We start from the raw sequence: 62,805 nt of genomic DNA, 5'->3' as shown, positions 1-62,805 counted from the left end.
CAGCAGCCACGCCTGCGCGCGGTGCGTGGCGAGCGGGGGCCGCTTGCCGCGCGCGGCCGACGCGGACGACGAGAGACAGAGCGACTAGCCGCGATACTAGACTAGTACTGTGTACAAGACATCACGTCACCTGAGACACAGGTCGGCCAGCAGCAGCCACGCCTGCGCGCGGTGCGTGGCGAGCGGGGGCCGCTTGCCGCGCGCGGCCGACGCGGACGACGAGAGACAGAGCGACTAGCCGCGATACTAGACTAGTACTGTGTACAAGACATCACGTCACCTGAGACACAGGTCGGCCAGCAGCAGCCACGCCTGCGCGCGGTGCGTGGCGAGCGGGGGCCGCTTGCCGCGCGCGGCCGACGCGGACGACGAGAGACAGAGCGACTAGCCGCGATACTAGACTAGTACTGTGTACAAGACATCACGTCACCTGAGACACAGGTCGGCCAGCAGCAGCCACGCCTGCGCGCGGTGCGTGGCGAGCGGGGGCCGCTTGCCGCGCGCGGCCGACGCGGACGACGAGAGACAGAGCGACTAGCCGCGATACTAGACTAGTACTGTGTACAAGACATCACGTCACCTGAGACACAGGTCGGCCAGCAGCAGCCACGCCTGCGCGCGGTGCGTGGCGAGCGGGGGCCGCTTGCCGCGCGCGGCCGACGCGGACGACGAGAGACAGAGCGACTAGCCGCGATACTAGACTAGTACTGTGTACAAGACATCACGTCACCTGAGACACAGGTCGGCCAGCAGCAGCCACGCCTGCGCGCGGTGCGTGGCGAGCGGGGGCCGCTTGCCGCGCGCGGCCGACGCGGACGACGAGAGACAGAGCGACTAGCCGCGATACTAGACTAGTACTGTGTACAAGACATCACGTCACCTGAGACACAGGTCGGCCAGCAGCAGCCACGCCTGCGCGCGGTGCGTGGCGAGCGGGGGCCGCTTGCCGCGCGCGGCCGACGCGGACGACGAGAGACAGAGCGACTAGCCGCGATACTAGACTAGTACTGTGTACAAGACATCACGTCACCTGAGACACAGGTCGGCCAGCAGCAGCCACGCCTGCGCGCGGTGCGTGGCGAGCGGGGGCCGCTTGCCGCGCGCGGCCGACGCGGACGACGAGAGACAGAGCGACTAGCCGCGATACTAGACTAGTACTGTGTACAAGACATCACGTCACCTGAGACACAGGTCGGCCAGCAGCAGCCACGCCTGCGCGCGGTGCGTGGCGAGCGGGGGCCGCTTGCCGCGCGCGGCCGACGCGGACGACGAGAGACAGAGCGACTAGCCGCGATACTAGACTAGTACTGTGTACAAGACATCACGTCACCTGAGACACAGGTCGGCCAGCAGCAGCCACGCCTGCGCGCGGTGCGTGGCGAGCGGGGGCCGCTTGCCGCGCGCGGCCGACGCGGACGACGAGAGACAGAGCGACTAGCCGCGATACTAGACTAGTACTGTGTACAAGACATCACGTCACCTGAGACACAGGTCGGCCAGCAGCAGCCACGCCTGCGCGCGGTGCGTGGCGAGCGGGGGCCGCTTGCCGCGCGCGGCCGACGCGGACGACGAGAGACAGAGCGACTAGCCGCGATACTAGACTAGTACTGTGTACAAGACATCACGTCACCTGAGACACAGGTCGGCCAGCAGCAGCCACGCCTGCGCGCGGTGCGTGGCGAGCGGGGGCCGCTTGCCGCGCGCGGCCGACGCGGACGACGAGAGACAGAGCGACTAGCCGCGATACTAGACTAGTACTGTGTACAAGACATCACGTCACCTGAGACACAGGTCGGCCAGCAGCAGCCACGCCTGCGCGCGGTGCGTGGCGAGCGGGGGCCGCTTGCCGCGCGCGGCCGACGCGGACGACGAGAGACAGAGCGACTAGCCGCGATACTAGACTAGTACTGTGTACAAGACATCACGTCACCTGAGACACAGGTCGGCCAGCAGCAGCCACGCCTGCGCGCGGTGCGTGGCGAGCGGGGCCGCTTGCCGCGCGCGGCCGACGCGGACGACGAGAGACAGAGCGACTAGCCGCGATACTAGACTAGTACTGTGTACAAGACATCACGTCACCTGAGACACAGGTCGGCCAGCAGCAGCCACGCCTGCGCGCGGTGCGTGGCGAGCGGGGGCCGCTTGCCGCGCGCGGCCGACGCGGACGACGAGAGACAGAGCGACTAGCCGCGATACTAGACTAGTACTGTGTACAAGTGATATGTATGCGGGTAGGTATATAAGTAAAACGACCGAATGTGGCTGTTGCTGATTTAATACTAAATAAGAGTGGTTTGACAAGGCACACAGCGAGCGCGTTGGTTATGCATCTATAGCTATAGATAGGTACATACGATGTAGGTACATGTATACACAACATCCCTCCCACACTAGTCTTGAACCCTGTCAACAATTAAAATAATTAAATTAACCTTAATGTTACTAACAATCACCTTATCTTATAATCTACTGGTTGTCTCGGGCGCAACTGGTGCCGTGGCACGGGTTGCGCGGCCGCCGGCGACTGCACGGCCGCAGGCGCCGCCGGCTGCGGCTCCGGCGCCTGCGCCTGCGCACCGTCCGCGGCGGCGTCCGCCGGCGCTCGGGCCCCGGCCCCTTGCTCGCCGACGTCGCCGTCGCATTCCGACCACACCTCATCCCCCCCCAAGACTACATTCCTCTCTCCTTCGGAACCATTGGACTCTGAACCACTAGGAGTAGGTAGTGAGGCTACCTGGCACTCGTCAGTTGTAAACGGTGGAGATGGAAATGTTGGTCCCCGGGACGGTATATTAAATTTAACATTTCCTTTATACTTAACTAATTGATCCGTATGTCTTACACAATAAGAATCAAAATCGAACATATAAACGTTATACATTTTATTTCCTATTTTACTTTTAATAATACCATGTTCCCATGTTTCCTTCCTGGCACTGTACCACCGAGCTAAAACAACGTCACCAATTTCAAAACATCTCCGATGCGGCGGAGGCTCAGAACGATTTGGTTTTACAGGTGGCGAAATTAAATCAAGTCTCGTTCTTAAATTCCTCCCGAACATTAGCTTGGCCGGTGTTTCGCCCGTGGTGCAGTGAACGCTGTTCCTATACTCAAATAAATAGCCCAATAATTTTTCGTGTACTATATCTAATTTCAAATTTTCTCTTAAAATACATTTTAGCATATTCTTGGAATTTTTAACCCCCATTTCCGCTAATCCGTTACTGTTTGGATGATAGACAGGTGATGTAATATATTGAATATTATTACTGGAACAAAACGTAATAAATTCCTTGCAATTTATTTTAGCGTCATTATCCGAAACCAATGCATTTGGCAGCCCAAAGGTGGCAAATAAACGTTTGAGTTTGGAAATTAATTCTTGCGTTGCTGTACCGTTATTCATATAGATACATTCCAGCCATTTACTGTACGCGTCCACCACTACCAGGTATACTCTTTGCCCTATTGCCATGTAGTCGATGTGAATACGATGGTAGGGGCCGGGCGGCCGCGGCCAGGGCGCCGGCTGCTCGCGCGGCGGCGCCGGGCGCAGCGCGCCGCACGTGGCGCACGAGGCGGCCCACTGCTCGATATCGGCATCGATGCCCGGCCACCACATCCGAGCGCGCGCATTGGATTTCATTTTTATTATGCCTAAATGTGAGCTATGCAATTGCGATAACATTTTTTGCCGTAAGGTACTAGGAATAACAACCCTATGCCCGCGCAGTAAGGTCCCATTTTCAAACTGCAGGTCTGTTTTACATTGGAAATAAGGACTTATTAATTTACAACTTACCTTGCGTGGCCAACCTTTTTTAACATAATTAAGCACCGTCTTTAAGACAGGGTCAATTTCTGTAGCCTGCTCGATATCACTCGCGGTGACCGCCGGTAAAACCGAATCTAAGAACTTTAAAGAACTAAATTTATCAAATTCCTTATCCGCAGCGGTTACCGTCTCCGCTAACGGAGCTCGTGAGAAATAGTCGGCTACTACATTACTTTTACCCGTCGTATACTGCACAATATAATTATATGCTGATAATATAATTGCATACCTTTGAAGACGAAGCGCCGTGGTTACAGAAATACCTGTATTATTGTTAAAAATGGAAACCAATGGTCGGTGATCCGTCTTAAGTATAAAGGCTCGCTACGGCCATAAAGATATTGATGGAACTTTTTCACACCAAATATCAGGCTCGTAGCTTCTTTTTGTATCTGACTGTAGTTACGTTCACTTGCAGTCAGTGACCTCGACGCAAAGGCCAAAGGTCGCTCGTTGCCCGCCTGATCCTTCAGGGAGAGCACGGCTCCGAGCCCCGCGGGGCCGGCGTCGCACGCCAGCGTCAGCTGCGCCGAGGGCTCGAAGTGCGCCAGCGTGCGCTCGGAGGCCAGCTCCCGCTTCACCTGCTGCACGGCGCCGCGCTGGCGCTCGCCCCACTGCCACGCCGCGCCCGCTCGCAACAACTCGTGTAATGGGTTCATGATGCTGGAAGCGTTAGGAATAAAAACCCTGTAGTAGTTCACTACACCTATAAAACTCTGGAGCTCTGTAACATTTTTTGGTTCTGGCGCGTCGAGTATAGCCCTAACCTTATCAGGACTCGTATGCAGTCCCTCCTTATTTATTACGTACCCTAAATATGTGACACTCGGTTTTAAAAATTCACATTTTTCTTGTTGTAACCTAAGACCCGCGTCGCTCAGCCTAGTTAACACTTCGCGTAACCTACTGAGATGAATTGTTTTGTTAGGACCTGTTATGCATATATCGTCAAGCCAACAACTTACACCTTCGATTCCAGAAAGAAGTGTTTCCATTGATTTTTGGAAAATAGCTGGCGCTGGCGCTAAACCATAGACTAATCGAGTGTATTTAAAGAGACCCTTAGAGGTATTTATTGTTGTAAGTTCTTGAGACGAATCACATAACAAAAATTGATTATACGCATTTTTCAAATCAATCTTACTGTAACATTCCCCCCCTCCAATTTTGGCAAATACCTCTTCAATTCGAGGTAATGGGTATTTGTCGATTATTAAATCCTTATTTAATGTGACTGAATAATCGCCAGCTATCCTTACTTTGCCGTTTTCTTTTAAAACCGGGACTATAGGGGTTGCGTACAGTGAATGGTTAACTGGTACTAAAATACCTAATTTTACCAAGCGGTTTAATTCTTCTTCTACTTTATCTTTTAATGCAAAGGGTACTGAACGGGGTTTAAAAAATTTAGGAAATGCATTATCTTTCAATTTCAATGACACCTTAAATTTATTAAAAGATCCAAGCTCATCACGCCACAAATCAGAGTATTGTTCCAATAACCTGTTTACGTCATCGTCGTCACAGTGACTGATTTTATTTATCTTTGTACGTAATTCTAAATTAAACGCTGCCATAAAGTCTCGCCCAAGAAGGGGCGGGCCGTCATTTTTAAATACAAATATACTAATGGGCTTAACTTGGCCGTTATATTTAATATCTATAGTAAACCCACCCAGAGGAGAGATTTTATGGTCATCGTATAAACACATTGTAATATTACACTCTTCCAATTTGTATTTGGAAAACAATCGCTTGTACAATTTGTAAGACATCACAGTCGCTCCTGATCCACAATCTAATTCCATAACTACGGGCATATCTCCTAAAATAACATTTAATTCAATCGGTTTGGTGCGTACGTACCTTAAATTATACATATGGCACTCCTCGCAAGTGTTTTGCTCGACCGAATTATCATCACACTCCATATTATTGAGGCGCACATTTTTACACACTTTCTTCAAGTGTCCTACGACTCCACACTTTTGGCAACGATAGGTCTTGTAACGGCACCTGTCACCCTCGTGACTCTTCATGCCGCATACGGAGCACCGGGAAACCGCTCGCTGGTCGTCGCGGTCCGCCGCCGGAGCCCGCGCGCCGCCGCGGCCGCCGCCGCCGCCGCCGCCGCGCCTAGCTCCGCCGCTGCCGCCTGCCGCGTACCGCCCCTCGCTACTCATCCGATTCAGGGGCTCCTCCTTGATGGTGCTGGTACCGGTCATCACAGCCTTCGCTTCCCTTGCAGATTCTGCTTTCTCCGCTATTTCCAAGGCCTGGCCAATCTTAATTGACGACGCATCTTGCTCGAATAACTTGTCACGTTCAGAGCCTGAACCTAGGCCTAGGACAAAACGATCTGCTAAAACCGTTTCTAAAGCGGAGCCGAACTCGCAGTAACTAGCTAGTCCTCTCAATCGCGCCGCCCATTCTCCCAAGGTTTCGCCTACGTTCCTTGTCGCTCCATAGAAACGTGCCTTATCTGCATATGTGCACTTCTTCTGCTTAAAATGATCGTCCAGGTATTTAATCAGCTGATCATAAGTAAGGTCATCTACTTCCGTAGGATATGCGAGGTTTCGCAACAAACGGAATGACTCATCTGTGAGATGAGTTATTAGAATCCCACTTTTATTTCCATCCTTCACATCGTTTATTTTAATAAATTGTGTCAAGCGTCCTTTAAAAATCTGCCACTCGCTGGTTTTATGATCAAAATCAGTCAAATTTCCCAAAAACGACATAACTAATTATTTTTTTACACACGCGCGGTAGGTAGATCCTCGTTCGACACTGATATGTATGCGGGTAGGTATATAAGTAAAACGACCGAATGTGGCTGTTGCTGATTTAATACTAAATAAGAGTGGTTTGACAAGGCACACAGCGAGCGCGTTGGTTATGCATCTATAGCTATAGATAGGTACATACGATGTAGGTACATGTATACACAACATCAAGACATCACGTCACCTGAGACACAGGTCGGCCAGCAGCAGCCACGCCTGCGCGCGGTGCGTGGCGAGCGGGGGCCGCTTGCCGCGCGCGGCCGACGCGGACGACGAGAGACAGAGCGACTAGCCGCGATACTAGACTAGTACTGTGTACAAGACATCACGTCACCTGAGACACAGGTCGGCCAGCAGCAGCCACGCCTGCGCGCGGTGCGTGGCGAGCGGGGGCCGCTTGCCGCGCGCGGCCGACGCGGACGACGAGAGACAGAGCGACTAGCCGCGATACTAGACTAGTACTGTGTACAAGACATCACGTCACCTGAGACACAGGTCGGCCAGCAGCAGCCACGCCTGCGCGCGGTGCGTGGCGAGCGGGGGCCGCTTGCCGCGCGCGGCCGACGCGGACGACGAGAGACAGAGCGACTAGCCGCGATACTAGACTAGTACTGTGTACAAGACATCACGTCACCTGAGACACAGGTCGGCCAGCAGCAGCCACGCCTGCGCGCGGTGCGTGGCGAGCGGGGGCCGCTTGCCGCGCGCGGCCGACGCGGACGACGAGAGACAGAGCGACTAGCCGCGATACTAGACTAGTACTGTGTACAAGACATCACGTCACCTGAGACACAGGTCGGCCAGCAGCAGCCACGCCTGCGCGCGGTGCGTGGCGAGCGGGGGCCGCTTGCCGCGCGCGGCCGACGCGGACGACGAGAGACAGAGCGACTAGCCGCGATACTAGACTAGTACTGTGTACAAGACATCACGTCACCTGAGACACAGGTCGGCCAGCAGCAGCCACGCCTGCGCGCGGTGCGTGGCGAGCGGGGGCCGCTTGCCGCGCGCGGCCGACGCGGACGACGAGAGACAGAGCGACTAGCCGCGATACTAGACTAGTACTGTGTACAAGACATCACGTCACCTGAGACACAGGTCGGCCAGCAGCAGCCACGCCTGCGCGCGGTGCGTGGCGAGCGGGGGCCGCTTGCCGCGCGCGGCCGACGCGGACGACGAGAGACAGAGCGACTAGCCGCGATACTAGACTAGTACTGTGTACAAGACATCACGTCACCTGAGACACAGGTCGGCCAGCAGCAGCCACGCCTGCGCGCGGTGCGTGGCGAGCGGGGGCCGCTTGCCGCGCGCGGCCGACGCGGACGACGAGAGACAGAGCGACTAGCCGCGATACTAGACTAGTACTGTGTACAAGACATCACGTCACCTGAGACACAGGTCGGCCAGCAGCAGCCACGCCTGCGCGCGGTGCGTGGCGAGCGGGGGCCGCTTGCCGCGCGCGGCCGACGCGGACGACGAGAGACAGAGCGACTAGCCGCGATACTAGACTAGTACTGTGTACAAGACATCACGTCACCTGAGACACAGGTCGGCCAGCAGCAGCCACGCCTGCGCGCGGTGCGTGGCGAGCGGGGGCCGCTTGCCGCGCGCGGCCGACGCGGACGACGAGAGACAGAGCGACTAGCCGCGATACTAGACTAGTACTGTGTACAAGACATCACGTCACCTGAGACACAGGTCGGCCAGCAGCAGCCACGCCTGCGCGCGGTGCGTGGCGAGCGGGGGCCGCTTGCCGCGCGCGGCCGACGCGGACGACGAGAGACAGAGCGACTAGCCGCGATACTAGACTAGTACTGTGTACAAGACATCACGTCACCTGAGACACAGGTCGGCCAGCAGCAGCCACGCCTGCGCGCGGTGCGTGGCGAGCGGGGGCCGCTTGCCGCGCGCGGCCGACGCGGACGACGAGAGACAGAGCGACTAGCCGCGATACTAGACTAGTACTGTGTACAAGACATCACGTCACCTGAGACACAGGTCGGCCAGCAGCAGCCACGCCTGCGCGCGGTGCGTGGCGAGCGGGGGCCGCTTGCCGCGCGCGGCCGACGCGGACGACGAGAGACAGAGCGACTAGCCGCGATACTAGACTAGTACTGTGTACAAGACATCACGTCACCTGAGACACAGGTCGGCCAGCAGCAGCCACGCCTGCGCGCGGTGCGTGGCGAGCGGGGCCGCTTGCCGCGCGCGGCCGACGCGGACGACGAGAGACAGAGCGACTAGCCGCGATACTAGACTAGTACTGTGTACAAGACATCACGTCACCTGAGACACAGGTCGGCCAGCAGCAGCCACGCCTGCGCGCGGTGCGTGGCGAGCGGGGGCCGCTTGCCGCGCGCGGCCGACGCGGACGACGAGAGACAGAGCGACTAGCCGCGATACTAGACTAGTACTGTGTACAAGACATCACGTCACCTGAGACACAGGTCGGCCAGCAGCAGCCACGCCTGCGCGCGGTGCGTGGCGAGCGGGGGCCGCTTGCCGCGCGCGGCCGACGCGGACGACGAGAGACAGAGCGACTAGCCGCGATACTAGACTAGTACTGTGTACAAGACATCACGTCACCTGAGACACAGGTCGGCCAGCAGCAGCCACGCCTGCGCGCGGTGCGTGGCGAGCGGGGGCCGCTTGCCGCGCGCGGCCGACGCGGACGACGAGAGACAGAGCGACTAGCCGCGATACTAGACTAGTACTGTGTACAAGACATCACGTCACCTGAGACACAGGTCGGCCAGCAGCAGCCACGCCTGCGCGCGGTGCGTGGCGAGCGGGGGCCGCTTGCCGCGCGCGGCCGACGCGGACGACGAGAGACAGAGCGACTAGCCGCGATACTAGACTAGTACTGTGTACAAGACATCACGTCACCTGAGACACAGGTCGGCCAGCAGCAGCCACGCCTGCGCGCGGTGCGTGGCGAGCGGGGGCCGCTTGCCGCGCGCGGCCGACGCGGACGACGAGAGACAGAGCGACTAGCCGCGATACTAGACTAGTACTGTGTACAAGACATCACGTCACCTGAGACACAGGTCGGCCAGCAGCAGCCACGCCTGCGCGCGGTGCGTGGCGAGCGGGGGCCGCTTGCCGCGCGCGGCCGACGCGGACGACGAGAGACAGAGCGACTAGCCGCGATACTAGACTAGTACTGTGTACAAGACATCACGTCACCTGAGACACAGGTCGGCCAGCAGCAGCCACGCCTGCGCGCGGTGCGTGGCGAGCGGGGGCCGCTTGCCGCGCGCGGCCGACGCGGACGACGAGAGACAGAGCGACTAGCCGCGATACTAGACTAGTACTGTGTACAAGACATCACGTCACCTGAGACACAGGTCGGCCAGCAGCAGCCACGCCTGCGCGCGGTGCGTGGCGAGCGGGGGCCGCTTGCCGCGCGCGGCCGACGCGGACGACGAGAGACAGAGCGACTAGCCGCGATACTAGACTAGTACTGTGTACAAGACATCACGTCACCTGAGACACAGGTCGGCCAGCAGCAGCCACGCCTGCGCGCGGTGCGTGGCGAGCGGGGGCCGCTTGCCGCGCGCGGCCGACGCGGACGACGAGAGACAGAGCGACTAGCCGCGATACTAGACTAGTACTGTGTACAAGACATCACGTCACCTGAGACACAGGTCGGCCAGCAGCAGCCACGCCTGCGCGCGGTGCGTGGCGAGCGGGGCCGCTTGCCGCGCGCGGCCGACGCGGACGACGAGAGACAGAGCGACTAGCCGCGATACTAGACTAGTACTGTGTACAAGACATCACGTCACCTGAGACACAGGTCGGCCAGCAGCAGCCACGCCTGCGCGCGGTGCGTGGCGAGCGGGGGCCGCTTGCCGCGCGCGGCCGACGCGGACGACGAGAGACAGAGCGACTAGCCGCGATACTAGACTAGTACTGTGTACAAGACATCACGTCACCTGAGACACAGGTCGGCCAGCAGCAGCCACGCCTGCGCGCGGTGCGTGGCGAGCGGGGGCCGCTTGCCGCGCGCGGCCGACGCGGACGACGAGAGACAGAGCGACTAGCCGCGATACTAGACTAGTACTGTGTACAAGACATCACGTCACCTGAGACACAGGTCGGCCAGCAGCAGCCACGCCTGCGCGCGGTGCGTGGCGAGCGGGGGCCGCTTGCCGCGCGCGGCCGACGCGGACGACGAGAGACAGAGCGACTAGCCGCGATACTAGACTAGTACTGTGTACAAGACATCACGTCACCTGAGACACAGGTCGGCCAGCAGCAGCCACGCCTGCGCGCGGTGCGTGGCGAGCGGGGGCCGCTTGCCGCGCGCGGCCGACGCGGACGACGAGAGACAGAGCGACTAGCCGCGATACTAGACTAGTACTGTGTACAAGACATCACGTCACCTGAGACACAGGTCGGCCAGCAGCAGCCACGCCTGCGCGCGGTGCGTGGCGAGCGGGGGCCGCTTGCCGCGCGCGGCCGACGCGGACGACGAGAGACAGAGCGACTAGCCGCGATACTAGACTAGTACTGTGTACAAGACATCACGTCACCTGAGACACAGGTCGGCCAGCAGCAGCCACGCCTGCGCGCGGTGCGTGGCGAGCGGGGGCCGCTTGCCGCGCGCGGCCGACGCGGACGACGAGAGACAGAGCGACTAGCCGCGATACTAGACTAGTACTGTGTACAAGACATCACGTCACCTGAGACACAGGTCGGCCAGCAGCAGCCACGCCTGCGCGCGGTGCGTGGCGAGCGGGGGCCGCTTGCCGCGCGCGGCCGACGCGGACGACGAGAGACAGAGCGACTAGCCGCGATACTAGACTAGTACTGTGTACAAGACATCACGTCACCTGAGACACAGGTCGGCCAGCAGCAGCCACGCCTGCGCGCGGTGCGTGGCGAGCGGGGGCCGCTTGCCGCGCGCGGCCGACGCGGACGACGAGAGACAGAGCGACTAGCCGCGATACTAGACTAGTACTGTGTACAAGACATCACGTCACCTGAGACACAGGTCGGCCAGCAGCAGCCACGCCTGCGCGCGGTGCGTGGCGAGCGGGGGCCGCTTGCCGCGCGCGGCCGACGCGGACGACGAGAGACAGAGCGACTAGCCGCGATACTAGACTAGTACTGTGTACAAGACATCACGTCACCTGAGACACAGGTCGGCCAGCAGCAGCCACGCCTGCGCGCGGTGCGTGGCGAGCGGGGGCCGCTTGCCGCGCGCGGCCGACGCGGACGACGAGAGACAGAGCGACTAGCCGCGATACTAGACTAGTACTGTGTACAAGACATCACGTCACCTGAGACACAGGTCGGCCAGCAGCAGCCACGCCTGCGCGCGGTGCGTGGCGAGCGGGGGCCGCTTGCCGCGCGCGGCCGACGCGGACGACGAGAGACAGAGCGACTAGCCGCGATACTAGACTAGTACTGTGTACAAGACATCACGTCACCTGAGACACAGGTCGGCCAGCAGCAGCCACGCCTGCGCGCGGTGCGTGGCGAGCGGGGGCCGCTTGCCGCGCGCGGCCGACGCGGACGACGAGAGACAGAGCGACTAGCCGCGATACTAGACTAGTACTGTGTACAAGACATCACGTCACCTGAGACACAGGTCGGCCAGCAGCAGCCACGCCTGCGCGCGGTGCGTGGCGAGCGGGGGCCGCTTGCCGCGCGCGGCCGACGCGGACGACGAGAGACAGAGCGACTAGCCGCGATACTAGACTAGTACTGTGTACAAGACATCACGTCACCTGAGACACAGGTCGGCCAGCAGCAGCCACGCCTGCGCGCGGTGCGTGGCGAGCGGGGGCCGCTTGCCGCGCGCGGCCGACGCGGACGACGAGAGACAGAGCGACTAGCCGCGATACTAGACTAGTACTGTGTACAAGACATCACGTCACCTGAGACACAGGTCGGCCAGCAGCAGCCACGCCTGCGCGCGGTGCGTGGCGAGCGGGGGCCGCTTGCCGCGCGCGGCCGACGCGGACGACGAGAGACAGAGCGACTAGCCGCGATACTAGACTAGTACTGTGTACAAGACATCACGTCACCTGAGACACAGGTCGGCCAGCAGCAGCCACGCCTGCGCGCGGTGCGTGGCGAGCGGGGGCCGCTTGCCGCGCGCGGCCGACGCGGACGACGAGAGACAGAGCGACTAGCCGCGATACTAGACTAGTACTGTGTACAAGACATCACGTCACCTGAGACACAGGTCGGCCAGCAGCAGCCACGCCTGCGCGCGGTGCGTGGCGAGCGGGGGCCGCTTGCCGCGCGCGGCCGACGCGGACGACGAGAGACAGAGCGACTAGCCGCGATACTAGACTAGTACTGTGTACAAGACATCACGTCACCTGAGACACAGGTCGGCCAGCAGCAGCCACGCCTGCGCGCGGTGCGTGGCGAGCGGGGGCCGCTTGCCGCGCGCGGCCGACGCGGACGACGAGAGACAGAGCGACTAGCCGCGATACTAGACTAGTACTGTGTACAAGACATCACGTCACCTGAGACACAGGTCGGCCAGCAGCAGCCACGCCTGCGCGCGGTGCGTGGCGAGCGGGGGCCGCTTGCCGCGCGCGGCCGACGCGGACGACGAGAGACAGAGCGACTAGCCGCGATACTAGACTAGTACTGTGTACAAGACATCACGTCACCTGAGACACAGGTCGGCCAGCAGCAGCCACGCCTGCGCGCGGTGCGTGGCGAGCGGGGGCCGCTTGCCGCGCGCGGCCGACGCGGACGACGCGCCCTCCGACAGCGCGCGCTCCACGCGGTACGCGCCCGCAGACTCTGCCCTCACCGACGCTGGAAAATATACGCACGGTCCGGTTACAAGTCCTCAAAAAGGAAAAAGGATGTGTCAACTATTAGAGGTTGTATATCGTCACGTTTAGCACGAAATATTGTATGTATTATTATATATGTATATGTAGGTATATAGGCATATACATTGTATATGTATGTGTAGGTATTATATGTATTATGTAGGTATATGCTTTTTAGCTACTATTAATTACTTTTAATTTAGTTTTTTTGCACCTCCTAATTAGTTAAAGTTATGAATACCATTTTTCCACTACCCAAAGGTTGCCTGGAAGAGATCGCTCTTTAGCGATAAGGCCGCCTGTTGTTTACCTCTTTAATAAAATTTATTGTAATGTGTGTGTTCCTATGTACATCTCTGAGGTTATGCAATAAAGTGGATTTGTATTGTATTGTATTGTCACTACTTTGAAAAAATCTCGTATCTCACGCTGCTCCTCAAACTTAAAACGCAGTAAGTCTATATGTATTCTATACATACTTACTACAATTTTCTTTTCATTGACAGACGAAGATACAAGTTTTTTTAAAAGTAGTGACGATATGTATGTATTATGCTGGCATAAAGTAAAACCATTACTTATGTGACAGCAGTTTGAATATTTCTGTTTTTAGGGTTCCGTAGCCAAAATGGCAAAAACGGAACCCTTATAGTTTCGTCATGTCCGTCTGTCCGTCTGTCCGTCTGTCCGTCTGTCCGTCTGTCACAGCCGATTTACTCGGAAACTATAAGTACTACAGTGATGAAATTTGATGGGAATATGTGTTGTATGAACCGCTACAAAATTATGACACTAAATAGTAAAAAAGAATTGGGGGTGGGGCCCCCATACATGTAACTGAGGGATGAAAATTTTTTTTTTCGATGTACATACCCGTGTGGGGTATCAATGGAAAGGTCTTTTAAAATGATATAAAGTTTTCTAAAAAACATTTTTCTTAAAGTGAACGGTTTTTGAGATATCAGCTCTCAAAGTCGTAAAAAGTATGTCCCCCCCCTCTATTTTTATAACTACGGGGTATAAAATTCTAAAAAAAATAGAGGTGATGCATGCTAATTAACTCTTTCAACGATTTTTGGTTTGATCAAAGTATCTCTTATAGTTTTTGAGATAGGTTGATTTAACTGTAATTTTGGCAGGTGTATAAATTGACATAATAAGTTTATTATATTTGCTGCTACGGAACCCTTTGTGCGCGAGCCCGACTCGCACTTGGCCGGTTTTTTACGTTTGTGTTTGTAAATATGTCACTCTGAATATATTGCTCGCCACGTCAACAACTAGTTTCCATTAGTATCCACAATCTGCCTAACCCTGAATCAATATTGTTATTACCTGGTTGGTAATAACAATATTGACTACGGGGTGTTAAGTATGACGTATCTGTGTTTGTGTCTGTCTGTGGCATCTTAGCATTCGTCTTTTTTTTGTTCGAAAGCTGAATTCGTCGGAAGTGCTCTTAACCATGTTTCATGAAAATCGGTCCACTATGTCGGGTTTTTAGGGTTCCGTAGTCAACTAGGAACCCTTATAGTTTCGCCATGTCTGTCTGTCCGTCCGTCCGTCCGTCCGTCCGTCCGCGGATAATCTCAGTAACCGTTAGCACTAGAAAGCTGAAATTTGGTACCAATATGTATATCAATCACGCCAACAAAGTGCAAAAATAAAAAATGGAAAAAAATGTTTTATTAGGGTACCCCCCCTACATGTAAAGTGGGGGCTGATATTTTTTTTCATTCCAACCCCAACGTGTGATATATTGTTGGATAGGTATTTAAAAATTAATAAGGGTTTACTAAGATCGTTTTTTGATACTATTAATATGGGATCATCCACATATTACGTCACACCAAATTTCAGGTTTTTGGACCCCTCCCCCCTCCTATGTCACGCTTTTTTGTATCCCTTTAACAGGGATTGTCACATTTAGTATGACCCCCCACCCCCCTTACACTGTGACGTAATATATGGATGACGCCTATTTTCGGAAATAATCGCTCCTAAAGGAAAAAAAAAGTGCGTCCCCCCCCTCTAACTTTTGAACCATATGTTTAAAAAATATGAAAAAAATCACAAAAGTAGAACTTTATAAAGACTTTCTAGGAAAATTATTTTGAACTTGATAGGTTCAGTAGTTTTTGAGAAAAATACGGAAAACTACGGAACCCTACACTGAGCGTGGCCCGACACGCTCTTGGCCGGTTTTTTTTAGAATTATATCGACAACTAATAAGTAGATAAGTTGATCTGTGTAAGGTGTCCCCAATATTTATATTTATTTTATTTTTATTTTATTTTATTAAATACTAAATTCATATTGTTCTCAAAATCAACTTATAATAATTTGGATATTATACTTACGTGCGTGCGTGTTGCTATGCAGGTCCGTCTGTCCGGAGTCTGACAGAGCGTCGAGCTCCGCGTACCCGTTCCGCTCCTCCGCTTCCGCTTCCGCCTCCGCTTCCGCGCAGTGCAGTGTGAACAGCTCCTTACCAGTCGCTTACATACAACATATAACACAACTTACGCGCATGCGTGTTGCTATGCAGGTCCGTCTGTCCCGAGTCGGACAGAGCGTCGAGCTCCGCGTACCCGTTCCGCTCCTCCGCTTCCGCTTCCGCCTCCGCTTCCGCGCTGTGCAGTGTGCAGAGTGAACAGCTCCTTACCAGTCGCTTACATACAACATATAACACAACTTACGCGCATGCGTGTTGCTATGCAGGTCCGTCTGTCCCGAGTCGGACAGAGCGTCGAGCTCCGCGTACCCGTTCCGCTCCTCCGCTTCCGCTTCCGCCTCCGCTTCCGCGCTGTACAGTGTGCAGTGTGAACAGCGCCTTACCGGTCGCTTACATACAACTCATAACACAACTTACGCGCATGCGTGTTGCTATGCAGGTCCGTCTGTCCTGAGTCTGACAGAGCGTCGAGCTCCGCGTACCCGTTCCGCTCCTCCGCTTCCGCTTCCGCCTCCGCTTCCGCGCAGTTCAGCAGCGTGAGCAACTCCTTCCCGGTCGCTAACGCGGCCTAGAAGACATTTTGTGTGATTATTTTAGTATAAAATAAAAAAAATAAAAATTATAGGACATTCTTATTCTTACACAGATTGACTGAGGCCCACGGTAAGCTCAAGAAGGCTTGTGTTGTGGGCACTCAGACAACGATATATATAATATACAAATACTTATATACATAGAAAACATCCATGACTCAGGAACAAATATCTATGCTCATCACACAAATAAATGCCCTTACCGGGATTAGAACCCGGGACCGCGGCGTAGCAGGCAGGGTAACTACCGACTGCGCCAGACCGGTCGTCAAAAGTATAAGCTTAAGCTATCCATACTAATATTATAAATGGGAAAGTGAGTGTGTCTGTTTGTTTGTCCGTCCTTCACGGCCAAACGAAGCTACGAATTGACGTGATTTTTTAAGTGGAGATAGTTAAAGGGATGGAGAGTGACATAGGCTACTTTTTGTCTCTTTCTAACGCGAGCGAAGCCGCGGGCAAAAGCTAGTACTATATAAGCTTAAGCTATATTTTATAAGCTTTAGTAGTTTCATGTGTTCTGCCTACCCCTTTATGGGATACAGGCGTGATTGTATGTATGTATGTATGTATTTTAGTATATTTAACCTAACCACAAAATTAAAATTTTTAAAAAAACCCCCGACCGCGACATAGTGGACCGATTTTCATGAAACATGGCTAAGAATACTTCCGACTAACTCAGCTTTCAAACAAAAAAAAATCGAAATCGGTTCATCCGTTCGGGAGCTACGATGCCACAGACAGACACGTCAAACTTATAACACCCCGTCGTTTTTGCGTCGGGGGTTAAAAATGGGAAGCAAAACTGGATTGTATAGTTCTCTAAATTAATTTTCATCGCTTCATTTCGCAATTATTCCGATTAGCATAGATGCATTTCGCCGAATCACGAAATGGCAGTAAACACAATAACTTATATTATTTGAAAATGGTTAACTGGCGAAATTACATGGTATAAGAGACTGCAATTTAATTCCTGTAAGCCGAGAAAGAATTGTAATGTGTACTATATTTAATAATTTGGTTTAGTTTTATTGGGTTAATATAGTTTGTTGTTATTTTATTTTTAGCTTAACCCGCCACTTGCAGTGTTTAAACTGTCAGCGATGAGTGATACAAGAGGTACCTACCTCTCCACTCTCCCAAACTAACTGCAAGGCACACAGCGCCCACAAAGGCCAGAGCGCGCTAGGGTATCGGGCTCTAGCCAACCTGGCGGCCGCTAGCGCTCTGGCGCCGCGCGGGCCGGCGGCCGCGCACGACCACAGAGCAGTGGCTAGACGGAGGCCGCCACCGCTTTCGGAATGCGCGTTTAAACACGCTCGAGTCGCGTCCTGGAAATATTATAAAATGTTAGCGTAGGGCCTGAAAAGCGCTGGTGGCCTAGCGTGCTTATTATGTGACCCAACACATGCTTATTATATCACATGGATTCGAATTCAGAACCGCGGCTTAGCAGGCAGGGTCACTACGCGCCACTTGAGCCTGCCCTGCTGCATATGGGCATTTTCAGAATTTGGGTCCCCCCAATTAGCATAAGTCGTTAACAAAAATTAACTCGCTGTCAGTTTTGTGACGACAATTAAGCATAAAATATGTCTAAAAATTTACTTTTTTCACATTGTGAATGTAGATTATCGCTTAAAGTTTATGTAACTAACACAAACACAATATTTTTATTGAAATTTCATGCTTAATTATCGTCACAAAACTGACAGTGAGTTAATTTTTGTTAACAACTTACGCTAATTGGGGTGTCCCAAATTTTGAAAATGCCCGTATACGCGACAGCTAGATGGTAGAACACCAAGTGTCACTAGTAACTAAAGATGCACCGAATATTCGGTATCCGGCCTATTCGGCCCTTATTTGAATATTCGGCCGGATACCGGATAGTGACGTACCTACTATCCGGCCGGATACCGGATGTGCTATTTTTGATTGAATGATTTTGGAGTAAACAAATTAAATGTAAAAAAAAACAGTTGCGGTTATAATACTTATAATCATACCCTTTATTATTAAAAAAAATAAACATTTAAACAAAAACGGACTCCGCGCGAAGTTCACTACGAAACAAGTCAAAACCTGCACGACGCGCCCGCTCCCTGCTTAGATTGTAGGTATTGTAGGTAAAATTCTGCTGTCCGAATATTCGGCGGCCGGATACCGAATATTCAGCCGATGGTTAGGCCGAATATTCGGTATCCGGCCAAACAACTATTCGTTGCATCTCTACTAGTCACTACCGACTAGACCAAACCGGTCCACTCACCATGGCATCGTTGAGCCTGCCCTGCTGCATGTACGCGACCGCCAGATGGTAGAACGCCAAGTGGTCGTTGTCGTCCAACGTCACCGACCGGAGTAGCAGTTTTAGGCATTTCTCGTTCGCCGCGTCTTTGTCCACGCGAGAATTCGTTCTCTGAAAATTAAATAGTGTTATTGTCCCGGATCTGTAAGTTCACAATTTTGACACATTTGTTTTGAAGTATGTTGCGATGTGGCTAAGACGTATCGTTTGCCAAATCTAACGATTAATTTCGAATTGGTTGAATCGATTAGGCCCTATGTACAAGGAGGCGCTTAAACAAATATACGATTTCTGTCAACTTACTGAAATGTCATTTGAATCGAAATGACAGACTCTGCCACAGTACTAGTTTAAAAATAAAAATGAATGATAAATGACATATGTAAATCCTGCGTGATAAATTAATATCGTAAAATACTCACTAACGAAGATCCGCAAAAATGTAACATGTGTTAGATTATGTTTAAAGTAAGCGAAATATTGTTTTTAAGTGCTTGATTTTTTAAAATATTATTACAGGATTTTATTTAAAATTTCATTAGGTTGCGCGAGTTTACGTTTTGTGGACGCTGTCATGTGTCAAAAAGAGGTTCTTACAGCTCTGGGATAATAGTAACTTCAAAGAGGATCGAGAATATAGAAAATTAGTGCATTTTTACATTATCCGATCCGATATCGGATGAAGGGCTGATATCCCATACATTTAAGCCGCCATTTTTGATTTTTGGTTTGAAATCCTTCCGACATCCGATATCGGAACGGATAGTGTGAAAATGCACTTACTGTTAAAGTAAAATGTGTAGTAACAGTGCATTTACGCGTGATACTCTGCAGCCGGACCACCACGCTTTATTGTGCTCAGATTACCATGGTGGAATGTACCTCTGACATACCCCTTGTACCTCGTCGGAAATTGCATGTACCTCAGTAGTTTGCCAGAAATATGCATTTAAAAGGGGTCCGGCTGGGGAGTAGTACTCCCCAGCCGGACCACGGCTGTACCCGCTCATATCACTGACTTCAAGATATAATTTAACTATCACAAGAATGTACCTGTTACATACCCGTGAATAAGTTGTTTATTCCTTTTAAAAAGTGGCCTTATACATTATTTTTCACACATTAAAATTTTTGGTTATCGCGGTTAGTACGCGATTTCGTTAGCGCCTGAAATATGTGAATAGCAATGTTTTGCGTTTATACGAAATTGCGGAAAAATCTCATAAGGTATTACATCGACTTAAATTCAATTGTATATTTAGTATACATAATATGTATATGTAATATTTATTACAGTATAATCTTTGTGTTATAACTTTCACATCATAAATATGTATATTATAATTCCGAAAAACTCATCGGTACGAGCCGGGGTTTGAACCCGAGACCTCCGTATTGAAAGTCTCTTACCGCTAGGCCACCGTTAGGTATCTTTATTTATTTTTTTCAAGTTTAAAGATGATACAGATGTAGTGCGAAAAGGTTTTCCTTCGTATTTTTCCGGAAACGTTCGTAAGGTGCATTAGGGTAATTCCGAATGATAGAAATGCTCGGATAATTCCGAAAGGGAAATGTAGATATGATGGAAATAATGGCGATTTTTATGCGACTTTCGTAATTAGATGACTTTCGGAATTACCCTAATGCACCTTACCTACGTTAGTACGTTTTATCACTCCTCGGACTATGGCGATTAAATATATGAAAGAGGCGTGTTCCTAACATCCATCGTGAGTTCAAACCTCATCGCCATCCTGTAGTACTAAAAATTCTGTACAAGAAAAAAATACAAAAAGATAGTCATACAGGGTGGTCTTTTTTGAGACCGGTGCCCTATAAAGGGAACGGTGGCCTAGCGGTAAGAGCGTGCGACTTTCAATACGGAGGTCTCGGGTTCAAACCCCGGCTCGTACCGATGAGTTTTTCGGAATTATAATATACATATTTATGATGTGAAAGTTATAACACAAAGATTATACTGTAATAAATATTACATATACATATTATGTATACTAAATATACAATTGAATTTAAGTCGATGTAATACCTTATGAGATTTTTCCGCAATTTCATATAAACGCAAAACATTGCTATTCACATATTTCAGGCGCTAACGAAATCGCGTACTAACCGCGATAACCAAAAATTTTAATGTGTGAAAAATAATGTATAAGGCCACTTTTTAAAAGGAATAAACAACTTATTCACGGGTATGTAACAGGTACATTCTTGTGATAGTTAAATTATATCTTGAAGTCAGTGATATGAGCGGGTACAGCCGTGGTCCGGCTGGGGAGTACTACTCCCCAGCCGGACCCCTTTTAAATGCATATTTCTGGCAAACTACTGAGGTACATGCAATTTCCGACGAGGTACAAGGGGTATGTCAGAGGTACATTCCACCATGGTAATCTGAGCACAATAAAGCGTGGTGGTCCGGCTGCAGAGTATCACGCTGCATTTACAACATTTGTTAGTCGTATACCTCGAAATCAAAAAATCCTTGTAGCTTTTCACCTATTCGCGTTTCGCCGCGATCTCAAAATCTCTGAACAGGATTTTTTTCTTGTAGTATGATTTTTGATCGCCAATTACAATGGTGTATAAAATTCATAGTATATTTATTTTCTTGCCTTTCTTCACCGTAGTCGCTTTTCACCTCAATAGATATTTGTTTGTAATGCGTTATTTGATATCGTGATATTTCCTTCAAGCACTTTACCTCTATAGTTTTGTTTTGTAAATGCATTTCGCATTTGTAGTTTTTCTCCTGGTTATATAACCTCGTTGTGCATATCACTGATATTACCAAAATATATTACTAATGCAACTGTGGATGTTGATATATGTCCATTTGACCACGTATTATATCCCAGTAATATAGCCTTTTTTTAAACCATTAATACAATATGCGACCCAGGTAAAACGCGACTACAAATATTAGCGGCTAACTGAATAGGCTATTAGTGATAAACGCTACATTAAAATCCGCTATTGTTATAAAAATCTATTGAAAATAAATGCGGTTAACTAAATAGGCTATTGATAATAATGCTACATCAAAATTTGCTACCGTTGTAAAAATCTATTAAAAATATATGCGAGTGCCAAAATGATCGATATTACACGCTACAACAAAACACGCTACCGCGGCAAAACGCGAATAGGTGAAAAGCTACAAGGATTTTTTTGATTTGGAGGTATACGACTAACAAATGATTTACAATTTGGCTCAAATTCTCTCTCTCGCCATCCAACCAAAGGTAGCACCGTCTAGACGAACATACATTTTTAGGGTTCCGTATTCAACTAGGAACCCTTATACATAGTTTCGCCATGTCTGTCTGTCCGTCCGTCCGTCCGTCCGCGAATAATCTCAGTGACCGATGATAGCACTAGAAAGCTGAAATTTGGTACCAATATGTATATCAATCACGCCTACAAAGTGGTAAAATAAAAAGTGGAAAAAAAATGTTTTGTTAGGGTACCCCCCCTACATGTAAAGTAGGGACTGATTTTTTAGGGTTCCGTAGTCAACTAGGAACCCTTATAGTTTCGCCATGTCTGTCTGTCCGTCCGTCCGTCCGCGGATAATCTCAGAGACCGTTAGCACTAGAAAACTGAAATTTTATATATAAATTGTATATCAATCAAGCCGACAAAGTGGTGAAATAAAAAGCGACAAAAAATGTTTTATTAGGGTCCCCTACACGTAAAGTGGGGAGTGTTTTTTTTTTGTCATTTCAACCCCAACATGTGATATATTGTTGGATAGGTATTTAAAAATGAATAGGGGTTTACTAAAACCGTTTTTTGATAATATTAATATTTTCGGAAATAATCGCTCCTAAATGAAAAAAAGGTGTGTGTGCGTCCCCCTTTAACTTTTGAACCATATGCTTAAAAAATATGAAAAAAATCACAAAATTAGAACTTTATAAAGACTTTCTAGGAAAATCGTTTTGAACTTGATAGGTTTAGTAGTTTTTGAGAAAAATACGGAACCCTACACTGAGCGTGGCCCGACACGCTCTTGGCCGGTTTTTTTTTTTCATTCCAATATGTTTAAAAAATAAGAAAAATATCACAAAAGTAGAACTTTATAAATACTTTTTAAGAAAATTATTTTGAACTTGATAGGCTCAGCAGTTTTTGAGAAAAATACGGAAAACTACGGAACCCTGCACTGAGCGTGGCCCGACACGCTCTTGGCCGGTTTTTATTGATGGTTCTAATGGAGCTACCTTGTTTTCTTAGACTATCTGTCTATACGGATGTCGTTGGTAAAATGATAAAACGGTCAAGTGCGAGTCGAACTCGAGACTACAAGCGGCATACCTACAAAATTTAAGGACAAAGAAAACATTAAAATCAATGCCTACGCAAAATACTTATGTGAGTAAAAGGGTTTTGAAAGTGTAATGGGTTACTGACTAACCAAATGGGTTACTGCTTATGGGCTTGAAAAGTAAAATGAAATGGTTTTTTTCGTATCCATCTATTCTTGAAAGGGATAGCAGACCGGTCTATGGGTTTACTATCTGTGTGTATGTATGTAGAGTCACCTGGGCCATCATTTGGTAGCCGATGCCGCAGTAGAGACAGCAGCGCGCTAACAATGGGCCGTTCTGTTCCTGCTCTATCGCTAGCGCCTGCTCCGCTAACTCTATTCCGTCTTCTATCTAAAAGTAAGAAAAATATATGATTAAAATTAGACAAAATTATAAATAAATTCTAAATTACAAAGTGGCAATCATTGAGTTTTGTTTGGTCACCAATGCGAACTTCCGTTTCGAATTGTCACTTTTTTCATTGGTATAATTTTTGATGTTTAATTACCACCGAAAATCTAAATATGTGTGTAGGTGTATTCAAATTTTCAATACGATATCGACGTCATATAAAAAAAACGAAATTATATGACTCCGATTTCGTATTAAAAATATTAAAATATCGATTTAGTCCAGTTTTAGTTCTATAAATTTTAAATATCAAGCATAACATTTCAGAAAACGTTACTAAACAAACTGTATTGCTGGCCTCGTTAATATTTTCACCAAGTGGCTATTTAACAGGCGCCAAAAATAGACCAGAGAAAAAATCTAATATTATCAGTTACTTTGAAGAGAAAGGTCTGACTCATCCGCTTCTATAACACGTATCTGCTCATCTTGAGGAACAAGTGGCGCTGGACGTTTCATCATGAGCTCAAACGCCCGCCCGCCGTCCACGCCGTGACACAAGTTTAGGTTCACTTTGGGTTACTAACCCATGCAAGGGTTACTTGACTCACCCATCCGCTTCCGTAACACATGTCTGCACCGAGTAGCCTCAAAGCCGCAACTTGATGAAGAAGCGGCGCTGCACGCTTCATCACCGCGTGAGCTCGCACGCCCGCCATCCACGCCGAGACACAAGTTTAGGTTCACTTTGGGTTACTAACCCATGCAAGAAGGGTTACTTGGCGTTTGACGTACCCATCCACTCCTATAGCATAGCACGTATAGCTCGCACGCCCGCTATCAACGCCGTGTCACAAGTTTAGGTTCACTTTGGGTTACTAACTCATGCAAGGGTTACTTGACTCACCCATCCGCTTCTGTAACACGTATCCGCACCGAGTAGCCTCAAAGCCGCATCTTGAGGAACAAGCGGCGCTGCACGCTTCATCACCGCGTGAGCTCGCACGCCCGCTGTCCACGCCGTGCTGCCTGCGAGATAACAGCGTTAAAAACATTAAAATTCAAATGATTTATTTATAATCATAGGTAACAATGTTAGTACAATATTATGTGAGACCGCTATGTTTCGTCGATAGGCATACAAAATACATATTGAAATTGGGTATACACATATTTTATTGTCCTAAATACCTACAATTCCTCAACTTGAATCATATTACGAACCAATTTTACTCCTTCTTCGCAAAAAATCCTTAAGGGTTACCGCTAAAATGGAGGGCTATCCCCTTTCGAATACACACCTCTCGAAGGGGATAGTCCCTAGTCAATATCAAAACGTACTAAAAACTCATAGCTTCAGGGACTAAGGACAGGGACTGGTGGCTAAACTTAGTCTGGTGTGTAGAGCACTCGGAAAAGGAGAAAGTGTAGGGTACTCTATAGTCTAGGTCTAGGGTAACTGTAATCTGTGCAATTCCCTTTTAGTTTGTAGGTACATTTGGATCACGTCTCCGAATTGGATAAAAATTGGTAGGCTGATAGAGTCCATGATGCTGAGCGAGATCCACTAGGTTTCCCAAAATGTCCTATGTAGTTTGTATGAAACCTTCCTTTTTTGTTACCAGATTTCTATACATTTTCGGTAACAAAAAAGGAAAGTTTCATACAATCAACCTAGGACATTTTGGGAACCCTAGTGGATCTCGCTCAGCATCATGGACTCTATCAGTCTACGAATTTTTATCCAAATCGGAGACGTGATCCAAATGTACAAACTAAATGGGAATTGCTGATCTGTCACCGCTAAAATAAAAGAGTATCCCCTTTCAAATTTAAAACCCTCAAAGGGGATCGGACCGTTCCTTGGGTCAGGTTTCTCCATCACCTATGTGTATACTCACCCGGTGAGATGTGTTGCGGCGCGTGGCACAGCTGCACGGGCGGCGTGGGCGCGGCGGCCGCCGTGGCGAGCGCGCGCTGTCTCCACACATGCGCCATGCCGAAGGAAAACTTCATCGCTCGCTCTAGGGACTGCAAGTAACAATTACTTACCAACAAAGAGGATCGAGTATTATAAAGAGTTACTGTCACACTAAAATGTGTAATCATGGGGGCCTGGGGTCTGCTTTGACAACTAATCCCAAGATTTGGCGTAGGCACCAGTTTTTACGAAAGCGACTGCCATCTGAACTTCTAACCCGAAGGGTAAACTAGACCTTATATACATAGAAAACATCCACGACTCTAGAACAAACATCTGTGCTCATCACACAAATAAATGCCCTTACCGGGCTTCGAACCCCGGACCGCGGCAGAAAATGAAATGAAAATGTGAGATATTTCTTGTTCAGACCATACTAAGAGCATAATTATTAAGAATGTTCGGTATAGTTACCTCTAAGACGAGACACAGCTGCCCCCACCTCGTGCCGGCGAGCGCGAGTAGGTCGGCGACGGCGACGGCGTTGGCGAGCGCGTGCGTGCGCGCCGCCTCGAACTCCGCGCTCTGCGACAGCACGGCGTCGCGCACCGCCATCGCCTCGCCCACCAGCAGCAGGAGGATTATCTCCTCGTACTCGTTACGAGGGACGAACTGAAACAAAATAAAATATAATTTTCCCCTCACTAACTCGGAAACGCGTATTCGATTTCGAGCAGTTCCCGTCAACTTTGTACATAGTCACGTCAGCAAATTTTAATTGATCCTATTTTGTTACCAACGTTTAGTAATACAAGTCGATTTCGTAATATATATACAGGATAATTGTTATAATTAAAAAAATATAGATACTAGAGAACCTTAATGACGAAATAAAACTTACTAAAATCTCAATTCATCAAAAAAATCTTGGTAACAAAATAGGAATAATAAAAACAAATCTAACTTTTTCCTTAATTTTTGTACAAACTTTTCGAGAACTGCTGATTCTGTCCTTTAATACCAGCAAGTAAAAACGCATTTTATCCACTAGTGGGTAAAGTAATTTGACCTTGAATAAAGTCAAATTAACTGCTTTAAAATTCATGAATTAAAACTATGGAAACGGATAATCGCGTAGGTATAATTCTTTATACGCGATTTAATCCGTTTCCATAGTTTTATTTCATGAGTAACTATCGTGCTTTAAAATTGACAAAAATGGGTTAATCTAGTGATGAAGATGTTTTACCACCTGTGGAACTACTGAAAGCAGTGATAAACGCGTTTTTGCGTTGTAGTTTCCTCGCTATAGTGAGAGGAAAAGTTTTGTGTTACACTCGGGTGCAAATGTATTTTACTTCTCGTGTGTTAAAAAACTCGCAAGTTCAGAACTCGCTTCGCTCGTGGTTCAACTATAGAATCCTTTCACTTGCTCGTTTTTCAATTTCACACTCGGCGTTAAAATACCTACAACTTTGCCCCCTTGTATAACAAATAACTATTGCAGTGATCGGGGATTTGGATGGCACATGGGGTAAATGACCTCAATCATTATGCCAGTATGGATATGCCGCGGGATTCCAGGATTTATGTGGTTAGATAAATGATAGCTTTTTATCATGATACGAGTATTTAGTAAAGAAAATCTAATCTAATCCAATCTATTAATCAATTTCGGTCCTTGTCATGAAGTTTGTGACAGATTTACCTCTATCGTATCGTAGCGGTTGATTTGACCATAGAGTAAACCCGTCCATGCAGTTTTACCTGATTGATTGCAGCGTATCTCTTGGGTTTCCACGGGCCTTCACTGACGTAGTCCTCTCTTCTCCGTAACGTCCCTCCCGTACCACTGCCAGGCGTGGGCGCAGGCTCGGGCGCACGATACTCCTGCAAAAAAATTACAAATTCTAATTTTAGGTTTTTTTTTTGGGTAATATTTGTTCAAATGGCGCATGATGTTCGACGGACGCAAAATCCACGACAATGCTTGGTTTGCGACACTGGCAAGTAAGCGCGCCAAGCGTCCAGCGCGATACGTATTCGCCGAGTGCACACTTCACCTGCCCGAGTTGTGGTCGTGTTTGTCGCTCGACTTTGAGGCCAATAATGATGATGATGATTCTGTTTATAAAATGAAATGAAATGAAATTGAAATGAAATATTTATTTTTCCAAGTAGGCATATTACAATGCGCTTATGAACGTCAAATAAAGCTACGCCGGCTCTAACCCTACGCCTCAGCCTCGAGAAGATTTCAGTCCCCCCTCAGTTGGGAGGGGGGTATCCACTATGGGACCGGCAAGAAACTCGGCGGGCCACTTCTTTTCAAAACATTACATCTTATAATTAACATGCATTAAAAAACGAGATACAATTTAATCAGCAAAAGTATTCATCAAAAAAAAGAAATATTAAATTAACAGACTACATAGGTACCTACTCTATGGAAATTCATTTCAATAAATTATACAAAGTACAAAGCTACTATGATTAATAAGAGAATTTGGAGATGTCAGGGGCGGCTCACTCCGCGATCCTTTTGCCGCACTACAAGTATATGCCGGCGGCCGCGAGTTCGCGGCCCATTCAGCGGCGACGACCTTTGAGCGGCGCAATAGAATTCAATGTCGTCTGCACGCGTGCGGTCCGTTTGTTAATGTAGGTAAGAATTAAGACTGGCGGCGTTTTGTGAACATTAAAGGAGTGAGCCTTCTGTACTTGTACTATTATATATTCTGTGGAGATGTATAGTCTCTAAGTGTTAAAGTACATTAAAAAAAAAGAAAAAATATACATGATGAAAACATATAAAAGACATGTGACTATGTGACTTTCAAGCTGGCAGGTAAGCACTAAGGAGCACAGGTAAGCACTTTGTAAGTGCGATAGAGACGGCCAGATGTTTTATCATTTATCGCGCGACCATACATTTGCCTGCCTGCATGGCATTAGATCGCTCAGGACAGGAGCGCTTTATATAAAAGTACTTATAATTTACACGAATAGCTATTTATTTTATTTATAGCAGAAAAGTTTTTATTCCACTGGTATTATTCCCGGTATTTTTTTTTTTTTTTTTGCTTTGGCTTTTACTCCCTGCCAATTTGCACAGGGTGAATTTGCCAATGTCAGTGTTGGCTTGGTGTTATCGTAGCTTTGACTTTCACACGTGAGGAGAATGTTCGGTATTTTTTTTTATTTTTTATGAAGGATGTGAAGGGAAAACCTAAAACAAAACATTTGTTATGAACGTCACTGACAAACACATGACAACACTTACACAAATTGATTAGCGAAGAAGCGGGAAGCGGATGACAGAATGTTAGTAATGCCAACATGAGGGAAATGAAAGAAAAGAAAACCATATTACATGTATAATAGGAATAAATGAAGTAATAGAATATTATAGACGAGAGTGAGAATGAATTTACGTTATTTATAGTTTAATGTTATTTGTTTGTAAATATTTAATTAGGATAGAAGTTAAGGTCGAATCCATGTAACAAAGTAGCGAGCTAAAGCATATAGGTCGTGGTACACTTTCGGGCAATACATCGTACAGTGAGTAGCTACACATTGAACACGAAAAGAAGATGTGATCCAAGTTACCCTCCTCTTGCCCGCATTGGCATAATGAGTTCGCGCGGACACCAATCATAGCCAGAAATAACGGAGTGCATACTTTTCCCAATCGCAACCGGCAAATTGTGGATATAACCCATTTAGGAGAATTACGAAAACGATAGATCCACGGCTTCCGAGTGAGACGAGGTTGCACACATCCATAGTGCTTGCCCGTCTGCAATTTCGAGATATCCCATTGCTCCTGCCATGTGGCAAACATGTCTGCGAGTACGCCACTCAAAAGGTCAGTACTGTAAATTACCGATTTCACTGAACCAATGTCGATAGCTTGCCTTGCCCATGTATCAACCATCTCATTGCCATTAATGCCACAGTGGCTAGGAATCCAACTCAGAACTATGGTTAGACCCTTTGACTCACACCTGCGAAGTACGGTTTTGATTTCTAAAATCAAAGGGAACTTTATTTTCATTTTAAATTGGTTGCCAATAATAGCCTGCAGGCAACTTTTACTATCAGTAAAAATAATAGCTTTACTAATGTTGTGTGTCTCTGCATATTTGACAGCCTCAAGGATAGCAACTGCTTCGCCTGTAAAAATTGAAGATTGTGGAGGACATTTAAATGGGAGAGCTATATTGTATCGAGGAATCCACACTGCTGCTCCCACGCAACTGGTCGCATCCATCTTGGAAGCGTCAGTAAACATCGGTAAGTAATTTGACCATTTTTCTAAAAATTTATTGAATTTATTGTTTGCTCCTGGATCATTTTTGAAAATGCCTATATCTAATATTACTTTAGGAGTATATATAAGGGTTTCAAATGCTACTTCAAATATGGGATTAGTACCGGATTTATATAAATTGGGGTAGATATTAATTAATTTGGAAAAAGATATTACTGTTCTTGGGAAAACTTTAAAAGTCCAATATCTGTTTTCAGTGACCTCCAGCGCCAGCGGCCACAAGCGTGGAAGCATCAAGTGGCTATAGTATGAGCTGCTCTTGATTAAGAATCTGTCCGCAAGATACTGTCTGCGGAGAGCCAGTGGAGGGTCAACACTTTCTACCTGCATGCCATTCTTCGGAGAACACCTCATAGCGCCAAGTATAATCCTCAAGCATTTTGCCTGGATGAGGTCTAGTTTGTCAAGGCCATCCTTATTGCAAGGTTCCATTAAAAGTGACCCATAATCTATATGACTGCGTATGATGGCATTATATAGTAACTTCTGGTAATAAGGATGAGAACCCCACCACACCCCGGACAGTGCTCGTAGTATGTTAATATTTTTTTCACATTTACCTATTATGTATTTGTGGTGCAGAGTGCCAGACATTTTATGGTCCAAAATAACACCTAGAAACTTTACAGACTCCTTACTCGGAATTCTGACACCGTCATAGTATACATCAGTTGTTGGCATGTTCCTTCTGCGGCTAAATGTAACAGTACAACTCTTTGTCGGAGATAGAGTAAGCCCATGGTCACCGAGCCAATCCCCAAGGTAACCCAGAGCCGTGTTCAGACTAGCAGTTGCTTTATCCATTGACTTTGCCCCGGTATTCCCGGTATTAACAACAATGACATTGGCAAGTGTCAATGTGACATTCGGCCATCTTAGATTTTTATTTATTTAATCATATCATATTGATATGTATATAAATGAAACACACACGTCCGGTCAGTTAGATATTTAATGTGAGACCAAATGGCCTGCAGAGGGCGCATCCGAATGCACCGCAACATTACAACAGCAAGTACCTATGTATAAGTAATACATTAGGTACACATATTTTCTAGTGAAGTGAGCGTACCTGACCGGCTAACCCCCTCATGAGTAGCTCCGCAAGCTGCCTGGCGACACCGTACAGCACCGGCCTAGTGGGTAGTGACAAGGTCCCGGGTTCGAGTCCCGGTGGAAGCATACCTGTCCAGCCAAGCCCCGCATGAGTAGCTCCGCAAGCTGCCTGGCGACACCGTACAACACCGGCCTAGTGGGTAGTGACAAGGTCCCGGGTTCGAGTCCCGGTGGAAGCATACCTGTCCAGCCAAGCCCCGCATGAGTAGCTCCGCAAGCTGCCTGGCGACACCGTACAGCACCGGCCTAGTGGGTAGTGACAAGGTCCCGGGTTCGAGTCCCGGTGGAAGCATACCTGTCCAGCCAAGCCCCGCATGAGTAGCTCCGCAAGCTGCCTGGCGACACCGTACAACACCGGCCTAGTGGGTAGTGACAAGGTCCCGGGTTCGAGTCCCGGTGGAAGCATACCTGTCCAGCCAAGCCCCGCATGAGTAGCTCCGCAAGCTGCCTGGCGACACCGTACAGCACCGGCCTAGTGGGTAGTGACAAGGTCCCGGGTTCGAGTCCCGGTGGAAGCATACCTGTCCAGCCAAGCCCCGCATGAGTAGCTCCGCAAGCTGCCTGGCGAGCGCTAACCGCAACGCTTGCGTTGACGCCGCCTCCACCGCTGTCAGCATTACTCGATACCTGTTGATGGATAATAGGTTATTATCAAAGATAATAGAGCATATACAGTGTGTAAAGCTAACAAGAGCGAATCTCTTTAATGGTGACACAGTATAATAGAGTTGACGGTGGTTAGCAATGGACGGATTCTAGATTTGTGTGAGTGGTACATCGCTCATCGGCATCGTTGTCATCACGGATCGACAACAACGTTAGCTGTACATTTGTAATCCTTATTATGAAATGAAATGAAATTCTTATTCGTAACATACAGTTATAAGTCAGGAAATATGTTAATTATTTTATATTTGTTACAATTTGTATTGAATTTGCTAATTTATATAATATCACATTAGCGATAAATTGAAAAAATCTTGATAATTATAAAAATTATTTTCTTCGAGCCACGACTTTAGTCTATTTTTAAAAATTTGGGTGGATGCCGCATTTCTCACAGTGCCTGGCAATCGATTGTACACGGAAGGCCCTATGACATACGGATCTTTCCGTCTTCGCAAGTTTGTGCGAGATTGAACTTAGCCTATCCTCATACTTATTACTACGTAAGCTGTATTACAAGGGCATAATGTCTACCGATGGTTAGCTAAGAGTGTTGTTGTTAGTATATATCTATGTGTGTACTGACCTGTCTCGTGCGCTGGGCCCGTATGTGTTAGAGCGGGACGCGCTGTAACGCTGTCCCGGTCGCACTGACGGTTGTCGCTGGAGTGCAGCAGTGTGAGTGATGTGTATATCTGTGTGTGTCACTGACCTGTCTCTTGCGCTGTGTAACCGCTGGGCCCGTATGTGTAAGAGCGGGACGCGCTGTAGCGCTGTCTCGGTCGCACTGACGGTTGTCGCTGGAGTGCAGCAGTGTGACTGATGTATATCTGTGTGTGTACTGACCTGTCTCGTGCGCTGTGTAAGCGCTGGGCTCGTATGTGTAGAAGCGGGACGCGCTGTAGCGCTGTCTCGAGTGTCGCCCCCGCGCTGACGGTTGTCGTGCCTCGTTGGAGGTATAACAATGTCAGCTCTGATGCTAACTCGAAACTCCGAATCTGGAAAGAGTAATAATGGTATTGGAAATATGCTAGCCAAATTATACACAATCAATAAGTACCAAACTATGGCATCAGGTCAACTCGGCCCGATTCATGTAAGATTGTTTACGATATTAACGAACTGTATACCCCATTCAGGGTACGATTTTTCTTTGCGACCCTTCGTTACAAATTAATCGAAACTACCGATCAAGAGTATATTTCAATATACATAACATACATACAATCACGCCTGTTTCCCTTATAGGGGTAGGCAGAGCACATGCAACTGCTAAAGTTACAGTGCCACTCTTGGCAAATAAGGGGTTGAAAGAAAACGAAACTGTGACATTGCAGTGACAGATTGCCAGCCTCTCGCCTACGCCACAATTTACACCATATCCCACAGTCGCCTTCTACGACACCCACGGGAAGAAAGGGGGTTACAAATTAATCGAAACTACCGATCGACAGTATATTTCAATATCATTAACGATTCACTTGATCGAATACGATATCGGAAATGGCAACAAAATCCCGTGCAATCTCAATTGTTGGGATATTCATATATCCCAATGGATCGAAAGTGTGTGGCCCCATACGACCAACGATTCTATTTTTATCTCATATTTACCTACTGGCTTCATTATTAAATTTCGTTCGAGTAAACAGTGTATGGCTCAATCGTAATTGTCAATGCAACTTATGTGGGAGAGTGTACCTGCGCAACTTATGCAGCCTGCCGTACACATATCGCATCTTCGGGAGCCAATCAGCGCCCATATCACGTCATGTACGCGCCCTGTGATTGGTCCAGGGTGTTGCTACGAAGAGGAGATAAGAGATCGGACCCCACGCCAGGCATTCGCTATTGACCTCACATTGAGATGCACGCATACGTGCCTTTTTTATTCTACTTTTTTTTTAATATATTTTTCTGTACCTAATGTACTTAGTTGAGATTAAACTCATATAAAATCATAAAAGGCGTCGTCTACATTATTTGCTGCTGATCCCGTTCCTGAGGCTACGAGCTGAACCCTGAGCCATATCCACGCGCAACATATTTTGGACCTTCGACCTCGGATGCAACCAGCGACGTGGCATACCTACTCCAGGATACTTGGCCAGAGTAACGCAATCGGCAAGATAGCCATCGGCAGCTACACAGTGCTCTGGTGAGGCGAATCAATCAAGATTAGCGGCCCTGTCTCATTATAGTTGTGATACACGTGTTCGTATTTCAATTCCAGTGCCTAAACGCGAACGTCTTTGTGATCTGCCTACACACGCAAAGGTCGCCAGGCTGGTAGCTGCATCGTTGGCAGCTGCGGCGAGAATACCTAACCCGGATAACTGTAAGTACCTAGCTTCTTACATTCTACCGACATGGCGGAAGATAAGGTGTTAAAAGATCTTATTAAAAAGAGAGGTTCTGTTAAAGGTAGACTCACTAAATTTATAAAATATATAGAAACGTTCGACAAAGGTTTATCCGTTAATCAAATGGCCGAAGTTAGGCTACGCACTCAAGGCGCGACGGGCTTATATACGGAATTTAATAATATTCAATCTAAAATCGAAGATGTTCTTCCCGAAACCGATCTAGACGCTCAACTCGACGCGCGAGACGAGTTTGAAGCCGAGTATTATAGTATAATGGCCCAAGCTGAAAAGTTAGTGAAAGACGAGGTTAAAATCGATTCCGATAAATCCTCAAACGCATTAAAATCGGTAAAATTACCTACAATTTCATTGCCTAGCTTTGACGGTTCACATGAGCACTGGATCGCCTTTCGAGATACATTTTCGTCATTAGTACATAATTCGCAAGAAATTTCAGATATTCAAAAATTTCATTATCTTAAATCGTCACTTACTGGAAGCGCGCAATTAGTTATAGACTCAATTGAATTTTCAACCGACAATTACAATATCGCATGGGAGTTATTGTTGAATAGGTATAATAATAACCGCTTGCTTATTCATAATCACGTAAAGGCTTTATTCTCAATGCAAACGTTGCAAAAGGAATCACCGGTGTTGCTACGGAAACTTATAGATAACGTGTTGAAAAACATTCGCGCTCTTAAAGCCCTAAAGGAGCCTGTAGACTCGTGGGACACTTTATTAATTTATATGATCGTTTCCAAACTAGATTCCACCACTGAGCGAGAGTGGGAGCAACATAAAGGTTCCTTGTCCGCCGATTCAATTGAGTCAAAATTAACTATCGACGATTTATTATCATTTTTAAGAGGCAGGGCAGACATGCTTGAAACTTTAATCGTAACGCACAGTAAGACCAATTCGCAAGACTCAAAAAAGTATACAAATAGCAATTATACTCCAAAGGTGCACTGCAACGTCGCGACGGAAAAACCGCAGGTGAAAACACCATTTAAAAAACAATTTAAATTATGTCCGATGTGTAGTGAGAAACATCCTTTATATTCATGTCAGTCGTTTCTGGATCTGAATATGAAAGATCGTTTGCAATTAGTAAGTGATAAAAATCTTTGCGAAAATTGCTTGCGAACTGGTCATACAGCTGATTTGTGTAGGTATGGGCCGTGCAGGAAATGCGACAAAAAACATAACTCAATTATTCATCGCGACGAAGTTAATGTTATCAATACGAACAGCTGTCCTGGCACGTCTAAGGCAAGCCAAAATAAGCCTAATGAGCCCCATACCTCCACAGGTAAATCGAGTAGTTATTCCATAACTAATCACGCACACATTGACAGCGGTCATGTATCTTTAAACACAGATGTCCAATGCGCACAGGCATCAGTCGATGATTTCGATGAACCGGTTTTGTTGACAACCGCTCTCATTGAAATAGTCGACGATTTAGGTATAATTACGAAGGCATGCGCGCTTCTCGATAATGGAAGCGAACGGTGCATTATATCTCAATCATTATGCGATAAATTAAATACGCGCGTTATACAGTCCACTCGAAGCTTGTATGGGGTCGGGGTGGTGCCGATATCACAGCACACGCGATTCTGTGATATTAGCATCAAATCTTTAACTAGCACTTTTTCTACGCGCGTTAAGTGTTTGGTATTACCACGCGTAACCCCCCCGCGGCCATACGTTAATATGCGCAAAGAACAATTCGATATACCGGACGGAATCGTACTCGCGGATCCCAATTTCCATGAAAAGAAACCGATAGACCTAATCATAGGTGCAGATAGGTATTGGGACGTGGTTCAAGAAGGTATTATTCGCCTAGGTAACGGCGCGGTCATGCAAAATTCGCATTTTGGCTGGTTCGTATCCGGGCGTACGCACAATCCTTGCAATACGCGCAAAAATACAAATAACACTCACGTTGTATGTAATTTTTTGCAAACTATAGACAGTCCGCAAGTTTCTATAGATGAGCAGTTACGTAAGTTTTGGGAACTCGAAGACGCGCCGATAAGTCAACGGGTTAACAAACCGCGCAGTGAGGAAGAACGTATCTGTGAGGAATTATTCACGCAAACCACCAAACGACTCGACGATGGTAGGTTCTGTGTATGCATTCCCTTTAAAAAATCACCTGATATTTTAGGCGATTCGCGCAAACAAGCCGAAAATAGATTTTACGCATTAGAGAAACGGTTAGAACGTTATCCGAATTATAAAAAGATGTATAGTGACTTTATCAAGGAATATTGCGACTTGGGTCACATGGCGCCAATAGATTCGTATGGGACGCCACACTACTTTACGCCACATTTTGGCGTGTTTCGTGAACACGCCACCACTACACGTCTGAGAGTGGTTTTTGACTGTAGTTGTGTTTCCACATCGGGATTTTCACTAAATGATTTGCAATGTGTAGGCGCTCCGATACAGGGTGATTTGTTATCCATACTTATGCGCTTTAGGGAAAACAAGTACGTGGCGTGCGCGGACATTGAAAAAATGTACCGCCAGGTATTAATCGATGAAAAGCAACGCGACTTGCAATTAATTCTTTGGCGAGAAAATCCGTCTGACCCCCTACAAGTATATCAATTAAAAACTGTAACTTACGGCACGAATTCCGCCCCGTTTTTAAGTTGTAGGTGCCTTAAGCAGTTAGGGTCAGAGTGTGGTGACCCTGAAATAACCCGCGTCATTAATGAAGATTTTTACGTTGACGACCTTATTTGTGGCAACCCTAATAAAGATACATTAAAACAAATCTGCACAAAGGTCGTCAAGGTGTTGCAGTCGGGTTGTTTTCCATTGCGTAAATGGATTTTCAATTTCGATTTTGATGAATTTTCCGAATCGATAGACTCGTCGAAAGAGCTATCGTTAGGTGATAACGTTCAAAATAAAACGTTAGGGTTAGGATGGTATAACCGCTCTGATGAATTATTTTATCACACTAGAATCGAAACAAATTCAAAGCCGATAACAAAGCGCATTATCTTATCGGTTTCGTCTCAAGTCTATGACCCGCTCGGCTTGCTCAGCCCTACTATTATGATCGCGAAAATGCTTTTACAAAAATTGTGGCTTTTGAAGGTCGAATGGGACACCCCGGTCCCAAGCGACATCGCTAAAAAATGGACACGGTTTGTCGCCGATCTTTCGAATTTAAAATCAATTCGTATTCCGCGTTACGTATTAAGCGACAACCCTATGCATTTAGAGTTACATATATTTTGCGATAGTTCCATAACCGCGTACGGTGCTTGCGCATATGTTCGCACTATTGATAACGACAACAGTGTCACAGTCAGGTTATTATGCGCGAAGGGGAAAGTTACTCCAATCAAACCCGTGACCTTGCCAAAATTAGAATTATGTGCAGCCCTAGTTGGAGCACGACTTTATTCAAAAATAGATAGCTCACTTCGCAGTCGGTTTAATAAAGTCATATTTTGGTCCGATTCGACAATCGTGTTAGGTTGGTTACGCACTCCACCTAACTTACTTAAAACGTTTGTGCAAAATAGGGTGGTCGAAATACAAGAATTAACGCAAAATCATCCCTGGCACCACGTGAGAAGTGAGGATAACCCCGCGGACTTGATTTCACGATCTCGGCCATTAAATTCGCTGTGGTCTTCTACATTTTGGGGACAGGGCCCAGATTTTCTTCACGATATTAATTTTGTACCTAACTCTGATTCACTAAGTGATCAAAATAATGACGATTTACCGGAGTTGAAGGCTAATGTCACACTTTTTTGTGTACAAAATAATGAGAATGAGGGATGTTTTCCTTTCCATAGATTTTCTCAATTCAATCGTTTACAGCGCACCGCGGCGTACGTTTTGAGATTCATTTATAATGCGCGAAATAAAGTTGACAAAAAAACTGGGTCATTAAGTATCGATGAATTGAATGAATCCGTTCTGTTGCTAGCCAGGCTGGCGCAGTATGAGTCATACCGGGACGTGTTTACTTGCTTATTACGTGAACAGATGTTAACTAATAAACACGGTGCAAGCCTAACTAAATTAAATTTATTTCTTGACAAAAGGAATGTGCTAAGAGTAGGCGGCCGTTTAGATAATGCTAGCCTGTTTACCTATCAGAAAAAACACCCCATTTTAATTTCATGTAAACATTATTTAGCCGTGTTATTATTTCGTTATGAACACAAGCGACTGTTGCACGCGCCGCCTCAGCTGTTGTTGTTTAACATAAAGGAAACCTGGTGGCCAGTAGGTGCTAGAAACTTAGCTCGGAAGATTGTTCACGATTGCGTCACGTGCAAGCGCATGCAAGGTCAAACGTTGACGCCTATCATGGGCAATCTGCCTCGCGAGCGTTTGGAACCAGGGTATCCGTTCATATACTGCGGCGTGGACTACGGTGGTCCAGTGCTTATTTTGAATCGCAAAGGTAGGGGCGCAAAATTAATAAAATCATATATTTGTTTATTTGTATGTTTAGTGACGCGCGCGATTCACATTGAACTGGTCAGTGACCTCACGTCTGATGGTTACTTATTAGCATTGAAGCGTTTTATATCTCGTAGAGGTAAACCTATTGAAATAATAAGCGATAACGGAAAAAACTTTGTCGGACTAATGAATGATTTTGAAAAATTTCTTTCAAGTATATCTGGCGATATAAAAGAGTACGCCATATCTCAGAAAATTAAATTTCGCATGAATCCTCCATATGCCAGTCATTTTGGTGGAATGTACGAAGCAGGTATTAAAAGTTGTAAATACCATTTGCGACGCGTTGTAGGCAACGCACATTTGACCTTCGAATATTTAAGCACGACCTTGATCGAAATCGAGGCCTTGCTTAATTCCAGGCCACTTACTCCTATGTCATCGGATCCCAACGATTTTTTACCGCTTAGTCCAGGGCATTTCTTGATTGGTCGTCCGCTAACCGCACCTGTGTGCGCTAGCCTGAGCGACGTTCCTGAGCATCGGCTAACGCGTTACCAGAGAGTCGAGCAGCTTCGCCAGCATTTCTGGAGTCGTTGGTCCCGAGAGTACGTGACGGAGTTACAAACCCGATCGAAATGGAGGTTCCAGTCTGATGACCTCAAAGAAAACACGCTCGTCATCATAAAAGAAGACAACACTCCCCGCTTAAATGGAGTTTAGGCCGCATCGCCAAAACGTATCCGGGCAAGGACGGCGTCTCGAGAGTGGCCGACGTAAGGGTGCCCTCAGGAGGAACTGTAAGGCGCGCTTTCTCCAAATTGTGTCCGCTTCTTCAGCCAGACTCTTAGCCACGCTGCGCCATCTATTCAAGACGTTTTGTAAACCACCAGTTTCCAAGGCCGGGAGTATGTCAATGCAACTTATGTGGGAGAGTGTACCTGCGCAACTTATGCAGCCTACCGTACACATATCGCATCATCGGGAGCCAATCAGCGCCCATATCACGTCATGTACGCGCCCTGTGATTGGTCCAGGGTGTTGCTACGAAGAGGAGATAAGAGATCGGATCCCACGCCAGGCATTCGCTACTGACCTCACATTGAGATGCACGCATACGTGCCTTTTTTATTCTACTTTTTTTTAATATATTTTTCTGTACCTAATGTACTTAGTTGAGATTAAACTCATATAAAATCATAAAAGGCGTCGTCTACATTATTTGCTGCTGATCCCGTTCCTGAGGCTACGAGCTGAACCCTGAGCCATATCCACGCGCAACAATTGTTTTACAGAACATTACTTTGGTCGATTTTGGTTTAGCATAATTGTATGTACCATAATAATCTTATAGCATCATATTACATTAGCAGAATTATTACTCGCTATCAGAAAAGAAAAACTGCCCCAGAGTCACCGTTAGGTACGACGACGAGCGAAGCGAGGAGGAGTGTTAGGTATCTTGCATCCCCAACACATCCAACTCGCTATGAAATAGCAAATTACAACTTTATGCCGCCTAAATATTATGCACAAATATTATCTGCAAATGTATTGTTCGACTAGAAGACTATTATGCTCATCAACATTATGACAACAGACGATTCGGTATTACAAAAATCTGCGAAATGATTTGTGCCAAAGCATATTCTGCGTAAGGTGTTTCTGCCAAACTTGACTTCTGCCAAGAACAATATACGAATCAAATATATGCGTAAAAAGTTTCTGCCAGATAATAGTGAACCTTAAAAGACACTCCTCATCTGCCCGATCGATCGAAGCGATGAATATAGTACCGTGAGTCCCATTCCTTATTGCATTTTCATACCAATTACTATGTTTAAGACCTTACCATTTCGCTCTCTCGCTCTGCCTGCTTATACCGACTGCTGCCCGGTAGCGCTGTTTGCTCTAAACAGAGCCCCTTGATGGCGTACGACTCGGCGACTATTCGTAAACTCCGACTGCGAAAGAAGAAATACATATTTACTAATATTACTATACACATTTCACGGTGTAAATAAATAAATATGATATCAGAATCGTTTCCAGTGCAAACGCTGGCCATAGTGATTCAACGGGGTAGTGCCGCGAGCGTTATGGGCACTTTTGCACCGGAAGCGGTGCGGAGCGGTATTGACTGATTACTTTTTGTAATTATTTCTAGTTAAGGTGCTTTTTTTGAAAAGTAATAAATTCTAAGATTATTGTAATATTTTGAAAATAATTAAATACAAAATAAAGTTTTTGCTAAATAAATAAATAAATATTATAGGACATTGTTACACAGATTGACTAAGTCCCACGATAAGCTCAAGAAGGCTTGGGTTGTGGGTACTCAGACAACGATATACATAATATACAAATACTTATATTCATAGAAAACAAGATTTTTAGCAGCGTATTCCTAATTACATTTAAATACTAAAATGTCCTAGTTGACAACGGAACCTTAAATACGCGCTTGGCAATTTGTTTCCTAGCCTATTCCTAGTGTCCTACCACTTCTTCGTGTAAAGGGATTAAACTTCAAGCCCTCGAGGTAGCCCTTAAAAGATCTTCTTCAGTACACGTTATTGAGCACCGGGGACACTGACTCATGTGTTGTTGTTTGGGGGACGCCACAATCGAGTATGTCCCCATGTCGCACAATCCCCTATTTCTGGAGATCATTTTTTATTTATAAATGGGCTTACTCTTGGCCACAGACCAGCTAAAGGCAAAGACGTGGCCTACGATGGAGTGAGTTCGCCCAGAAGATGCCTGTTCACTCTTGATTTGAAGTTTTGAAGGTTGCCGGGTTATATGAGCTCGGAAATCCTCCTTTGATTGACTGCGTTCTACTACTGAATCTAGGTCTGCTAAATAAGTCCGTTTTCACATTATCCGATCCAATATCGGATGTCGGAAGGATTACAATGGAAAAAATCCAAGATGGCGCCTGTAATGTACGGAATATCGGTAATGTGAAAACTCACTAAGAGTGGCATTGAACGTACAGTCAACTAACTAGAATCCTAGGTCACTCTAGAACCCTGTCGTAATGACACCGTGCTTTATTTTCTATAGCAGTTACATTGACTTTTACTGTGAAAGGGTTCTACAGTGGCCTAGGATTCAGATTGGTTGACTGTACCACAGTATAATGAAGAGTACTATCGTACAGTATGGCCACTTCCGCTCCCCGCTGTAAGCGCGGCCCACCCCCTCTCGGTTACCACACCGCCTGTCAACCACGCGAACAGTCGACCTGTCATATTTCACTCATACAAGCATACGCGTTCACCTACACGAGCTTAGACTGTGTGCGAGGAACGCGCCTCTTTCATATATTTGATCGCCAGTGTCCGAGGTGTGACGTAACGTAAAGTACAGGTAGTATTTACGCACGATTCGTCCTTCGCGTAAACAATTTCTAATTTATGCTATTTCAAACTTGTTACACAAGTTACAGCCATGGCGGATGACCTTCCGTATCCGGTTTAAAACAATTGTAAATTACCTACTTAGATGTTTATTTTCTGTAAGTATTTTTATAAAATAACTAACTTTTTCCTGCGGCTTCGCTCGCGTTAAATTCTAAAATGGCAGATTGCTCCATACAAACGTCAAAAACATAGCCTATGTCACTTTCCAGTCTCCATCCCTTCAACTATCTCCACTTAAAAAATTACGTCAATTCGTCGCTCCGTTTTGCCGTGAAAGACGGACAAACAAACAGACACACGCAATTTTCCATTTGTAATATTACTTAGTATGTGACTTTCCAGCTCAGAAGGGACTAAGTTATTCTTCAGGTGTATTAAGTCGAGGAGAGTCTTTTAGCAAGATCATAGAGGACTAAGTAAGGGAAGAGTTGTAACCCTATACATCAGTAATGCAAGTTATTTGTAGGCTTAGGACTTTTTATGGCATACCGTGGTTCGAAAATCCGTGGAGTCGCCATATGAAAAATTTTCAAAGTCAAAGTCTAAGTCCAAAAGTATGATGTCCAGGCCTCGGATTATTTTTCGCATGGTAAGATGAAAGAAAACTATGGAGTCGATATTAAAACTAAACTTTAATTCATATTCATACTCATACTCACTAATTTTCTTAGTCCCGTAATACTTTTGTCCCTTGTGCAGGTTGACAGATCGAAAATGTTAATCGAAAATTAATCTTACTGAATGTAATTAAAATTAGTTGTGGTGTGATTTGGGAAGCCTTTTGCTTGGTAAAGGGTTATATTTACCCTGTAACTATATCAAATTAGTTACTATTTTGTTTGGTTCAGACTACTTTGTTGCGGTAAACGTAATGCTAAGTACTAGTAACACATTTCTCATGATCGTATTTTAGATCTTTGTAAGGTTCTATCCAGTATAAAATTGCAGAAACTTCCGGAACAGACATAATTGTTTACGTAATTATTGCACGCACCGATTGCAATAAATAATTAAGTGACACATCGCGTCGTGAATGATTGACATGACATTGACATGCAAATGATTTTTGATAAATCAGCTAGTACTTAGCATTACGTTTACCGCAACAAAGTAGTCTGAACCAAACAAAATAGTAACTAATTTGATATAGTTACAGGGTAAATGTAACCCTTTACCAAGCAAAAGGCTTCCCAAATCACACCACATAAATAATTTTAATTACATTCAGTAAGATTAATTTTCGATTAACATTTTCGATCTGTCAACCTGCACAAGGGACAAAAGTATTACGGGACTAAGAAAATTAGTGAGTATGAGTATGAATTAAAGTTTAGTTTTAATATCGACTCCATAGTTTCCTTTCATCTTACCATGCGAAAAATAATCCGAGGCCTGATGATGTCACATTAAATATAAATATTTATACATACTGTCACATCGTCACTGAGTTCATTTTAATCGAACGTAGCTGATTTTATATAGTAATTTTTTGGTATTATTATATAGGATTATGATAAAATTTACTAATAAATAACATTATTAGTTAAAATTAACTACGTTCGATTAAAATGAACTAGGTAACGTTGTGATAGTATGTATAAATATTTATATTTAATATGACATCATACTGTTGCACTTTGACTTTGACTTCGAAAATTTTTCATATGTCGACTCCACGGATTTTAGAACCATGCACGGTATGCCATAAAAAGTCCTAAGCCTAGTTATTTGTATAGGCACAGTTAAGTGTCATCTAGCGACAATCACGCGTCAATCACACGTCAAATAGGGTGAATTATCAGTACACTACTAGATATTAGGTGTCACAGTGTCTCGTCTGCCAAAAAAAATATATTAGAACAGTTACAACTTATATTACAAGCAGAAGGAATTGAAAACAGAATGCTGATTAATACTATTGTTATATTAGCTAAAATTGGTGAGCATTAGACTTTTCGTTCGTCGCGACATCTATTTACAAGTAGCAGTACTGATAATTTACGCTAGTTGACGCGTGATTTTCGCTTGCCCATGGTGGAGGAAAATAAAGAACTCCATAAATATGGTTATTTAAAAAAAAAAAAAAAAACATTCAGTCGAATTGAGAACCTCCTCCTTTTTTGAAGTCGGTTAACAAAGAACGTTACATAGGTCAAACCGAGGTGAATCGATTTCAGATAAAAAATCCAATGATATAAATACCGCATTTATATGAGCGCAAAACCAATCATATATGTATTAATACCTACCTACAACCTACCACAGATTTCCCCGTCCATTTTCAATATATTATTATACTATTAATTTGCGAAGAGTGGTTCTGAAACTTACAGTTTCATGTACTCTGCCTAGATGCCTACCCCGTTTGAAAATATTATATATGTATAGGTGAAAAACTTAATAAAGTCACCTGTTGTATGTGTGAGTGACGTGTTCGAATAGGCGTTTGTTTTGTTTGTATTACTAATTTTAAATATGTGTTCTCTATTCGAACACGTTACTCACACATACAAGAGGTGACTTTCTTAAATTTTTCACCTATACTATTGTTGTTAGGCTTGTGTCGTTCACGAACTATGAACTGTTAGGAATAAAATCCCACCAATGACCGAAATGAACTGAATCTTTCCGTGCTCTGAGAATCGGTCTTTGCTCATTTAGTTCAGTATAGGATCGGCGAGCGCGAGCGGTTTGGATCGAGAACGAGCGTGTGACTGCGCCGACCGAGAGCGAGAGCTACTTAGCAGAGCAACAAAAAAAGTCAAGTTTTCATATTGAACTTCGGTTACTTACAACCTTTCGGCCCGAAATGTTACTATCTGTGGACTATTCGTATCATTTTGACACTATTCGGTCCCATTCATTCTGATCTTTCCGACCGTAGTGGTCGCTGGTCTGGCTGAACTAAATGAGCAAAAGACCTAAAAGAGCGAACTATTTCGTGGGAGCGATTGAACGAGATCGGAGCGCTCCGATCAACGAACGAAATGGCACAAGCCTAATTGTTGTGGTCCAAGACAGTCACTCGTTGGGTACCACAGTACCACACATAGTATGGCGGAACGACCATCACGCCTTCGACAGGGGCTGGTGGGAGACTTCAGGGGATAGGGATACGTGGAGGAATTTGATGGAGGCCTTTGCCCAGCAGTGGGACAGTGTGGGCTCTGATTGTCTACTTTAGCCACTTTTTATGTGCATGTATAACGTCATAACTTCTATATTCTGTATTTTTAAATTAAAGGAAAAATGGAAAAATTCGCACACATCCAGCAGGCCTCAGTGGCGCAGTTGGAAGCGCGATGGCCCTGGCAAGGCCAAAAGTCACAGATTCGAGTCCTGCCGGAGGAGTGATTTTTTTCCATTTTTCCTTTAATTTAAAAATATCGTCACTACTTTTTTTAAAACTTGTATCTTCGTCTGTCAATGAAAAGAAAATTGCAGTAAGTATGTATGGAATGCATATAGACTTACTGCGTTTTAACTATGAGAAGCAGCGTGACATACGAGATTTTTTTAAAGTAGTGACGATATGTAATATCGCTCGCAGACGTTTCTGCATGATAAAAAACAAATTCTATATTCTGATTTTTACAATTTTTAGGGTTCCGTAGTCAACTAGGAACCCTTATAGTTTCGCCATGTCTGTCTGTCCGTCCGTCCGTCCGTCCGTCCGTCCGTCCGTCCGTCCGTCCGTCCGTCCGTCCGTCCGTCCGTCCGTCCGTCCGCGGATAATCTCAGTAACCGTTAGCACTAGAAAGCTGAAATTTGGTACCAATATGTATATCAATCACGCCAACAAAGTGCAAAAATAAAAAATGGAAAAAAATGTTTTATTAGGGTACCCCCCTACATGTAAAGTGGGGGCTGATATTTTTTTTTCATTCCAACCCCAACGTGTGATATATTGTTGGATAGGTATTTAAAAATGAATAAGGGTTTACAAAGATCGTTTTTTGATAATATTAATATTTTCGGAAATAATCGCTCCTAAAGGAAAAAAAAGTGCGTCCCCCCCCTCTAACTTTTGAACCATATGTTTAAAAAATATGAAAAAAATCACAAAAGTAGAACTCTATAAAGACTTTCTAGGAAAATTATTTTGAACTTGATAGGTTCAGTAATCTTTGAGAAAAATACGGAAAACTACGGAACCCTACACTGAGCGTGGCCCGACACGCTCTTGGCCGGTTTTTTTACAAATTGTCTCTCTCGCATAACCACCCTAATTATTAAGGTAGCTACAAGTAATAAATGCGTGTACCGGCCATACAAATACCCATTAGGCTGTGGTCGTATCATTACAGCGAGGTTAGGTTATGAGGTTAATTACACTCTTACAGTGATAATTAGTATAATTATCTCTTATCTGGGCATTTTTCTCAGTTAATGGAGGCGGACCACGCTAAATTTTCATACTGATACAAGTAATGCGCTCTTATTTGCTGGCTACACGACTAGTAGGTATATCCACGTATAGCCATCATCCTCCTTGCGTTATCCCAGCATTTTCCACCGCTCATTGGGGTCCGCTTTGACATCTAATACTAAGATTTGGCGTAGGTAGGCACTAGTTTTACGAAAGCGACTACCATCTGACCTTCCAACCCGAAGGCAAAGAGGATCGAGTAGTATATGAATGAATGAATGAAATGAATGAATGAATGAAATATAGAGAGTTACTGTCGAAGTAAAATGTGTAATCACAGTGCATAGACTGCCATCTCTTGACACAGGCTTAAAACTTTTGAACCTCAGTTTTGACAATTTGACCCATATTCTTAGCTTGATATGTTTTAAAATGTCCAATATAATATTAGCGCCATCTAGCTGAGCGTAGCCCAAAGGTGTAATGCCATCTAGGCCACCGTACCTTTTTCTGTATGGTACTGAGGTACGTTTTTTTCTTAGACTTTATCTGTCTATACGGAGTTATATATGTCTTCGCCGAAGGGTAACTACTGTTACTACTGTAACTAGGCCTTATTGGAATTAGTCCGGTTTCCTCACGATGTTTTCCTTCACCGAAAGGCGACTTAGAATGTACCAATTTCCTATTTACAAGTAGCATTCTAAAACCCTCGACTAAAAAAATTAAAACATTTAGACCTAGCTACCTACATTGTTATAATCAGACATCGCAACTTTTCCAGCAATTTCGGTGCTGCATGGTAGAAATAAAGGAATTCATACACGTGTTTTCTAGGTAGATGATTAATCAAGGCTCAATTTACTTTTATTCATCCTAATTAACTATTCCAGTAGGCCTAGCACATGATTGCCGCGAGAGTATGTCGCCGCGAGATAAATGATACGTCTTCTTCTAACTGTATTACTGACATAAGGAAGGGTAGTCCATCTCGCGGCGACATACTCTCGCGGCAATCATGTGCAGGGTTTCGGACATAGGTATTACATTCAAGCGACAATGCTGCACCAAAATTGCTGGAAGTTATGATATCTGGTGATATTGCTCGTATCTAAATATAATTGTTTACATATAATGCGGTTTTATGGTGACTCACGCAGACAACAGACTCAGAGTTTAAACAGTCTGTTATTAAAAGCTATGTAATCAGTGATCTCATGATTTGTAAATATACTACGTAAACACTGTAAATATGCACACACTAGTGCTCACAGAAATAAAGTTTCACAAGACAGTTTTAAATACCTAACTAAGATACCAACTTTTACAAACATTGACATGGTTCATGGAGGTCACAGTGTCAAATGTATCTAGTTTTTTTGTCGTATGGAGGTCGCATTGTAAAACTCTAACGCCGTGGTTTCATGGTTTGCGTGGAGGACGGTCGCGCGACGGCGATGTGACGCGACGAAATCAACCTTCGATTCGATCTCTATGGAAGAGTCTTTCTAGTAATAGTAAAATTTTTCATATAAAATTTACTAATAATTATATATTTGTATTAATAATATGATTTAGTCTATTTAACTTCTAACACTGATTTAGTATTAAGACCGATGTTAAATTTTTTTTTAATTATTTTTCCCCATAGTCAGAAAACCATTGTCTATCACATATATTAATTTCGCGTTAAAAGAAAAAAATCATGCATTTAAAGGTTAAATGTGCGACGTCGATGAACTTTTGATAAGCCGGGTCCACACAGAGTGAGTTACGCCGCGACTTGCTCACGCGGCTAACAAACAATGTAGACGTGCCTTGACTGAGGCAGGTTGCTCGGCCGAGCAAAACGCGCGCAATGAATGAATGAATGAATATTTTTATTTCGTGCAACCATGGACACATATGTTATTAGTAGGACTTACAAACTAAGGGGTTAGTGCAGGTGCAAACTACGGGGGCAATGCCTCGGCCGAGGCACATCTACATAGCAGGTTTGCCTCGCGAGGAAATTGCCTCGCGACGTGCCTCGCTCTGTGTGGACGGGCTATAGGCGATGCGGTGCGACGCGACGGCGATGGTACCTACTCCCTAAATATACTATCTATACCTACGACCCGGATGACGGTATTATGACAAAAGGAAGAAGACGTTGATTTTGTACAATCATTAGACAATGGAGAAATGGACTCTTTCTACATCTATTTATTTCAGTTTGTTATTGTAGTTTTGTACCCGGCAACCTTCAAATCAAGGGTGAACAGGCATCTTCTGGGTGAGCTCACTCCATCGTAGGCCACGTCTTTGCCTTTGGCTAGCCTGAGGCCAAGAGTAAACCCATTTATATAAAAAAAAAACAATTTTAATCCCAACACGACTCTCTAGATATGACCTTGTAACCCCTTATCAATAATTAATGCATTGTTTCCGGAAAGCGGTATTATCTTTTAGCTTCAATAATAAATAATTACTATCAGCAGACCGGATGGCAACATATCCATAACTATTATTATTTTATTGTAACAGTATAAGTTTGACGTGTCTGTCTGTGTGTGTGTGTCTGTCTGTCCGTCTGTCTGTCTGCCTGTTTGCCTGTCTGTCTGTCTGTGTGTGTGTCTGGCTGTGGCATCGTAGCTCCCGAATGGATGAACCGATTTAGATTTAGTTTTTTTTGTCTGAAAGCTGAGTTATATCTAACGAATTCATCGTGAAATATGAGCAGTATCCTGTGCTCTGCTTACCCCTTTAGAGAATATAGCAGTCGCGATTGCGCGTGCGATTTTGGTTCCTTCGCGTTAATGTAATGAAACTCGCAAGCGACTTCTCGCACCGCGTAAAAGCGCCCTAATTTGCTCGATATCGCTGTCGACGAATCAAAGAAAACCCAACGCGTGTATTCAGCGAAAATTAATGACTTCGGAGAAACCAGCGTTTCGTGCCCTTAATGAAGGTGCTAACTTTACTTTGATTAATTGAATGTTTCAGAAAGTATGTATAAAATGCCTGTGCCTGTTGCCTGTGTGGTGACGGGTTAAGAATTTCACCACCCCCTTTCTTCCCGTGGGTGTCGTAGAAGGCGACTATGGGATATGGGTTAAATTGTGGCGTAGGCGAGAGGCTGGCAACCTGTCACTGCAATGCCACAGTTTCGTTTTCTTTTAACCCCTTATTTGCCAAGAGTGGCCCTGAAGCTTTAGTAGTTTCATGTGCTCTGCCTACCCCTTTATGGGATACAGGCGTGATTGTATGTTGTTGTTGTATGTTGTATGTATAAAATGTATAGTCTTCTGCAATAATATGTTACACAAAATATCTGGCACGCACGCTTAATTGGAAAGCCACGAGAGTATCTAACTATCTTCTGACTTTGCCTCCTAAAACTCCGTATAGACAGATAAAGTCTAAGAAAAAAACGTACCACAGTACCATACAGAAAAAGGTACGGTGGCCTAGATGGCATTACACCTTTGGGGTACGCTCAGCTAGATGGCGCTAATATTAATATTTGACATTTTAACACATATCAAGCTAAGAATATGGGTCAAATTGTCAAAATTGAGGTTCAAAAGTTTTAAGCCTGTGTTAAGAGATGGCAGTCTATGCACTGTGATTAACATTACACACGGCGAGCACATTTTACTTCGACAGTAACTCTCTATAATACTCGATCCTCTTTGGCGAAGAATACTGAAGTGGCACTCCCCTAGTCTGTAGATTTGGCTGATGAACACAGCGGAAGATTACATCGCTAATAAGTGGTAGTACTACATATTACGCAACAGCGTAAAGGGGACACAAAAATAAAAATTTTGCGTAACGTAATATGTGGACGGCCCCTATGATACAAGCTAAAACAAATTTTGAGAGATATGGAGTAAAACTAAAGATAAACTTACATAGGTAGCTCCTTCTCTGTCAGCGTATTCAACTCTGCCATTTTATAGTTTTTCAACGCCTCATCGTACGCCCCGCAGGCATAGTTCAGCTTCCCAAGCAACAGGTACGCATCGAGAGCCACTCCGGCCTTCCGGCCCGCCTCATCGGTGGCCAGTGTCAGGTAGCCCCGAGCTTCGGAGAGTTCCCGTTGGGCTCGCTCGATGTTCTCCTTGTTTGGAGGCCATTCGTCCAGGTACGCTTCCAGCTTGCCTTCCCCGATGAGGAAGTGTGCGAGGCTTTCTGTAAATTTTTGTGGTTTTAGGAACGCTTGTTCTAATGTCAAGAATTGTTGTTTTTTTTTTGCACAAAAAAGGGAGTACAAATAGCATTCAACTCTTTCACACACACTTATAGCATTATCTACCAGTCAATCATAGGCACAGAGAACCTCCTATAGAGTGCCAATATTGTAAATTTTGTGCGCGCTACAAATCACCAGTGCTTGGGGCGCAAGGAGCGGGAGGGGAATGTGTTTAGCGCGCTGCGATTGGTCGTTTCAAGGACGGCAGGCAGTCGCGCCAGATGAAAAGGGATTCGCGTATATAGCCAGTGTAAGTTGACCTATGCCGGCTCTGAATAAATTATAAATATGACTTATTTGTGGAATGTAATACCGTCTGTTTTTAAATTTGATCTTCTTGTTACCTTTCCACACCATTTCACACTATAGGTGGACATCTTTAAGGCATCAAAATACATTGCGATAAATACGAGCTGCTTTCGGGTCGGTTACTTGGTCGTTACTGATCGGGCACGGCGAGCGCCCGCGCTTATATCATGGCAAATACAAGTAAGGCTGGTGACCGCGAGTCGTCTTGTAATGGATGTCTATAGGGGTTGGTCTGTGATCATAGGGCAGTCAATAACAGTTTGTTTTCTCTTAGACACTCATAAATAAGTGCTCAATGGAAAAAAAATTGCATTAAATAATTGATATAAATTATTTTGTAGTGACGTCTGGGTTTTAGGAAGGGCACAGATAATTCTTGAGCTTACTGTGTGGTAAATCAATTGTAATTTCAATTCAATTTTTAATATTTTCTAAATATGTACATGTGACTGACATGTAGAAGTGCCCCTGTGGCCTATTTGCTGAATAAATCTACTTGTGGCAGAACATTTAACAATTATTTATTTTATTTTATTTGTAAGGAAAACTTACAGCTAAAGTTACAATAAGGCTTATAACATAGAAACAATGAGCCAATAACAAGTTTCCACAGATAGAAACTAGGTAAAGTACATGCATCATTAATTTATTTATTCATATTAATTTCTAAAAACAAGTGTTACTATTTATGAGGGTTTTAATAAAGGCTTTGAAGGAGTAAAGGTTTGGTTTCTACTTGATTATTCAACATTGTAGAACTGAAACGTAAAGTTCATTCCCATTTGACATGGTTGGCACCCGGCCAACGGAATAATAGTAGTAGTATTGAACTGTTTGTAGGACATGTACATATCTAAAAAGGTACTGTTGCAAACAGGGACTGATTAGCAGTGTTTGTTTCATACAAATTTACCAGTATTTTATATAGGTATAAAGAAAATTTGAAACAGAGAAGATGCTTAAACTATATATCTTTTGTTTCTAAATATTTTTTTCATTTTGGAAGACTATAAGAGATCCTGAAATTCCTGATTTTTTAATCGTTGGAACTATTTTTTGTCTTTTTGTACAGTCCAAAATGACAAGAAATTACCTACTTCTGTGGGTGGCAGTTTTTGTCCAGTCCAAATCTATCCAATATTTTTTTTATTATAAGTGTTAGCCAATAAAACTCACAATTTCAGGAGCTAAATATCTTACCAATAGCAATTATCTTACAACAAATATTATGGGTAACATGTGCAATTAATATATTTTCCATTAAGAAAGTAACAAAATAAAGTAACTATGAGCGACTGCAAAAAGTATAACTGGATTCAAAACTAAGCTTGCATACAATCATCCATTATAGACTTGTTTTTTTTTAAGTAATCTTGCTAGAAAACTGAAACCTGCTTGACAAGTTTTTAAACTATAAAAAATCATAAAATAAAAAAATATTGACTATAATAATTGGCTATTACTGTCCCTAATCATGCGTTCAAGCGTCACGGCAATATGCTGCCGCAATATGAGTATGTCATAACTCTACCTATAAACAGTTCTGTGAGTAATTAACTGATAAGATCAGCACCAATCTTGTTAGAATAATCCAATCTTATCAACTGCCCTGACCCTAAACTACCAGTCAATAGTCGGAATAAGTGTTAAACAGGCCACTGACCATGCTGAGGAGACCTGGACTTCAGCTGCTGAGCTAAATCCACAGCCTTCTTCCAGTTGGATTCCTCACGGCTCTTCTCGATCTCTGTTTCGTAACTGCGCACCGCATTCTTGCTCCTCGATGTCATTTTAGCTCACGCACTATCATCCAGACGTCACACCATTGACTTTAATTCGAGTTTCACTCAATCATTGCAAGAAACAGGAAAAAATCCTCCGAAATCGCATGAAACCCCAGCAATTGAAGGCCAATTCTGACAGATGACAACATCCTCCCGTAAACGTGTTTCGTTACACGACTTATGCAATCATTACACATTTCATTTTACTCCTTTGTAATTTTTTTGAAAAATTAATGAATAAAGTGTGATTAAATAAATAAGTAAATATCACTTTAAAATATAAATAAAACCGGAGCCGGCCTTTCAAGGGAATGTGCAAAATTATTTTCTGGCAAATATTTATTTTTTACATGTTGCAACACTAAACGCCAAGTTTGATTGATTTTACTACTCACCACTAGATGGCGCCATAACCTTCCTTTTTACCATAGAAGTAGGATGAGCGAAAGCGAAATGATAGGTCTGTGCTTTTTACAGTCATCGTTATCGACTCTTTTGACAATCTTTCGACGAAGGAACGACAAAAAATGTCAGAAAGATAATTCTACAATTTCCCCGAAAACTTACTTTTCATAACGTTGTTTAAATCGTTGTAAGTAAGGGGTAAAAGTAAAACGTTTCCCTCTACTTTGTACAATGGTGCCCCCCAAACTGGATGTTATTAAATGTTAATTAAACATTGTGTGACAGGCCGGACAGCGTTGTCCATGCCATCAAAATTATACAAAATATGGAGATTTATAGAGGTATATACAGTCCATAATACAAAATAAACATGTGTTACTATCGCAATTTCCAGACCTTCCAGACAAAGCACACACCAAGATATTTGAACAATTGAACATTGCAGTAAGTGAATTAGCAGTCTTGACCTCAGGGGTGTCAGCCTTCGGCGGTAAGCCTGCTGCCGAGGCCGACTAAGCCGCTTATCTATTCTTGGCCGCTGTATCGCCGAGTACAGCTGTTAGCAATTGTACTTTAGCAATGTAAGTATTAGCTTCAATATACATACGTATAAAGACTTACACCTGTATGTGTATACATAATTATGCAAAAGGGAGTATAAGCATCGGAGCACGAGAAGCTGCTCAAGTTTCAATGCCATCACTCTTAGCGAGTTGAAAGAAACTAAAATTGTAATATTGCAATTTGCAGTGACAGGTCTCCAAGTCAGACCCATCTTCCACGCCACAATTGAACCAAAATCCACAGTCTGCATCTACTAGGTAAACACAGGGGAGAAAAGGGGGTGGTCAATTTTTTTTTGCCCTAGCATAATCTTTTAACTCTGTCACGGGTGGTTTGGTGCAACCCTTAGTCTGTTTTGACATTATCCGATCCGATATCGGATGACGGAAGGATTTCAATGGATAAAATCCAAGATGGCGCCTGTAATGTATAGGATATCAGTCCTACATCCGATATCGGATCGGATAATGTGAAAACGCACTTAGTGTGCTTTCCACTTTTAATCAAAATATTATTATGTGATTTTAGTTACATTGCGGGCTGTTAAGGTCACATACAATTTTGCACAGCCATCAAATAGGGTGGACCCCATAATGGACGGTGATGCCATTATGGACAAAAAAACACAAATCCTTAAAAATAAGTATCTAAAATTAGTTTCTAAAAACTGACGGCTATGTACCATAAACTAGAGTTGTAGAGCTGTTTCATTTTGAAGTTTCAATTAATTCGGTTATTTCTGAGGGATTTGCCGACAAGATAAAATTCATCAGTATACTGAAAAAAATATCAAGACGAATTCTTAGTAATGTTGCTAAGAGAGTTGAGTTCATGTATAAAATATTAAAAAAATAATACTCGGTGTAAACGTGAATGCGTTTTACTTACTGCATTAAGCATGAGATAAGGTATAAAACATACTAGTTTGTTGCTCCAAAAATATAAAGAAATGGCGTTATTTTGCGAGTGTCCATTACTGGAACTGAAAAACTGCCTACCTCCTATGATGGACAAGGAACAATTTACAAAACCAAAATTTACAAGAAACAATGCTATGTTAAAATAACTCAAACGAATTGTATTTATGGTACATAAAATTGATTCATTGAGTATCAGTTGGCTTTAAAAGTAAAATTTTAAACTTATTTCACTGTCCATAATGGGGGATCCATTACTAGAGAACTGCCGTCCATAATTGGAGAAAAAACATCTAGTTTTAATTCGTTAAGTATGAAGAAACTAATAGGAGTATTCCATTCTGCAATACGCTTGAAATGTAAAAGAAGGATAGGACATTCAAGATTTAACACGCTTAGCGGTAGAATTTTTACAATTATGAGTGAAATATCAAATAGTGTCGAATTTTTTTTCTTAAACTGTCCATGATTGGGTCCGTTACCTTACCGCAATGTTATAAAACTCGTATGCGAGTTCTCGTACCGTCTAAATGAGCCCTAAGTGTAGATTATAATTTATTCTATAGTTTAACCGCAATTCACCGCGCATTCGTGCTCCAGACTAAGATACTATTTGTGATTCTTTACCCCCTAAATATCGAAACGCCACAAGGTCGCACCGTTATCAAGATGGTCGACGGCCGTGCCGTGCCGCGTCGCGATATCTCCCGGCAGACGAGGCAGTTAAGCCATCATGCCAATCACACGCAAAAACGATTTCCGGTACCATAGAGTAAAAAAAGACCCCGTGAAGATAATTTGCCCTATTTTGTAGAAAATGGAATTGGGCGGGACATGTTGCCAAGCAGAGTGAGACAGAATGGTGGCCGCTTTCGGGTGTAAGAAGCGCCTGGCATCCGTTGGTTTGTTGAGTGGACGACATTCGAAAAATTGCGGGGCACCTCTGGATGAGACTAGCCCAGGACTGGGATAAATAAGCTAGGAACAAATTATGGGACGGGCGTCCACTGCCGCGATCTAGATAATGAATATACACTGAATTGTCCAAACTACTTATCGGACGTATGCCGTGGATATTTTTTTACATTGCGAGTGTGATGAAAAACATTGTATGTAACTCGGGGAGTATGAATATTACTAACTCGAGTCTTTAAATCGCTCCGGCAAGCCGTCGCGATTTAACTTACTCTCGTTAGTGATATTAAACTTCCTCCCCTTGTTGCACAATGTACTATTTAACTCTATGAGCGCCATAATTTCGTACCAGGCGGTTAGACTTTTTCTGTTTCATGACCAGGGTGGCTAGCCGAATGGCACAATCGCTCACGAAACGCTCACGAAACGAAGCGCTAGTAGATATCTATCTCTATCGCGCTTGCGTATTGGCGCGACAGAGCCAGCGGCGTATCGCTTTCGTTTGGCGTCGGAGAAATGCCATTCGGCTACGGGGCCAGTGATCGGTTTTTTGGATTCGACATGGGGTGAACGACCTCAATCATTATGTTAGTATGGATATGCCCCGGGAATCCGGGCTTAATGTTGTTAGAAAAGGCAAAAAAATATGTACAATGTCCACAATGCCAAATGGTTTTATTGCTCAACCAAAAATATAAAGCAACAACATTAACATTATAAGATGTAAGGTAATACTTTGTGGAGGTTCTAATATATTTTGCTTAATAGAGTGTAGAGATTAGGAAAAGAATATAAGTTTTTGTCTCAACTGGTTGCCATGTAAGAGTAAAAAGTTCCTTAGAGATAATTTCGTCGTATCAATATTAACTTTTCTACTTGATATCCCGCGAGGGTGAATCCAAAAAACCGATCACTGTTCATGACCGATATTTATGGTGGCAATGGATCTATCTGAGTGATAATATTGTGGTTGGAATTGATCGATGTCTTGCGGATAAGGTTTATGACTTTTTTTACTCTTCACCCCGTGAGTGAGCAATATCCGATGTAAGATCGCAATGTTGCAGGGTGTTCTGGGACCGTAACTGAACGAACAAAGGCTTACGATGATATTATATCTATCTCTATCGCTCTTCGGCCAATGCCCGACAGAGCCAGACTGTGTTTCGATCGGCGTCTAGCGTCTACGATTGCCATTTAAGGTACGCCGGTTGAAACATTTATGATTCAAAATCATCATTTAAACGTCAATTTTACCAACCAGATTTGGGCATCAAGTTAAAAGTATGAAATTGTTTAGCACTCTTGTGGATAAATTGCGACTTTGACATTCGTTTTTGAAGTATGAAGAGAGTATTTACCAGTGGCCTATTTCACAGTAGTGACAATAAGTGTCCCGCTCTACAGTGACACTTCGTCAAGTTCAACAAGGAAATATTGACACTGGCCAACAATGTTGCTTATCAAACCGGCGACGACCGGTCTGGCGTAGTCAGTAGCGACCCTGCCTGCTAAGCCGCGGTCCTGGGTTCGAATCCCGGTAGGGTCACTTATTTGTGTGATGAACACGGATATTTGTTCCTGAGTCATGGATGTTTTCTACTTATACATATATGTATGTATTTATATTTATACAGAGTGCCCGGTAATTAATGGACAACCTTTTATCTACCAAGAGGGCACCTTATACTGGTCCAGAAAATCGACTTTAAGGTTTAGTAAAAGTCGCCTGGATTTCGAGATTTTCACACTTTTTGAAATTTCAATGGATATTAATGGACAACCTTTTAACCACCAAGAGGGCACCTTATACTGGTCCAGAAAATCGACATTAAGGTTTAGTAAAAGTCGCCTGGTTTTCGAGATTTTCACAATTCTTAAAATTTTAATACTACCTAAAATTTCTCGGGCACCCGGTATAAGTACGTATATCGTCGCCTAGCACCCATAGTACAAGCTTTGCTTAGTTTGGGGCTAGGTTGGTCTGTATAAGGTGTCCCCCAATATTTATTTATTTATTTAAACGAGTAACAGGCACAGAATTGTCATTGTCAAGTGTCAATGTCACTATGTTGAAACAGCCCACTGCTGTTCTAGTGTCGCAGTTTGCACATCATTAGCAGAGTCGTTACATTCATTATGCGACGCGACAGTAAGATCAGTACGTACCGTACACACAACCCAAGCTGTACCTAAGTCTGGATAGTTTTTTTTTGTGAAATAGGCAGCAAACGAGCAGACGAGCCGCCTGATGGGAAGCAGTCATCGCCGCCCATGGACATAAGCAACACCAGGGAAGCCACTTATGCGTTGCCGACCTTTGAGAACCCTAAATACCTGCTTCTTGAAGAACCCCATATCATAGCGCAAGGGAAACACCTCAGAAGGTAGCTCATTCCACAACTTGCAAGTTCTGGGCAAAGACGAGCGAGAGGCCCGTTTGTTCTTGGTTGGCCAAGTGTCGAAAAAGTGAGGATGAACTTTGTTTCATTGGCGGGAGGTGCGTAAAAGCGCAACGGTGGCACCAAGTCAAAGAGTTTAATCTGAGAAGGTTGATCTTGTGGCCTATTTCTCATGAGTGACCATTGTCACCCGAAAGTGACATTCCGCCGTTCATTGCCCTGTTCAACAAGAAATAATTGACTTGATTGAAGGGAGATATAACTTAAAAATGTGATTTACGGTACATCTACTTTCACAACGCCTATCATTACAATTTGACCATTACAGAGAAAATTATATGTAGGAGGTAGGGCATAGCGAATGGTATTCCGCTTCGTGTAGGGCACAGCACAGCGGATATCATCTCGCTTGAATCTGGAGCAGAGCCAACTGGGGAAGTACCTCCGCCTTACAGAAGACCGCAGCCAAATAGCACTAGGCCCTACTCATGGTGTTGTGTTCCTGCCGGTGAGTAAGGCTGCCAGAGCTCAACGAGGGTGCGGTGTGCTGATGACGGAAGGACCTAAGGAACTAATTTGTTCCGCCTAATGTCCTTTTGGTCGTCGGCAACCCGAACCCTCCTGGGAACTTTTACACTCCTTTTTGCTATGTAGTTACTTAACACATCAAAAGGGAGTTTGCAAGTTTCTAATGGGTTAGTAACGCGCATGTGACACTACTTGAGTTGCAGGCGTCCATAGGCTACAGTAACCGCTTTCCATCAGGCGGGCCGTATGCCTGTTTGCCACCGACGTAGTGTAAAAAAAAATATATCAGAAATTGGCATCACATTTATAAGTTTCTGCCGTATTCGCCCCGGCCATCCCTTCTCACCCCTACCTTACCCTACCCTACCCTAATCCAAAATGCTGGTTCGTGTTACGATGTGCTTGTAAACGAGGAATAACAGTCAGCGTCAAAGCAGCGGCCATATCAGTCGAGCCTGATTGAATTTCATGAGACACTTGGATAGTGATGGGGCGAAATGCTCGAATTTGCATTATTTAGGGCTCGAATGTAATAAACTAGCTTTTGCCCGCGCTCGCTTTAGAAAGAGACAAAGAGTAACCTTTGTCACTCTCCATCCTTTCAACTATCTCCACTTAAAAAATCACGTCAATTCGTCGCTCCGTTTTGCCGTAAAAGACGGACAAACAAACAGTCATACACTTTCCCATTTATAATATTTGTATGGATAGTACCACAGACTACTTATACACGGTGCTCGTGAGCATTTCGAGAGATTTTACCACGCATTTCTGAAACCAAAAGAAACATTTTTTTTAAATTCAGATCAGGAAATTTGTCCAAAAACTTTTTTACTATTTTTGAATGTGTTTCTACATTAAAAGTGAATGTTATTCATAAAACTGGCACTTAAAATGAATTTTAACGTTTTGTTTTTTCAAAAAAATTTCATTTTTGAAAGGTTACTTCTCACTTTTGGATATCTATAAATAAGGATAATGACTAATCTCCATAATGGCATCAACGCCGTAAAAAGTCTTTTGTACTGAGTAACAACAACAAAATTTTTTTTTTTTCAATTGGTAATAGAGCATTTCTTTTTTTTTTGCCACTTTTATGATGTGCGATATTTTTGAAAAAAAAAATGCTATTTCTACTCAAAATTACTAGCTTTTTCAATCCTAGTAGTTAAAAAAGTTGTCCCATACGATTTTTCCTATTTTGTTACCATTTTCCGTACATGTTGTAGGTATGGGGTAACAAAAGAGGAAAGTAACAAAAATGTATGGAAATTCTGGGACACTTTTTGTCTCCCAGTGAGATTGAAAGTACTCGTGATTCTAAGTACAATTGACCTAAAATTTCCTAAAACAATAAAAAAAAAATATTGGCAAAAAAAAAAGAAATGCTCAATAACTCTGAAACTAGGCGAAATCCAGAAAAGTATATATGACATTGTGGTCTTAAAATGGGATCAGGAATGTGCTGTTAAAATCTCTTGCAACGCTCACGAACACCGTGTATACAGACACTGTCATACCATACTGCGCTGCGATGTAAATGATTGGTAAAGTTGTATTATGCATGTTAAAATTTTGTGTAAGTAGTTTTAAATTCTTACTTTCACAATTTCTTTCTAAAATCAGTAACGGATATAGTAAGTATATGTATACTCTGTCAAACAAGTCTGTCAGTAAATATGTAAGAACAAATAAAACTATTTGCATCCTATTCTTTAGGGTGCTAGAGAAAAGGATACCTCTAGTTTTCTTAGTTCTTATTTACTGACAGACTTGTTTGACAGAGTATATATAATGTACTTAAATGTCTATGTCTCGTGCAAAGACCTGAAAGTCGTTTTGAAAAAACCACTGTAATAGCACCGAAAGGGATATTAAAAGGTTATTAAATGTTTACAGTGGGAAACAAAAACAAAAATAAAAATAATAAATATATTGGGGACACCTTACACAGATCAACTTAGCCCCAAACTAAGCAAAAACTAGTTTAAACGTAGACTTTGTTACGCTACAACAAGGTACAATTCTTAATATGCCCCGAAGAACTGTTACGATCGAGACTACATTCGAAACATTACGATCATTCGAGTCTTTAGACACGAGTACTCGAATTTCAAGTCGAGATGTCCTTTTTCCCATCACTAGCTTGTTCAGTATCGACGTGCCACGACGTTCATAAACAACTTTAGTACCCTGTCGCAATAACTTATTTAATAGGCACGTTTTATGCCATCCATGTGGCTAGAGCGATAGGGTTCTAGCATGCATTGAAGACGACTGTGTTATTTTTATATCGGCAATGCGGTAAATTGTAAGCATTTTGTAAATGTCATAAAAATATCTGCATGTGAGTTTGTAAGGAGAAATGGGCTTTATTTTGTGTGGTATTAGAGAGTTTTGATGATTTTAGTGTAGCTGTGTCTGCAAATATGTACAGTTAGCATCAAAATTGAGTAGTACATCAACTAAACAATCACTTTTGCAGGTTCTTACTTGGGAAAAATAATTTCAATTTATTAGCTACTAGCTTTTTCCCACGGCTTCGCTCGCGTTAGAAAGAGACAAAAAGTAGCCTATGTCACTCTCCATCCCTTCAACTATCTCCACTTAAAAAATCACGACAATTCGTCGCTCCGTTTTGCCGTAAAGGACGGACAAACAAACAGACACACACACTTTCCCATTTATGATATTAGTATGGATTTAAATTTTATTTTAACAAAAAGTATAAATCATGAAACCATTTTAGAGAACTACGTTTATTGAACGGAGATAACTATTATTAATGAAATAAAAAATAAACACAATTTTTTTACATAATTTCTATTATGATCCCTACCATATTGTATAATTTATTTGTAGCGTTTCAATGGTACTAATTAAGGTATTACAATGAACCTACCTAGATCACCTTAGGTAAGGTAGAGGGAGCCATTTAGACTGGGGGACAATTTTAACTTGTATGCAAATTTGTATGCTGGGGGGGACTGGACTTTTCTCTGCAGCTGACTGTACCCGTCATTTGAAATTCAATGGAAGTATAAAATACCTGTTATTTTTACGTGATATTTACATCGCATGTTCAATACTTCTATCTTTACTGAATGCTTATCGAAACCACTTATCTTGAAGACTGACAATCCTGTAATACTCGTACACGAAAGCATACGATTTCCAATCTTTATTCTACGATACACTACTTAGATAGGTACCTGTTAGTTTTAAGCTAAATGTATTTTAAACAAAATAAAAATCATTTATTTCGGACAATACAATCCATATTTTGTCACACTACTATGTATATAAATTAAAACCGAAATAAATTACACATATGAAAGAAAAAGTGACCAAAGTGAAGTGAAGTGATTGGAAAGTACGCTGGTTCGATTCCAGCCTCAGGCACCAGAGGACTTGGTCACTTTTTCTTTCATATGTGTAATTTATTTCGGTTTTAATTTATATACATAGTAGTGTGACTACTTTAAGACAGCACAAGTTGAAATATTTTCAATAGATTATAATTTAACTTGTGTTCATTAGAATTGATTTAGCAGCGCCATCTCTCGAGCTGTGTCGAAACCAACCTGAGTTTGGTTTACACGGGGGGCAAGAACCATACCGTTCTGCCCTAGGGGTGGACAGAGGGCGCTACGAGTCCTTGTATAGATTACTCATATGAGAGATAATTTCGACCTCGACAGCTGTGACCTGGGTGGCCGAGCGGATTAAGAGGCATTTCCCGCGATTGGAAAGTACGCTGGTTCGATTCCAGCCTCAGGCACCAGAGGACTTGGTCACTTTTTCTTTCATATGTGTAATTTATTTCGGTTTTAATTTATATACATAGTAGTGTGACTACTTTAAGACAGCACAAGTTGAAATATTTTCAATAGATTATAATTTAACTTGTGCCTAACAAGTGCACTATCCCATCTCCATTTTGATTCGAAAATACTGACGATCTTAAATTTAAATACACATCGACATAACAAATACTGTGTTTCCACAGTAGTAAATATGCTAAGCACGTAATACACTCAACCAATTGGAAGCAGTAAGAGATAATCTGAAATAACGTCATCATTACATTTGACATTTGCCTTGTACTTGAATTTGTCGAGATTTGCCCCGCTGTACCTTATTTACTTATAGGTATGCGAAAAATACGGCCTTAGAACAATAATTAGAGTAGTAGAATCTATTGATATCTTCTGACAGGGAACAAAATAGCCTGACCTTTCCTAGCAGAGAGGAGAAAAGAAGATAAGATAAGATAAAAAAAGTTCGTGGTTCGAATAGGTGACCTAGAAAAATAAATCAGAATTTCAACCATATGAATATTTTTCCGTGTCCAAATACAATATTAAACAAAAAACCTTGCATTAATATCAACACGAAATTCAAATGTAAATTACGCGAAACGAATCAAAATGGCGGATTAAAATGAGATTATTGCAGCCCATCACGAACGTATAATGCGCGGGATCATGCCAACTACAAATTGACAATTGCTGCTGTATTTTACTAATGCTATGTAAGGTTTTTGGCAAAAAGGGATATAAAATATTGAAGGTCATGTGGGGTAGGACTACAAATGTAG

The 62,805-nt window shown here is 44.3% G+C and overlaps 2 protein-coding genes and 1 long non-coding RNA gene across 4 annotated transcripts; 1 reads left to right on the top strand and 2 right to left on the bottom strand.

The window, feature by feature from the left end:
- Positions 1–2,257: 2,257 nt before the first annotated feature.
- Positions 2,258–6,787, bottom strand: LOC125229338. Its single transcript, XM_048134152.1, has 2 exons — positions 5,705–6,787; positions 2,258–2,403 (listed from the first exon to the last, which is right to left on the bottom strand). Exons 1-2 carry the CDS (start codon positions 6,580–6,582, stop codon positions 2,391–2,393), a joined length of 891 nt encoding a protein of 296 aa, XP_047990109.1. The 5' UTR covers positions 6,583–6,787; the 3' UTR covers positions 2,258–2,390.
- LOC125229360 (tetratricopeptide repeat protein 7B) lies at positions 6,589–52,600 on the bottom strand. The gene is made up of 15 exons (XM_048134182.1): positions 52,354–52,600; positions 50,041–50,320; positions 40,200–40,311; positions 32,364–32,515; positions 31,373–31,478; positions 27,167–27,289; positions 25,874–26,071; positions 25,380–25,509; positions 24,386–24,507; positions 23,362–23,478; positions 18,758–18,907; positions 17,613–17,816; positions 16,304–16,454; positions 13,320–13,410; positions 6,589–6,631 (listed from the first exon to the last, which is right to left on the bottom strand). The coding sequence occupies exons 1-15, from the start codon at positions 52,478–52,480 to the stop codon at positions 6,589–6,591; spliced, it is 2,106 nt and encodes a 701-aa protein (XP_047990139.1). The 5' UTR covers positions 52,481–52,600.
- Positions 29,258–30,538, top strand: LOC125229339. 2 transcript variants are annotated; one of them, XR_007177393.1, is made up of 4 exons: positions 29,258–29,270; positions 29,555–29,698; positions 29,933–30,268; positions 30,365–30,538. It is a non-coding gene; the product is annotated as an uncharacterized LOC125229339 (long non-coding RNA). The 2 variants fall into 2 exon arrangements; XR_007177392.1 differs by lacking the exon at positions 29,258–29,270 and having other exon boundaries at positions 29,277–29,698.
- Positions 52,601–62,805: the final 10,205 nt, after the last annotated feature.

Source organism: Leguminivora glycinivorella, chromosome 9 (genome assembly GCF_023078275.1).
Source record: "Leguminivora glycinivorella isolate SPB_JAAS2020 chromosome 9, LegGlyc_1.1, whole genome shotgun sequence".
Taxonomy (NCBI): Eukaryota; Metazoa; Arthropoda; class Insecta; order Lepidoptera; family Tortricidae; genus Leguminivora; species Leguminivora glycinivorella.
The sequence above is the reverse complement of the archived record's forward strand: the minus strand, read 5'-3'. Positions and strand labels throughout refer to the sequence as shown.

Bases quoted from the DNA above. Each gene is read 5' to 3' on its own strand.
- LOC125229338 (XM_048134152.1), bottom strand. From the start codon at position 6,582: ATGTCGTTTTTGGGAAATTTGACTGATTTTGATCATAAAACCAGCGAG.
- LOC125229360 (XM_048134182.1), bottom strand. From the start codon at position 52,480: ATGACATCGAGGAGCAAGAATGCGGTGCGCAGTTACGAAACAGAGATC. The intron at 23,479-24,385 runs GTGAGTCAAGTA...TCTTACTTTTAG, and splicing joins CGTGTTACAGAAGCGGATGG to ATAGAAGACGGAATAGAGTT. The intron at 18,908-23,361 runs GTGACTCTACAT...TTTAATTTTCAG, and splicing joins GCTACCAAATGATGGCCCAG to AGAACGAATTCTCGCGTGGA.